Source organism: Pollicipes pollicipes, unplaced genomic scaffold (genome assembly GCF_011947565.3).
Source record: "Pollicipes pollicipes isolate AB1234 unplaced genomic scaffold, Ppol_2.1 Scaffold_3447;HRSCAF=4054_pilon_pilon_pilon, whole genome shotgun sequence".
NCBI classification, from domain to species: domain Eukaryota; kingdom Metazoa; phylum Arthropoda; class Thecostraca; order Pollicipedomorpha; family Pollicipedidae; genus Pollicipes; species Pollicipes pollicipes.
Window position 1 is genome coordinate 7,327,068 of NW_023596297.1, and position 72,089 is coordinate 7,399,156.

At 50.5% G+C, this 72,089-nt stretch overlaps 3 protein-coding genes across 7 annotated transcripts in view; 1 reads left to right on the top strand and 2 right to left on the bottom strand.

The window, feature by feature from the left end:
* Positions 1-7,494: 7,494 nt before the first annotated feature.
* On the bottom strand, positions 7,495-12,954 carry LOC119092664 (dolichyl pyrophosphate Man9GlcNAc2 alpha-1,3-glucosyltransferase). 5 transcript variants are annotated; one of them, XM_037215630.1, is made up of 2 exons: positions 12,925-12,954; positions 7,495-9,666 (listed from the first exon to the last, which is right to left on the bottom strand). In XM_037215630.1, exon 2 carries the CDS (start codon positions 9,478-9,480, stop codon positions 7,975-7,977), a length of 1,506 nt encoding a protein of 501 aa, XP_037071525.1. In that variant the 5' UTR covers positions 9,481-9,666; positions 12,925-12,954; the 3' UTR covers positions 7,495-7,974. The 5 variants fall into 5 exon arrangements, with proteins under 5 accessions (XP_037071525.1, XP_037071522.1, XP_037071523.1 ...); XM_037215627.1 differs by lacking the exon at positions 12,925-12,954 and adding an exon at positions 10,626-10,657; XM_037215628.1 differs by lacking the exon at positions 12,925-12,954 and adding an exon at positions 10,580-10,596.
* A 1,346-nt stretch (positions 12,955-14,300) lies between these two features.
* Positions 14,301-29,673, bottom strand: LOC119091701 (anoctamin-1). Its single transcript, XM_037214532.1, has 16 exons — positions 29,549-29,673; positions 28,559-28,791; positions 28,073-28,230; positions 27,626-27,759; positions 25,760-25,855; positions 25,389-25,553; positions 24,702-24,905; positions 24,067-24,164; positions 22,793-22,935; positions 21,807-22,012; positions 21,141-21,319; positions 18,765-18,870; positions 18,284-18,382; positions 17,114-17,209; positions 16,846-16,902; positions 14,301-14,434 (listed from the first exon to the last, which is right to left on the bottom strand). Exons 1-15 carry the CDS (start codon positions 29,612-29,614, stop codon positions 16,885-16,887), a joined length of 2,001 nt encoding a protein of 666 aa, XP_037070427.1. The 5' UTR covers positions 29,615-29,673; the 3' UTR covers positions 14,301-14,434; positions 16,846-16,884.
* Positions 29,674-66,012: 36,339 nt separating this feature from the next.
* The window catches only part of LOC119091488 (sodium-dependent nutrient amino acid transporter 1-like), a 32,716-nt gene continuing 26,639 nt past the window's right edge, over positions 66,013-72,089 (top strand). Inside the window, exon 1 of the mRNA XM_037214289.1 lies at positions 66,013-66,122. Within this exon, the coding sequence (XP_037070184.1) occupies positions 66,108-66,122 (15 nt within the window). The 5' untranslated portion in view covers positions 66,013-66,107. The remainder of the gene's footprint in view (positions 66,123-72,089) is intronic.

Sequence of the window (72,089 nt, forward strand, 5' to 3'; positions counted from 1 at the left end):
CTAACGCCATTACATCTACGCATTTTGTACAAGACTGCTCCAATATACTTTTGGATCCCTTAAATGTCGCTTATTTCATGACGCGGCATGCTTCTGCTGCGTTGCAATTTCACCTTCCTTTTATAGGGCAGGGTAACATAAAGTCTACTCTAATCTACATTCAGTTTCCAGGTATTTCCTCCACGAATGGCTAGAAACATATGCATCCAAAATGTGTCTGTAAAGTTAACACAGCCTATAAAGTTAAATCCACTTCTATTCATTTTCTTGGGAAACTTTATGGACTAAAACACTGCGTGATTAGTCTTACAAAAATAAACTCAAGGGTTTGCGAGTACGGGTTTGCACAAAAGCGAACAGTTAATTGCTTTGCCCCACCACGTCAGATGCGTTCTCAGTGAGCCCGTAGAGGCCAAGGAGCCATATACACCGACTTGGCCAATACCCTGTTAGCAAATCCACGCTACGAATGTGAGAGCCAGGTCGCTTTTATGTCATTTTCCTCCGTTGCGTTCTGCCAAACGTTTTGGACGTCAGGGAAGGAAGCTCCCGCATAATCCTACCAGCCCTGCATTAAAGCGCCGTCGCCTTGGCAATATCATATAAACGGTACACAGGAGAACATCTGACCCTAATAATGGCCTGTTTGACCATAAGTCATGCAGAAGACTGTCACCGAGACGCGTCAGGAGCGGCGTCAGGATGCCCGGCGCTCTCTGCAACATAGAGCCACAAAGATACAAAAAAAACACCATCGCATTGGCACTCGCCCCGCGATGGTCTGGTGCAAGCTTCCTTGTGTTGAAGTTTTCATAATAGGTCAACCCCTGCGGTGTATCAGGCACATCACATCATCATATTATCACATCACCAGGTGTAGATGATGTCCTGCCTGATCGCCTCTGACCTCTGGAGCCCGAACGGCGAGGTGCGCTCTGGATCAGCGGAGAGCATTGTGTGCCAACGTTGTGACCATTTCCGGCGAAAATTTCTTATAGATCCAGACATACCCGGACTCGTGTTTGGAGTCCAAATACGAATGCATCGCAGACGTCATTCGCATAACATCCCAATGTGATCAAAGAACCAAAGTAGCTGATAAGGGGGTTCGAGACGGCCAGACAGCCCCGGAACAGTTCAGCGATGCCGTGGCTGAAAATGGACGCAAACAACCTGATGCTCTGAGCGCGATCAGGGCTTACAAAGAAGAGACTCCCAGTTTTTCAAAACCGGAGCAGCTGAAGGCGCACTTTGCATCAATTTGGTTGACTGAGATTTCACGCACGACGGTCACTCGGCCAAACACTGCGTTGTCGTATATCCGCACGTATCTGTAAAGTGCACAAGCATTTCGGCGCGCCGTACCTAAACAGCTGGACCAATTTCATCAACTCTTCACCTTCGGCTCCACTGATCCGGCGAAACGGGTGGCGCGATGGCTTCGAGACGTCCCGTGCTGATTGGCACGCGCCACACGCCGTGCCCCAAGCGCCTGCGGGAGACGAAATGTCACGGGCGCTGGTCAAATGAACGGTCGCAATGGCTCGTCCGCCGGTGAGAACTTGGCCGCCGTCGTGACCCACAGCTCATTGGGGTCGAGTGTGGTGGCCGACCGCCGGCGTGCCGTCAGTCACCTGCACGGTTTTGGACAGGGGCGCCTGCGGGTCGCCAGCGTGTCGGGCTGCGTGCCCTCATCCCATCGCTACATGCCATCATCCCATTGTCGCATGCCCTCATCCCATCGTCACATGCCCTCATCCCATCGCTACATGCCCTCATCCCACTGCTACATGCCCTCATCCCATCGCTAAAAGCCCTCATCTCATCGCGTTTCAACGACAGGTGTTCTGCGCATGAAAGTTAACGCACCAGGCTCAAGCAAATTTTGATCTGATCGATACATGTGTTTCGAGTAGACTCACTCAAGATGAAGGCTGGATATTTCTCGCCCCCTCCCCCTAAGGCATTGGACGGGTTGTCAATAACGGGATAAGCGACAGGTCAACGACTGTCACCTGGGCCTCTAAGTGTGCGCGCAACTGTTCGATGATGCGGGGCTGACGTCCACTAGATCCCGGGGCGACTGGAACACCACAGGGCATCGCTTTGAATCATCTGTGAGGGCTCTGCCTTCCCGTCGTAATGTTGAGTTGAGCCTCCTATGTTGCCTTGAGCCCCAATACTTGTTACTGGAATATTACAAAAGTGAAGGAAAGAGCCGGCCGTCTCACGGAGCGCATATTCTATGGACAGGAATCGCTGACCATGTCTTCCATGCTACGCAAACTGAGAGCTATTTCATAAATGATATCCACAAAATTTAACATAAAGCTGCCCTTCGTCAAGATATGATGTTGATGAGATGCGTTAGGAAACGCATTTTTTGCAAGGAGGTTAGGCCGCCGGGCACGCGGCTCGGCCTCTTATCATTCACCAACAATGACACCCCTAGAGCACCATCACATACAAGTTTCGTGGAGCACCGTCAGTATCAGCGCTGCCACCCACACGCGCATGCATATACCTCGGGGGTGCCCCATTAAGGGGAGAAGGGGCAAGAGCGTGTTTTGCCCTCTAAATTTTTTGACAAGCCATTTTCCCGCAATAAGGGCATTATAGCCACCCGTAAATTACCAAAGTTCATGTCAAGTCTCCACATAAAATAATTGTTCGCTCATTGTGATCGAGAGGGTGGTAATTGGGGAGGCCTGAAGGCTCCTGACGTTGTCCAGAGACTCTACGCTGTTACCGGGGCCTTACGTGTCCAATTGCCGGGGAATCTGATCGCTAAGGAGCCTTCCACGCCGCCCCTGATTTCTTTCATTTTCTCGGAGGGCCCTACCCTGCCGTCCATACGATGGTGGTGTATGATGGTGTAGAGCCCTGCCAAATTACCGTCACTTGCGGAGGGCCCTAGACTCTTATCGGGGGCCTATATGCTGACTTGCTCGGGCACATTCGATCGTTTGGAGCCCTCCACGTTGGATCTTGGGTACTTCCTGTTTGAATGGAGGGCACTACACTCCTGACAGGGATCCTCATCTGTAAACCTACTCGGGCACACTCGATCGTTCGAGCCCTTCTTATTGCGTCATGCGTACTTCCTATCTGCTTGGAGGCCCTACGCTGTTGTCGGTGGGGCCTATCTGCCAACACGCGCCCGGATGGCCGGTTGAATACCCTTTGCTCGGGTGGCGGTCAATTTGACGGCTAAGAGAGCTACATGCACTAAATACCCAGGGTGGATTGACCTGTATGTAAGCTCACTTGCGTCAAAGTTCGAGGCTCCCAGGTCATGATGACCTTTGGGTTCAAATGAGGCCAAACAAGAAACACTTCAATTGGTTGTCCAATGTGTTCCGATACGTCCTCATGCAGCCGCCATAAAACTTACATACCTGTTCTGAGCAAAAGGTCACCAGCGTTCTCTTTAAGTTAGTGACCTTTGTCGATCTTAAGAGGGTCGGTGACTAACAACCCAGGGGAACGCTTTGATTTGGGAATTTCGATAAGCGTCAAGGATTATGCTGGGTGGTGTGCTCCTAAAAGCCAATGGTTACTCTGGGTCATTCTAGGTCAGCGACCTTCTCTGACCTTTTGTAAGTCCAGTTAAGATATCTGACGTGGTCTCTTTTATGACAAAATTCGAAAAGAGGACCACACGTTACTTCTTAAAGCAGGGCCTTAAGTAAAATAGCAGGTTGGTTTTGAGCTCAGCTTGACCAACATATCTAACTGACCCAAGTTCAATAGAAGTTGTCATCATCCTAAAACAACTTTTCCAATTGTATCAGACATTACCGCAGAGATATAGGGCTTTGTCTAACACTCCGTTGTTGCATCAGACTGAATGATTCCCCAGAAATTGCCTTCGCTGATTGCCAAGGCCTGACTTTGGCCTGCCATAGGTCAACCACCTTTCAAGGTACAAATAATGTTTGATACCAAAGGATCCGCTACTCAATTGCCTACAGCTGCGCAAAGTTTGACGCGGCTACACCGCGCCTCTTGCAAATTATTCTGAAAAACCATTTGCGGAGGGGTCAAATGGAGCCTTCATCCCAGTGCGTATCAAGCTATTCGGGCCACGGGCGGATCCAGAAGAGGCGGGGCAAGGGGCATTGCCTCTCCTCCTTGGACCCTGAAGAGGCCCAGTGGCTCCGAAGAGACCCATAGGCCCCGAAAGGGCCTATAGCCGGCCGAACAGACACAGTTTTTAACACAACGCACGACAAAATTGGACATCTTTGGCCTCACGGCGACCAAGAACAGTCGCAAGCAAAAGAAAAGGGCCGGTGAGCTGGCGAAAATAGCTTTTGCTAATTGAGAAGGTGGGGATTGAGTGAGACATGACACCGTCCGGAGGCCCTACACTGATGGCGGAGCCCTATGTAACCATTTGCCGGGTCAATTTGACCGCTAAAGAGCCTTCCATGTTGCCTTTGATCCATTTGCATCTTTCTCGGAGGGTCTTACGCTGCTGTTGGGGCACTATGTATGCGGTAACATACCGGAACAATCTTGATCGACACCTCCACGGCCCTCCACGGAGAGCCCTCCAAGGAGTCCTCCAATTCGCCCGACAGGCTCTGTAAGAGTCTGCACCCTATTGCGGGGCCCTTACGTCAACCTGTTAGGATGCTCTCGGATGCTCAGGAACCGTTCACATTAGTCCCGGTTTCTTTCCACTTGCTCAGAAGGCCCTGCGCTGTTGCTTGGGCCCATCTCAGTTCCTCTGTTGCCGAAAGCCACACGTGTTTTGCGGTCGCCAGGGCGTTCCGCCCGCTCGTGCGCACGGGCCTGGCTACATTACTTCACCCACACAAGGCCGAGATCTACGCGATGACGAATTTCCTAGACGCCTTGGCCTTAGCGATTGCTGAACATAATTTTTTTTACGCGCCGCCCATGTCGTATAGATTATTTCCGTCGGATATCTAGTTTGTTTTACGTATTTTACTTGCGCTTTACGTTCTGGACACAATTTGAATGCCGAAATATTTTGTACTCCTTCATCACAGTCAAAGAAAAACCTCTACATTAGTCATCAGCAACCAACTGATCATATCAACGAGCTACCTGCTGGAAGCCGGCTAGCCGTAAATGTCCTTGGAATCAAACGTCATGCTTGATTTGGATGATATTTATTGACAGCAGAACGACACACCGCTTTCCTTCATGTATCAGATGACCGCAGTTCCCGATCAGGATGTCCTGTTTTGGGATCACCAGGTCCCTTGGCTAGATTTGGAGGCCCCCCTTCGTGAATCGAAAGCATCCTGCTCAGGATTAGGAGGCCCTTTTTGGAACAAAAGGCCCCATGTTAGGACAGCGATACTCTTCGCTGAAAAATCAGAGCCCCATCCCAATTTGTTAAATTATTGAAACCCTTTTTAAGAATATGATGCATGTACCTAACAGTATGATAATGGGGCACATGTCCTCAGTGACTCTCCCCCTTGTATACGACTCTGCAAAGGGGCAACCCCAGAGTAGGCCCCGCTCTGTCCACGAGGCCCCCTAGAAAATCATGGCCACCTAACGTAAGACCCATGGTGCCGCCCCTAATACCACAGATCGATTGGATGGGCTGCACCGATGTCAGAGCGATCTGAAGTCACCAAAAACGGCGCACTGATGTTGACAGCTGCCGGGCGGACACGCACTTCTTCGCGAGATAGATGCACTGGACGACTCTTGGGCCACGTATCCACATCCGGCGCTGCTCTCCACCCTATGACCAATATCTCCCACCAGGGCGGGACATTTTGGCTTTTTATCAGAGTCCCGATAAGTAACTAACAGGGAAAGCGTACCGTGATATGCTACCTAGCGTGGTTTGAAAGTATTCACGCAGCGCTTGCCTGTGACGTTCACTGTGGAAGTTCATAACATTTCGTGAACGACGGGTGCAGCGAGCTGTAATTTCGCACCCAAGCGCTCGCCGGGCCAGCTGGTTTGCACACACACGGGACGAGCGTAGCCGTCATCACGGGGCGTGTTGCACTGGTATCACTGTGCACTATCCTTGGCCATCTGTGTTGAGAACAGAGCGCCTCACTTTCCTCACGGTACTCAAGCATTGGTGGTGACGGCATCAGAATGTCAGATTTCTTTTTTGACCGTAGGTCAATGAGCGCAATGGCTCTCCTCTAGTCGAAAGGTGCTAAGACGGGCCAGAGGCTGAAATGCAGCCAATGTTTGTAAGGACGGTCAAACAGCCCCAGATGACGTACGGTTAACTTGGTGCGAAATGGCTCGAAAAAGTCTGGGAGCTTTTAAAATGCCAGGACAGCCTGTCAGCGCTCCGCTCAAGGCCAAAGGACGCGTAGGAGGTACGTGACCTCAAAGGCCTCATTTAAGTTTTCCGAACCCCTGAACTGTTTTGAGCACACAGCTAGAATTATGAAGTGCTAAGTTTACATGATTTTTACGCGTTTGTGAAAGTCGAAACTTCCTTCTACGACGCTCATGCTCTAATTTTTTCTCGAGGTCATACCGGCGACATTTTGCCCAAAAAAGACAACTTAAGTGTATTTCTCGCAAGAAAAGCCTTTAAAGAGGTTTTCTGGACAATTATTTCATCTATCTCGCTCTTGAGTGCACCAATATCTTCCTGGCGGCTCTTACAAGGTCAGGTCATCCAAAGTATTCTAGGTCGAACTTTCACATTTGTAACCAGATTTGACCCACAAAACGTCCCATAATTTAAAACTTATTGACTTATGTGCCACGGCTTTGAAAGTCGTTTCTAACACTGTTGCTCCCCATTGCAATGCTGCATGTATCATTGTAATGCTGCCTGGGCCGAAAAGCCCATGCACATGCATGCATTGATGAAGATAGCTTAGTTCCTGCCCTTGATGTAGTCGGACGCGGCCAACGTAACGATCGTCTTCGCCCGTTTCACCTGACTTTTCGCAGGTCACGTGTCTCGTACCCGTATATGAATTGCCGTGTGACTCGCATGACCTGATTTGGCCTAACGAAGATCACCTGCCGCATTGTTCAGTCATACCTATCTGATGCAGTTCGTCGAGATCCTCCTTTTGCCCTTTGCCGTGGGCCTACTAATGCCGTTTTCCCGTGGGTCTACTTGCTTAGTTATCGTAGGGAGCCCTGAGGCCGCCTCTCGCGGGGGAAGGTGACAAAACATCCCACAGGGCGCGGGGTAAGATGATTGAGAGCCGTAGATTCAGAGGGACCCGAAGCGGTCTGCGAGGCGGCCACCGGCCTCATCTGCGGGTCCGGTGCCTGGGACGGGCATGTGGCGCGACGCGCCCACATCGGGGATAAACGCCACGTAACATGACTAAGCCTCCCAAGCTGTCTGTCATTCACCATTACCTAAATTCATGCAACTGTTATGCAAGACAGCGGGCCGTTCTCAGTTTCCAATGCGCAACAGGGAGCTGGAAAACACCTATGGCGACACTGTGCCCGCAGCGCAATATTTCCTATTGCTCAAACCTCATTATTGATAAACTCCACACATCAACATGTCCCAGCGAGTTTGTATTAAAAACCAGCCCCAGGCATCACAACCTTGCACCAAAACATAAGGCAGTGCGAGCTATTTCACCGGCCCAATCTCCACGGATCTCATCGCGCCACACAGACCTTGGACACTGCAGATATTAACCGCACCACGCTAGTGCACCGTCATGGAACCGACCATGGACATGCAAGCAGCACGAAACCCCACCGACAGGTATTTCATAAAACGTTGGCGAAAATTTAGCCCCGCATTCTGACAATGGTACTAGCAGTGCGTCGCACACAAACTGCCCGTCGATGGTGGACACTCGGTTTAACAAAAGGGAGCCTTTAGCACCATGGACAGGATATATCTGAATGACAGCATATGCCAAGCGATGCTCTCGTGCCCCTCGTGCGCGGTGTCCGTGACAAAGACTCAACAGAATACCATAACGGCAAGGGTCTCCCATCTAAAAAAGTAGAAAAGCTGCGTGTTCAGCATATCTTAAACTTCTCGTCGAAGAACTGGAACTGAATCAGGTGAAAATACAAGAAGAAGCCGGCAAAATGGACGAACGAGTAGAGCGAGATGAGCACGGCCCAGAGATCGGGGTAGCGCGCCGGCGGACTAAGGACGGCCGCGGCTGCGCCCAGCAGCACATAGCCGGCCAGCGAGAGGCCGAAGGCGGGCACCGCCCAGCGCGAGCAGGGGTCGACCGTCGGCTGGCCGCTGGTGGACGTGAGGCGGGAGCGCTGCTTGGGCGCCGCGGCGCGCCGGCTCACGTCCAGCACACCCGTCGTCATGTTGACGGCTACGATGAAGAAGACGGTGGTGGCGATGGTGGCGAGCAGGAGGCCGTCCTTCAGCAGCAAGGGCAGCATGCTCAGTGTTGAAGCGGTGAGGAACCAGAAGCACGAGAGCGGGTAGTCGGGGAAGAGCATGCAGGCCGGAATAGCAGCCAGCAGTATACTTTTCTCGTGCACTTGGAAGGAGAAAAGGAAGAAAGCGAGCGCCGAGTTCAGTAGCGACAGCATAAGGTTGTGCGCGGTCGGGTCTGTGAGAAGCGCCAAACTGCTGGGCATCAGGCACACGGCCGTCGCCGACAGGCACATGCTTGCAACTGTGCCGATGTCGTACAGTTCCTTCACCTTGTACGCCACGGACAGACTGGACCAGAAGTTTGCCACCTTGTCTTCGAACAAGCCGCGGTTGAACGGGAAGAGACGGATCACCACTTGCGCCGTCCGCTCACCGTCCACCAAGAACGGCAGCCACACGAGCCCAAACGTGGCCACCACCACGGCGCCGATCCTAGTCAGCTTGCCGACGGCGGCAGCCCAGGTGCGCTGGCGCAGACACAAACCCAGCAGGTAGCAGAAGAACGGCATGGCGTGGTACAGCTCCATCTGCTTGTAGTTGAGCGCCAGCGAGAAGAGCGCGGCGCCGACCAGGTCGCGGCGGCCGACCAGCGCCGCGACCGCCGCCACGGTCAGGCCCAGCGACACGCCGTTGTACTGGAAGTGGCCGTGGTCGATCAGCATAAGGCCGGGATACAGCGCGAACACAGCCAGCACGTTAAGCGTGACACTGCGGCTGCGGCACAGCGACAGCGCGAACCACAGCACGGCCGGCAGGAACACCAGCAGGTCCGCCACCAGCACCGTGCTGCGCATGAACAGCCGGTGCTCGGGCGTCTCGAGGCCGCGCGACGCGTGCAGTGCCACGTACGAGGGATCCAACCAGGCGGCCACGGCGCCGCACACGTAGCTGTGGTACGCCGTGAGTGGCGGATAGTCGAGGCCCCAGTAGAGCAGGTCATTGTCGGTGGTGTTGTGGTACCAGTCGGACAGCGGCAGGTTGTGCGTGACTTCCATCCAGTGCCGCTGTGCCTCGTAGTCGCCATACATGGGTGGCTGGTGCCGACCGGAGTGCGGGTGCAGCGACACCGCCCAGCGCAGCAGCAGCCCCAACCCCAGCACCAGCAGGTAGCGTCTGTCCATGATGAAGGGCTTCAGCCGTACACTTCCTTGAAGATGTGTGCAGCCGCCTGGCAGTGTCGCTTGATGATTGTTTGCAGGACCAGGTTTTGAAAGAGCATTACTTTTCTGCTACTACTATGCCACAAACTTGTACTACTTCCTCAGAGCACCATATTTGTGGCAACTGTTCAGCAATGTTCCAGAATCCTGCAATCACATAATGTTAGTGTTCAGTGACTTTCAGAAACATATTCACCTAAACATGGAAACAGCCAGTGGGTCACATCTGATTGGACTGAGTAACAAAAACAATTGTATCTCACAGGTTGCAATATGCAAAATTGCTTGCAATAAAATTGCAATACAAAAATTGCTTTGCCATGTAGTTTGTGCCTTAACTGTGAAGAAACATACAAGATAATAACTGTAACCTACTTGGGTTGTATTTGGTCAGCAGAGTGATCACATTAGACTTCTGTAAGGGTTCTGCCATGACAAAAATAAGGGGCTCATGCTTTAGCACACTGCAGTTATTTCAATTGGAACATGCTTTACATGATTGCAGCTAAATGTATGTCCAAGGCTTCATATCTACTAGCATCACACAGTAGGTGCTAGGAAAGCTCATGCCTTTTTCATGAACATGAGTAAATAGCATGAATGCATGCCAAATTAATTTTATATAATCATCTTTAAAGCTCAAATATTGTAAAGGACAATGTTGCACAACCATTTTCAGCTTGGCAGAACTTCCAGAGGGCTTGAGTTTGATTTTGCAATGAGGATGATGCTTTGCTATCAGCCAAATGAACAACATCATCCCCCTGAAAAACTGCTGCAATATAGTCATCCTTTCAACAACGCAGTAATTCTTCTGATTCTCGGTCCTAGCAGGGAGCTCTATCGCACCAGACACAGACAAATTTGCAGTTCTCACGGAATTATCGGAATGGACTTAAGTTTCTTTCTGCTAGATTTAGCTGATATGGACCGTCTTACTGAAAGCAAGGCCCGCGCCGGCGTTGCCAACATACAAACCAAACGCTTACGAGATTTCCCATCCCCAAGTTCCGCGCGTCCAACCCCTAGCGCTCTGCGCCCTAACCCATGCATCCCTAACGCCGACTCAGCTCCAGCCTTGCTCCTCACAGGGCCCTGCTCCTTACTCTCAAAATGCGTGGCACTTGTTATTGTCTCATATGGACCTCAATTGCATCCTGGGACGCGTAGCAATGACTCGCTATTAACCGGTCACCAAAAATGACTGAAATGTAACCAAAATAGTCACTTTCAATACATTGGTTAATTTGGTCAGTTGAATACCCCACCGCCAATTGTATTATTGCCACCAATGTGGGTGTTTTCGCCGCCGGTTTAACGCAGCCGTTAATCGTATTGCCTACTCAGCCGTAACCGTGCTTCTACGATGACTTACGACATTGTTTCGATCTTTACATCTGAAAATGCTCAAGGATTGTTCGCAAGCGGCTGCTAAAAACAAAAAGCTGACCGGGATCATTTAAGGTTGATGACGTCCCCCGCATTTTTAAAAATCAATGGAAGTTGTGTTGGGTTGTGGTAGCTGAAACCATCCCACACAGCAAGCTCTCGAGTAAAAAACAAACCGGTTTAGACCTTGGTCTGACCTTCATACCCGACTGTAGATCGATTAAATTTGTTATTGCTGTTGTTGCAGTTCTAAACTCAATAGTTTTGTTGCCTAAGAAACAGCCTCCGAGCAGTGTGGATTCGTCTACCACCGCGTTGTTCTATCAGATTGAACGATTCCCTTGAAACTGTAACCGCTAATGGCGATGGGCTGACTTTGACCTGCTATAGGTTAGTGACCCTACAAGGTACATATACGCTTTTGTTCGGACAAATTCGCTATTTAACACGCAACCGGGTGGCCGGTTCGATACCCTTCGCTCGAGTAGTGGGTCAGTTTGGCCTCCTGGGACCTCAAAAACTAAGGCAGTTAAATGTACCAAATTCACAGAGTGTCTTAACCTGTACGTGAACTCACTGAAGTCAAAGTTTGAGGCTCCTAGGTCATTGCCTTCGAGTCAAATACGGTCAAACAAGGAGAAACTCCAAGTTAGCGTCCAAGGTGTCCCTAGAACCTAGGCACCTGTTGTAACAAAAATTAACATGTTCATTTAAGGCCATTGACCTTGTTTCGTCTTTGGAGGGTCACGGTGTCCAAAATCATACAATACTGCCTAGAGTTTTGCATATGAACAAGCGACAGAGATTATGCCAGGCAGTATGTTCCCCCAAAAATACGTTGCTCTAGGTCATTTTGGTCAGTGACCTATTCTGACCTCAAAAATGAGTCCATGGAAGATGTATAACGCGGTTACTGTAATCAATAAATTTAAAGTGAGCACCAGGAACTATATCACACAGCGAGTCCTAGAGAACTAAAACAGGCTAGTTTTGACCTTGGTCTGAGTTTCATACCTGACGCCAGTTCAGTGCAATTTGTTCATTCAATTGTTGCGTTGCCTACAAAAGTACCCCGCAGAGGGCTCCGTGTAACACTGTTGTTGCAGCAGATTGAATGATGGCGTAGCAATTGACTTTGACGCCATTCGGAAACCATATCGGAAAAAACCTTGAGGGGGGGGGGGTCAAAGAAATCTACACCCGAGGGTGTTAATTGCATTCAGTATGCAAAGTTTGGCGCTGCGTAGCCGGGCCATTAGGACACCATGCTGTAAAAACCTTCGGGAGTGAAATCAAATCACCACCGCCCAAAACCTACGTGGGAGGGGGGGGGGGGAGGGGGCTAAAATGACACGAACATCACAAGGATTCTAGTTATTCAGGCTCTCACGCCCTGTCAGTTAATACGCCATACTGGGCAGATATGTGTCGATGTCCGCCGCAAACATAAGGGACTAAACCGAAAGGTTTTAATGACACGTATCAGTGCCTGTTTCAACGTGCTAAATGGGGGAAGGGGATATACCCACCCACCAGTGACCTGAAGTACCCCCATACCCACGGTGAGCCGCCGCATCCCCCAGCAAAAACCTTGATTTGTAGGCAGCTCACGCCTGACCAGGCCTTTAAAACGGTTCAGGCAGGTACTGGAGACGCAGCAGGTGCATACATTCTGTACTGGACAAGCTTTTTTAGGTGAGGTTGCTGTTCCTAGCTATTAAAAAAGAACACCCAAATAAGCGAGAAGCCGCTTTTGAAACGTCAGATAGGTATGTCACATGCCTGCTTGACACAGACCTGCCCGACACATACAGTCTGTGTCATGCAGTTCAGACACAAGGGTTTCGACAGACAGACAGACCCGAAAAAACCGTTTCCACCCTAAATACCGCCGCATGATTTCCACCCTTACGTGTCCACGCTTACCAGCTGAAATTTGCTGAGCTCTGACCAATACGGCTCAGACCCGACTCATTTCACCGCCGGGATGAGGGTCGCCGCTTCCAGATAACCTACCTGACGTGGATCCGACACCTCGCGAGTTTAGCCCTTCCTGGTGTGTTCAAACGGTCCTATGTGAGCTCTGCTGCCAGCCGGAGCGCTTGACGCGGCGAACGGGACGAGCACACACGTTCGCACCGTTATATTAGATATTAGACGGTTATATTAGACGGTCGTCATATTCGCGCCGAACACAAGCGCAGGACAACAATCCGGACAAGAGCCGCATGGTGAGCAAAGCAGTTCCGGCGCCCGCCGCCTCTGCGCGAGCCTCCGCCATCGCTCCCAGAGACGCCGCGAGCTTTGTTAAACACCCGCCCGCGCCCGCATCCACGCGCTCAAACACGCGCCTGCATCGGCGGCGAGAATCAACGCCGACACCCGAACCCGCGCAGGAAGACACGCCATCACTGCCGTGGGCCCCGTCTGTCACGGGCGGCCCGTGCGCGAGGCCACGTGGACACGACGTGCCTCGCAGGCGGGTTGAGAGATGTGCGCCGTGGAAAATGTAAAACTACACCAATAAAAATGCGAGACAGATCAGGCGGAGGTTGTGTGACTGATAAACGGCTGGTGCGGCCAGACGCAATGCTGCATGGTGACGTGAAAAGCCAGTTCGAGGCAGCGAAAGGGTGCCCTGTTAAATCAGATCCGACTAGAAGTCCATGGCTGCTGTTGAACCATTCTTTGGCCGGCACCCACCCTGCACACCAACTACGCGAGAACAATAAACCTTAAGAAGGAGATAACGCAGTAGCCAAAGCACGAGAAATACCCAGTCTTCATCGCGAATCCTCCAACGACACGGCAATGGCAGACAAGGGGCAGAGCCAGTGCACCGCCACGCCCAGAGCTGCTTACACATAGCAACACACGCACGAACATTGCACGATGGGATCGAAAGGCACCAACGACGAAACCGAGTCCCGCTGTAGCACAACACGCAGCGCTGCCCTAACACCCGGCCTCAGCGAGGCGAACGAAAGCGCTTCTGTCGCAGGCCTACGCCAACCGTCTCCAACGCCACCGCTGCCCCGCACTGACACTGCATACCAAGCGTCTTTCAACAGCGCACACGACGTTCCTACGGGCTTAATCACAATGTCGGTTGGTACAGCTATGGACAGAACACAGACCGTTGAGCAGCAAAACCCATCACAGAATCGTAGCGTAGTGACGGCGGCTGCTACACATGGCCTGCACGCATCCGTGTTGTGCGTCCGCCGGACCTACTGCGACAAGGTATTAAAAATGGAAAACAGGCCGCGCCACGGAGCGTGCAAACTGCCAACTCGGCGTACGAGACAGCGACAGCTGCATCGGCGGGATCCATCGTCGCGACACACAGCGGGCTCCGGCGACACCACAGTTGACCGCCGCGTCCGCAGGACGGCGCTCACGTCAGAATGGCTGACTCGTAGTCCGAGATGTGATCCTTCTCCGTGCCGCTCGAGTTGCGGGACACCGCCTGACGCTCAGTGGGCTCGGCCATCAGCATGGACCTCTCAGCGAAAGGCTTCATATGCTGAAATGCAAGCACGCGCCAGTTAACCCGCTTAGGGGCCGGAAATATGCATGGATGCGCGCCGGCAGGGACGAAAATTGCCAACTCCGTGGAAATTAATCTCACCCAATTCAGTATTTCGTGGAGGTTCCATGAAAACACACGTCAAACGAGCTTCCAGTGGAATGGCTTCTTACCCAGAACATCGCTACAGACGGTACCTCGCGCCAATGCTCAGTAGAAGATAGCACATGTGTGTAAGAGGGCGGCAAATGCGCGCGAACATTTCAGCGCACCCTGACGAGCAAAACCGGCACATCGTAGTCGCAGTCTGATTAGTCACAGTCGTTAGTCACAGCATGCCTGACAAGAAGCACACATCATTGAGTTATTTGAACAGATGCGTATCACGTCTGATTTCGACATGATCGATCCATCACTGGCCGAACGCAACTATAAACTGGGGAGTCAATGCACCATTCATCCCGCGCGCTTACAGTTGTCCTTTTGCAAGCGACAAGGTACGTTCACCCGGAAATGCCGCCTACAAAAAGAAAATGACGGCATTCCAATGCTCGCTTTTCATATCACTAGCCGCATATATGAGTCACCGCACATTTATCCTGGCCTTTCCGCTTCGCCAAGAACCGGTAGTGAAACTGAAATCCTATACCCGTTGTTCTTCACCTCGATGCGATATCTGTGATATCTACTCCTGTTTTGGAACGTCCAAAAAACTTGCTCAATGTGCATGTGATTTGCCTCGTTTTTATCTTCCATCTATATTGTAACTCAAAAAGACTCGAACCTAAATTTAGACTTCCGGCATTTTTTGATGCTCCTTCAAATACACAGTTAAATATCGGAAAGACTTGGCAAGCACACTTATACGAGGTTGGCCAATTTGCGTTGACGTTTGGCGTTGTGCGTTGCGCTGCGTTGCGTTGGCGTTGGAAGGCAGCGTCGCGAACTGATGGCTCGCGTACTTGAGAACGGCCTTGGGACTTGACGGCAGGGGGCGGTGGAGGGGGGGGGGGGGGGGGGGCAGCTACAAGAAAACCAGTGCCGTGAGGGGCAAATACAATCGGCAAAATGGAATCTCCGATGCCATGGCTTTAATGATCGGAAGGGGACAGCATTGGCGTAGAAGCAGGCAGCGGAGGTGTGTGGGGGGGGGGGGGGGGGGGGGCGACCACGCAAACGTAGAAAAAATTGACACCACACTTAACGCCTGACATGATACAACATTAATACAAATCCTATGCCGTTCCCAGCTTTTTGCCATATCCTTCCATTTAGCGGAAAGTTCTACCCAACTCCCTTGCAGTTTACAAAACCAACGCGTGCATGTCAATGCCTGGCCTTCTTGTGCCCTTACAACCAGCTGCCTCTTTTGAACATGCCTGTCAGCATTTTTGACGTTGGCGAGAGGGCCTGCTTAGGGAGCTCATGGGCACGTTGAACTGTGCCGCTTCTCAAGGAATCATGCCTATAGTTTTTCACTGCGTGATTCAGCCGAACAGAGAGCTGCCCGATGGTGACAAAGCCCAAACCTATGGGTTGCTCCAAACCTATGGGCTGCTGAACTTGCGCATACTCCACTACGCATGACAATTACTGCGAAACATTGAAATAACGTGGTCTGCATATTCCGAGGCAACAACCACTTTGTACCCAATGCATTTCAACCCTAGGTTATTTCAAGTCAAATTAAAGGGGAAACAACAACGAACAACGCAGATCCGCCGTATGAGGTGATTGTGATCTTATCTGCTCAATGGTTTATGCCAACCTACTGATTCCATCCAAAATGGCCACCTTTCATCCCGGGGGGGGGGGGGGGGGCTACCATTGGCACAAACCACGTGTGCCTCATGCTTATTGCATGGTTGTGACTACGAATTTAATTAAATGAGACCGTCACGTGCGAAGTAGTATTTTACACGCAGGACTAAACTGTCTGGATAAGCATTGTTTGCCACCGCACCATAGTTACGAAGAGCAGTGCCACGCATGGAAAGTCGCATCCAATTCTGAAGCGCCTGGTTCAGGTTTAGAACATTAAACTTTTCCTGCAATAGGGCAGTGCAGGAACTAAGTCCTACCTCAAACGTGGGCGGTGTTAAAGCGAATTTGGACTAATTAATAATTACGAGCCGTTTGTACCGACGTGTTTTGGTACACGGAACATCGCAGAACGGTACCGGGTGTCGCGGCGACCCTTGGGCTGCGACTCTGCCGGCACGCACCGGCACACACGAGGACAGACCCTCAGCACGGTTATCAAGCCCGGCCAAAACTTGGTACAGCTCGGCCTGTGCTAGGTGTCAGTGTTTGCCGGCAGGCCGGCGCCAGCTGCGGGGCCCAGCTGTACAAGCAGCTGCACAAGCAGGTCACGACACGCCCGGCGGCCACGGCCGCTGCGTACTCACGAACGTTCTCAAAGCAGCGCTTTCAGACCCGAATGCCCATTATCCCGTGAGACTTAGCTACGCGGGAGAACAGAGTGCTCGTCAAAATTCACACCCGGATGCACATAACACGTGAGATCACCGGCTCGCATCGGTCGCAGCTATCTACAACACCGTTAGAGAATCTAAAGGGACCAAGCGGTGACTGCCGCACCGACCGAGCCAGTAACGGAACCGCACGGGAGGCACCGCCATCTGAGGTTCCAGTGCGGTCACGACCTCGACCTACCTCGGGGTCGCCGACCAGTCGCTGCAGCAGGGTGCAGCCCAGATTGCTGGGGTCCTCGCCCCGCGCCCGGTAAAGCTCCATCTCGACGATCATCTCCTGCCGGGGCGGACGGGCGGACGGGCGGTCAGACGGCCGTCGGTGACGGGACGGCCGGCTGACAAGCCCCGCGTCTCTCGCCACCGACCAGTTCTCCCCCCCCCCCCCCCCCATCATGCATCAAAAATACCGGAGGCATTTATGACGCGGTGCCGTTATTGTCAGGAAATGGTATGCCTACAAATGGATCCAACTTCTAGGGTGACTCAATGAAACGATTTGGTTAATATGAAAGACACGGAGGCGTCAAACGGTGTTCCAACGCATGGACACCAGCTGGCAAGAGGCAATGCGCGGGCAGCCTGCTGCTTTAAATGGGCTTCAGGCGGCCGACAGCAAAGCGAGCAATGCTTTAAAGTGCAGTAAGCCTCCACAGTCCAGTTGCGCGACTCGAAACCGCGAGCCATTCACATAAAGCCAGCGTTGCGAAACGCATGAATCGATTACACATAAGAACGACTCACAGAGAACGCATCATAAAACCTCAAACTGAGCCAGAGAAGCACTGGCAAATTTCGAAGCCAGGCAAACGCAGCACAAGAGGATGCATGAAGCGATGTAAGAAGACCCCCCGTTAGCCAGGTCCTCCGCATAAATATAATACAGTGACAAATGAAGCGGATGTCTGCGGTGATTGTCTGCTTTTGCCCCCTAAATAGCTAACAATACAGGACGCGAAACAAATCAAAACTAGTTACGCATTGCAAACGAGAGAATGTGCCGGATAGCCACAACTTGACGAACTCCTTACCGGCCCAACATCGCCATCTAGAGGTGTTTAGAACCATGTGACAACTACATCACGACTCATCACAGCGCCACATGCGCTCACCTTATCACAGACCGCTCGGTCAGCGTCACTGACCAGTCGTGAGAACACATCGCGTTTGGAGCACTGAGTGTCGGCGCTGTGATATGCCGTCCCTGACCCGTCACCGCGTAACCCGGCGCAGTACGCTCACAAGCGGCACGGGTGGCGCACGCCCGGGGGCACACGCCCTGTCCGCGCGCCCCAGCCCACCGCGGGGAGAGGGCCCCATCCATCCTGTCCCGGCCAGACCCGCCGGGTCGTACCTGCACCAGGTAGTTCTCCTGCTGGATGCGCTCCTTCAGCTTGCGCGGGATGTCGGGCGTGATCCAGCAGATCAGCTGCATGATCACGTACACCACATTCTGGAACACGCGGCCGCCACTGAGACTGCGTGCCGGGCAGCGGGCGGCGGGCAGGTCCCGAGCCGCTGACGCGCAGTCAGCCCGCCCACCTTTCCACTGAGACTGCGTGCCGGGCAGCCGGCGACGGGCAGGTCCCGAGCCGATAACGCGCTGTCAGCCCGCCCACCTTTCCACCGAGCGTCTCCACAATATGCCTGCTGACAGCAGCTGATCCGTCCCCAAAGGCGCACCATATGCCGACTGCGAGACGGGCGTACCACTGATACAGTCAGTCGAACACTGCAGGGTGCGCTGGGCGCCGATGAGACCGGAGCGGGTACGGTGAGCAGCCGCGGCCGGAGCCGCACCGCAGCGCTGAGCGGCCGCCAGCTGGCGCTCTCACCTCGAATATCAGCACGAAGATGAGCCGAGCGGCCAGCACGTGCCAGTAGAGCGTGTCCGGCGCGTACGGGTCGGCCGCGTCCGGGCCCAGCCGGTAGTCCAGGTACCTGTCACCAGGCGGCAGCACACGCTCGCGTGATGTCGGTGACGAGAGGCCCCGGCCGGCGGACGGAACAGAGACAAGACGGACACACGGCGGTTGGTCAGCGACCACCGCTGAGTACCACTGCCAACGGACCCAACGCCACACACCACTGGCGCGCGACGTCCACACACTCGCCGCATCTCGCGTATTTTCTCCAGTAAGTAAAAGTTTTTTTTCTGAGTTCTTAGTTTTTCTAGTGAAATTTTTTTCTCCAGTACGTAGTTTCTCCAGTTTCCCCTCCTGGCACAAATGTGCTACAAAGCTACCAACTTGTTTTCTCACTGTGCTCTAACGCAGCTAATGCTGTAAACATAAAAGTAGGCGCACACGATACAGATGCATTAAACACTGAAGTGACGTGCGTGAAGAAGTACGTGGTGCCCAGGGGGGGGGGGGGGGGAGGGAGCGCAGCAGGGGGAAGTAGTTGACCCCGGCCTTCCAGCAGGCAGGGGAGCAACAGTTCCCCTGTTCCCATTTCTTTTTTTGGGGGGAGAGGTCCCAATTTTTCTCAACTAACTGCAAAGTGTAGTTGCACGCATAATACTAAAATTCATATAAAAGAGGCCCCAAAAACTCAGCTAGAGGGTAAAAAATTGGGCATAAAAGATAATTTGCTACATCAAAAATTCCATTTTTGAGTCCTGAGGGCGCTTTTAGGAAGGGGGCAGCCAGTGCCATATATCAAGATGCCCAATGTTGTATAAAGGAGGGCCCTTTGCTGGCTTACGAGACCCCGTTACAATCTAGGAGGCCCTGTTCTGGTTTTGGAGGCACCCTCCATATTCAGGAGACCCAATTTCTAGAACAGGAGATAACTTTCATGTATGAGATGGCTACGGTTCCGAATCAGCATGCCCTGTTTTGGGATAGTGAGGCCCACTGGCGAGATCCGGAGGCCCTCCTTAACTGATTACACATATCTTCTTGGGGCACGCTATATGTAAGAGTTTGATAAGGGGCACGCGCTTTCAGTGCCCCTCACTCTTGATGACGCCGCCGCGCAGGAGCCCCCTCCCCCTGCGGGGAGGCCCAATTTTGTCCGCGAGGCCCCTGGCAAATCCTGCCCCCAACCCAAACCCATGGTGCTGTCAACATGCAAAGTGGAACAGGACCAGAGCAAATCAGGGGGCCGCAAAATAAACAGCGTTAATTAACATACGGCCCTCAACTTCGCAAAGAAAGCTGGTCAAGTCCGTGGAAAACTAGTTCGGCGACGTATTTTGTGGGGTAATTTCGTAAATTTCCAACGCTCAGCCCGAACTTACTTTGTGAAGCTACGCCCTGCCAGGATATCTGTATCGAGTGGCGCCAAGAAAGTTATGGCGTCTTGTGGCGCGTACAAGACACACACACAAACACACACACGCACAAATATCTCACACGAGGTTTAGTGTGTGCTGAACAACGGGCATTCCATGGGCGCCACTGGATTCCCACCAGCGCTAGGTCGCCGACCTGCGACAGTCGCGCACAGAAAGATGAGCAGCATGCAACCGCGGAGCGCACTACTATAGCGCTCCCCTCCTCTCCACTGGCGCTCCCGCCGCTCAATCTCTGCGAAGATGATCGCGGCAACTCCACGGAGAAACCTATTTGTTGGCGCAAATTGGCGTAATTGATGATATTTTTCACTGCTCAGCGCTTCCCCCCGGACCAATTTTGTGAAACTGCACCCATGTGGTCTGAACAGGTTTGTTTTCATGAATAACTGAGGGTAACTGCGCGCCTCTTTGTCTCTACTCTCTTCACTGTTCCTCACTTGATGTGGATAGGCCGGAAAGAGCACCTTTGTATCAAACTCCAAGCATTTATTTTGAGGGGATCCGTTGGTGGCAATCTGACCAGAGTCACGCACTTGCAAGTGCGTGAAGAAAGACTACGTGCAATTCGCTCACCTTTCCCAGTATCGTTACCTCCTTATCTTCGTGCGGACCTCAAGCACTCTTACGGCCACGCCACCACCCCGCCGCGCATCCACAGCGGCGTATGTCGTTTACGTTTGGCATTTCGTAGACCTAGCAGCCCCGCAAACAATTATCTCATTTAGTGGCTGCAGCAGCGGTTTTGCTTTGCGAGTGGCGTTTTTACACCTTTGAACAATGTTTTTATTAGCCGAGGCGTGATTTTTGTATCACGTCTCTACTAGAAAAACATCAGCCACCTGACGCCCGCAGGACCACACTACGTAGATCAAACACCTTACCGCAAATCCAGCGCCACCAGCCAACCGACCTGCACGTATCGATGCGCGTCGCGTTGTCAACCACGGGCCGGTAGCGCTCCGGGAAGTCAGCCACGCGGAACACGGCCAGGCTGTGGTTCATGTAGCCGGCGAGCGTGCCGTTCTCGCTGACCCTCATCTGGTAGACCAGCCGTGGGATGAAGTTGGACGTGAAGCCGATGATGAAGGCCTGGCCGGGGCACGAGCACCGGTTAGCCGGCGGACCCGGCGGAGCGAGCTGACGCACAGCAGCCGGAGACCGCAGGCCCAGCACCCGCCCCGGTCACGCCAAGACAGTACGTGGGCTGCACGGCTGCTAAGGTCGCCCAATGACCACGCGGTCACGGTCCGCGGATTCAACAGGCCCAGAGTCGCAGCATGCCCTGAGAGGCCATGAGGAAGACACGGTATCTGCGAGTGCATCGCGCCCAGAACCAGCTCGTCTGGCGCACACGAGCCCGACCGCGGCCGAGGCCGTTCCATCCCCGGCGCCGCGGTCTGGGCCGTTCCGTCCCCAGTGCAGTCCCGACCGCGGCCGAGGCCGTTCCGTTCTCGGTGCTGCAATTCCGGCCGCGGCCGAGGCCGTTCCATCCCCGGCGCCGCGGTGCCGGCCGTTCCGTCCCCGGTCCGCCGTCCCGGCCGTTCTGTCCCCGACGCCGCGGTCCTGGCAGACTCACGTTGCTAAGTACGGCCAGCTTGCCGACGGTGTTGAGAATGCGGTACCAGATGCCTATGTCGCGGACACGCTGGCCCACTGGCCGCCGGTAGAACGAGAGCAGCTTGCGCGCGTCTAGCCGCATCTCCAGCACATTGTTGAGGATGGCGAACAGCGGTGCCAGCGGGAACGACGCCACGAAGATGGTGACGAAGCCGAACTGGATCACTGCGGAGGCGAGGGAGCTAGGCGTTGGACAAAGCCGCCCCAGGGACCGGGCACGGACACCAGAGCTGTGCAGGAGTGTAGCCCACCCGCGCTCTGCTGATTGCAGTCAGCGCATCGGCATGACACAGTGAGGTGGTGATAAAAGACGCGATATTTTATGTCCGGCTAGCGCCGGCAGTCACCTGGTGTTAGCAACGCCGGCCAATATAAGCTATGGTCAAGCACCGGTCTACAGCCAGCAGGGGTCGGCTGGTACCAGCAATAGTATGCGCGTTCGATGTGTTCAGTGCGTGCGAACACAATCTAGCATCCCGAGAGTGGAAGCATATACAAGCTCACACCACTCGAACGAAACCAGTAATGAATCAGTAGTGGAAGCCGGGAACAGCGGCGGCGGGACGGAAATACAACATACCTGATACAAATCTAACAATCATAAGATATGATCAGGCTTATGATTCGATCACAAAGACATGCATCAACAGGTAAAGCACATAACTACTTTCGTTCCAGTAACATCAGGGATCCCAGTGTCTAACGGGATGTTCAAACCTACTAAAGTTAAGTTTTTCAGTGTTTTAGAGAGGAGCATTATTCACGTGGATAACACAGAAGCAATAATATTATTCCTCGGAGAAAAACCGGGAGAAAACTATATCTACTAAAGTTAATGAGTATGAATCAACACAGGCTCCTCACATTCTGTTCATACATAAAACGCACACGACCAAACGCCTAGAACGCGTGCTGTTGGCGCTCTGGCGCCCGGCGAGTCCTCACCCATTTCCAGGTACTCCCAGAAGAGGCTCTGGGGCCCCCAGTCGAGCAGCCGGAAGTCGGCCGCCCAGCGGGGCAGCACGCGGTCGTCCTCCTTCCTTTGGGTCAGCAGCTTGCTCAGGTCCCCGATCCAGGTGAACAGTTTCCTGCCCGAGTCGCGACCGACAGCGTCAGGGCCACTCATCGGCAAGGGGTCAGGACCAGGGGCCAGCGGACCAGGGGCCAGGGGATGTCAAGGTTGGGGAGACAGTGGACGTCAGGACTGGACACGGCAGCTGTACCGGATATCCGGGCTGGGGACAGCGGCTGCATTGGGAACATGAGGAATACGGCGAGTTTGCACCGACAGTTTACCTCACGGCGCACGTGAGGTACAAACTCGTCTGCCGTCCAGTGGAGTGCACCAAGGCCCGTCACGGCCCCAGCTAGTTCCTTTGCGGGCAAGGACTGACGGGGGGGGGGGGGGGGGGGGGGGAGACAGTGATGACAGCGCTGCACCAACAAGCCAGAGCACATCGTCAGGGGCCACATTCCGGCAACGATAACTGCACTGCTGTACCTCCTTAATCAGCACTGTTCGCATAGCTAGTGCAGGCCGTACAACACGGATGAGCTGAAGGAATCCGAGCCAGCGTGACCAGCATCACGCCTTGGAGGTATTGGATTCCAGCAAATAGTTCACCCACCTTCCGATTTTCAAGAAGAGAATGCATTTGCATCATGGAAAAACCGTAGATAGGCATTCTCACTAGTGCAGAGCTACGGAAAAATTACCGCTTTTGTACATAGAGTGTCGGCTGGCGGAGACGACTTTTCCTCGAATCGATCGAAATGAGACAGGCAAATGAGACACAGCACATTTAATTACAGGGCTGTTTCTTATGCCCACGACCGACCACAATTGATAAAAAGGTGTTTTGCATGCTACAACGGGCATAATTTGCAGTTTCGATTTCCACGAAAATCTTGTCTTTGAATGCGCAGTTATTGTCACGGCAGTCACGACGATATAAACAGAAAGCGAGTCGCGCTGCGACAAAGTAAGGAAAAAATTATACGTGACGTCACACACAATAGAGCATTCTTTGCATGCTGCGAATACACCCCTCAGGTCTCTGACCAGCGCTACCAGCGACGTCGAATTTTCCAAAGCCATGACGCTGACCACAACCGGCGGCAGCCGAGCTACACCAGCGAGCGTTCCCATATGTTTCTCCTTCGCACCCAATCAGCGTCTGAGCACCGGGCCGGCGTCCGGCCGACGGCGCACTACTCACGGCAGCACCATCTCCCAGATGGTGAGCAGCGCCTGCTTGCCCACCATGATGATGGCCAGCTGCATGGTGAGCTCCAGCAGACAGCCGCCCGGGCCGCACTGTCGCAGGAGACGCGGGACACGCGGCCGGCCGTCAGCGCCGCGACACACACACACACAGAACATACAGACAGCTGCCCAGACCGCACTGTCGCAGGAGACGCGGGACACGCGGCCGACCGTCAGCGCCGGGACACACACACACACATACCGACAACGCCGACTGCTGGCACGGGAGCAGTCACCGGGCACAGTCACCGGCATGGCTCGTCAGTGCTGTGGCCACCGCGAGTTAAGACCTAACGGATGACGCCAGCTTCTGACCGCGGCAAACCTTCTCACAACGAAACAACAACAGAGCACCGTCGTCCTGATCTTTCAAACGTAGCCCACACCTCAAATGGACAGGCTTGCGGACAACTCAGGACAGCACAGCCAGATGCACATTTGACGTCATGGATCAGTTCAACACAGCACAAGGCATGCGCACCACCCCACAAGTGCTAATGAGCATGACGAAGTAACCGGCTCCGGCGGCGACGGCGAGAACCCGAGGACCCACCGCGGCGGGCGGCCCCGCTCCGTCGCAGTTCTCACCTCCTCCTGACGGAAGCCAGCGATACGGTTGTACTTCCCCGGGTAGCCGTGGAAGCGGCCCTTGAAGAAAGCGATGTAGAAGATGGACGCGTAGTAGTTGATGAACTGCAGCAGGTAGATCTTGAGGGTGAGGCTGTCGTCGTACTCAGACTGGGTGCGGGGCAGCTCCAGGTCCGTCAGGTACTCAGCCAGCCGGTCATACACCTGAGCGCAGGTCAGGTCAGGTCAGGTCAGGTCAGGTCAGATCAGATCAGGCCATGTCAGGCCGGAGTCCGACCAAATCATGTTAGATCACGTACAAACCGGGTCACTGGCGTCCGGTCCAACATGGGCCAGGTCCGGTCAAACAGTCCCCAATCGGCCTGTTTCAGCTTATGACGCCAGACGCAGCGGTGACTCCAAAGCGGTCGCACAGTTGCTACCATGCAAGCTTGCAGACGAGTACAACGTGAGAGGCAGACTTGGGACTGCGCGCCAAAGAGGTGGGGGATTCGTCACAACGCTGTGCAGAATATGTACATTCCTCGAAGCTGGAAAGCTGAAAATTGAGAACTTCAAAACGCAAAATCTAGTACAGTTAAGCGTGTCCAGAACCCGACAAGATCTGTGCTCGAGAGTTTTGAAGTGAGCAGAGGACCTTTTAACATAACGCTACTTGTCATCTTGGCTGACCCTAAAGTTTCTGACCTGATTCAGCAGCAGCACTATCACCAGGTTGATGGTGGCCGCGGTGGCGTTGGTGAAGAGCATGGCGTAGCTGCTGACGTAGTCGTCCTTCCAGTAGGCCAGCGAGGCCAGCACCGACAGCCGGTACAACACCACGCCGATGATGATGGCGATGGCCACGGTGATCTGCGGCCGGGGCCAGAGTCCGGCTCACAGTCCCCGCCGCGGTCCGGGCTCGCCGCCGTCACACCCACACCAGCCGCACGATAGTACACGACGATAGCACACACACCATTGCTTTGTGATGAACAAGTTATTATGCTAGAGCGCGGCAGATCAGGCGATAGCTGATCGAGAAGATGCATATCAGGCAGATGTCTGTACCGACGCACCAGCAGGAGAACGATGGAGACGCTCAGCATGATCCGCGGGAATCGCATCTTCCAGAAGCTGACATGCGGCTCCAGCTGCTTCGTTACCACGTTCACCTGAGGAGAGCGATCTGGTAAGATAGGAATTCATCGCACTGTTTGCAACGACATCAGGCGTGATCACAGCGTTTAGACCCCACTGCTGACGGCTCAAACGCAAACCCTGAGGTCGAAGCCGCTACTGACAAAGTCTATGACGCGAATCCCACCAACCACACGCTTACGGACATAACCGCCACATGCCAGGACTGTAACGGGAGCTTTCTTGTCCTTCAGCCACAACGCGACGCGGCAAGGCCTAGCGCTAGACAATGACTGCTACAGATACTCTACATCTTTACTACTGCACTGAAAACTGGCGCCAACGAAACCATCATGTATTAATAATTGACCACATAATGATGACCACACAATAATGACCACAAACTCTATGAGATGAAACTAGGACAAAGAAACCGTCACGACTGCTAAATGGATACAATTTTGACGCGGCATTGTAAGCACCCCGCGTAACGGGTAAAGCTTCGACACTTCATTGCTTGTATGGACGAAACGTATGCAGTTAGAAAGTCATGTAAACAGAACTCTGGCACGCACGAGGCGGCCGTGTCGAGTAAAACTTAATTATAACCCAACCAACCCATGTTTGTTCGGCAAAACTGTTCCTTCTCCTGTTTCCGCCTGCCTGAATAGTCAATCAAATGAAAATTTTCACCTGAACGGTTTTTAAACATTAAAGGCTTAGACATGTAAATGTAGATGCCAACGCATGCTTAGATAGACGCACCTAGCTATGGCAGGAGTTTTGTGAGTAAAAGCTTGGTTGCGAAATATTTCGATCGCGGAAGTTGTCAAGCGAACGAATATGGGAAAACCTCTCTCGGTGGCATTTTTGTCGCGCAGCAAGAACAACGTCCAACGCATGTGTGTCGAGCTCACCGACTCGGAAATGGGCGCCCACTTTTGTGCGATAAATAGGACTGGAAGGTTATTGAGATGACAGTTTTCTCCTGTCAAAAAATATAATCGCATCCACCTACATCCCCGAAGTCATGAACGCTGACTCGGCGCTCACATCTACCCCACATCCCTTTTCCATGGTGCGCTGCATTCAACGGAGGCGCGTGTCCTTGAGATCCTTGACCCTTGATACACCATAATAGAGATCCTGTTTACTGAGACTTCAGTCCGAGATCCCTCAGTTTGGTACGGTTCTCACCACCTGCCTCCGGTCCATCAGCTTGATGAGATACTTACCTCTCGCCTTAAGTTCTACCAGGTCGCGGGGTAACCACTTTTCGTGGGAAAACCCCCAGCCCAGCGATGTACTTACCTCCTTTCAGAGTTTCTTCGGCTTGAAAAAGTGCTCAATTCCTGTCTGAGGCCCTTCAGCTCGGTGACGTACTCACCTCCTGTCTGAGGTTCTTCAGCTTGATGAGGCAGTCACCTCCTGTTTGAGGTCCTTCAGCTTAATGAGGTACTAACCTCCTGTCTCAGGTCCTTCAGCTTGGTGAGGCACTCACCTCCTGTCTCAGGTCCTTCAGCTTGATGGGGCACTCACCTCCTGTCTGAGGCCATTCAGCTTGATGAGGCACTCACCTCCTGTCTCAGGTCCTTCAGCTAGGTGAGGCACTCGCCTCCTGTCTTAGGTCCTTCAGCTTGACGAGGTACACACCTCCTGTCCGAGATCCTTCGGCTTGGTGAGGCACTCACCTCCTGTCTGAGGTCCTTGAGCTTGATGACGCACTCACCTCCTGTCTGAGGTCCTTCAGCTTGGTGAGGCACTCACCTCCTGTCTGAGATCCTTAAGCTTGATGACGCACTCACCTCCTGTCTCAGGTCCTTCAGCTTGGTGAGGTACTCCGGCCGCGGGTGCTCCTCCTTCACGTCGAAACCAGTCAGGTCCCAGCGGTGGGTAATCTCGGCGGAGTAGCGCTTCCAAAACTCCAGGAACAGCGCGGCTGGACAGACACTCGCCGGTTATTTCGACGGCTGCCACCAGGGATGTGTCACATCCACATCGGCCAGTCTCAAAGCTTTGACTCATACTTATCTTCATATGACTGTCAAATGTGATTCAGATGACGCTGCAGCCCCTGATGGCACAAGCACCGCGCTCCATCCGAACTAAACAGAGCAAACGGTAATCAACGGACTAATCGTCAAGCAAAATGCACAGCACTCCCGCAGAAAGCAATCAGCAAATCATGCATATCTGGAAACCCCCGCCAAGTACCAGGACATCAGACCACTGGCAAGCGGCAGACGACGCACCCCAGAAGGACATGAAGATGGCGAAGAAGAGCGTGGACGGATTGTCAACGAGGTAGGTGACCCGCGAGTGCACACACGTCTCATTCAGCCGCCAGAAGTCGCAGAACACGTCACAGATCGGGCACATCAGGACGTCCTTGTTCTCGCAGATGTCGTTTCTGGGCGGAAATGGGCGTTATGCGAATGGCGTTCAAGCAACACAACACAGAGACATACTGGCATGTGCCCATCACTTTCCGCCATCAGCACCGCATAAATCAATCCTGGCGGATCACCGAAGCAGCCAGGCTCAGCCGTTTCCAGCGACGACACGAAAAGCCCTGTGCGTTGAGTCCCGTTAACAGTCGTGTACACGTCCGAACCCAGGTGGTCGGCCGCTCTGGTGGGCCGAATCCCACACCAAGCAGTTTTCTCAACAGGACCAGCCTGGGACGGGCAACAGCGTCCCCCAGCGAGCACGCGACCCGGCTGCCACTGTCCCCTTACGTGGGCACGTCGTCGTAAAGCGTGATGATGCCGTAGAGGAAGCAGATGATGCCGACGATGGCCGGCGGGATGAGGGCATATGTGTAGAAGCCCAGCCAGGCGAAGTACATGCCGATCTTGACGCCGAAGTAGTCCTCCACGTAGTCGAGCGGCTGGTGCCGGTAAAATTTGCGCAGGGAGGCCCACTCGTAGTAGAGCAGGGCGCGCGCATTGCCCCGCCGCTTGTAGTCGCCCTAAAACGAGTCACCGATCACCGGTTACAAATGGCAGGTCACAGGTCACGAGTCACAGGTCACAGGTCGCAGATCGCGGGTCACAGATCATGGGTCACAGATCGCAAATGATAGATAACAGATCTAATCACGGATTGAGAGTCACAGACCATAGGTCACAGGTCATAGCACATGGATCATGGGTCACAGATCACGAGTGACGCGGACGCCGAACATACTGACGAGTCACAAATCACGGATTACGGATCACGGGTCACAGATCACGGATCACAGATCATGGGTCACGGATCACGAGTCACAGATCACGGGTCTTAGATCACAGGTCAAAGATCACGGGTCTTAGATCACAGGTCAAAGATCACGGGTCACAGGCCATGCGTCATACATCTAGGCACAAATCATGGGTCACAGATCACGCGTCACAGACCACAGCTCACAGGCCAGTGGTCACGGATGGGCGGTGAGTCGACCGCTGCCAAGCCACCGACAGCGTCCGGCCGTCAGCCGACGACGGCGCTCCACTCCAACATGACCCGCCCGCACCGGGTGCGGACGGCGCCGGCGCGCTGCAGGGCAGCGCTGTCGGACGACGCCTCTGACAGCGGGAGGCGCGTGGATCTGTCGGCCACTGCCGCCGTCCGAGCCCGATCCTGTGTCGACACGGCGCCAGGCGCGTCCGTGTCAACAGCGGACCTTGGAGCTCTGCTGGCAGCCGCTCGCCCCGCGGAGGGATCGGAGCTAGCCCGCCGCCGCTCACCTCGTGCGGGGCGTAGCTGGCCAAATACGTCTTGTCCGACAGCAGTTTGTCGATGCCGAAGTCCATTTTTGGCTGCTGGGTGGTGACCTGCTTTACAAACCACTTCCGCTTCAAAATGAAAGACACCACGCGCGCGCGAACAGCCGGGGTGAAAAAGTCTTCAGACATGTCAAACCTGTGACAAGAAATATAAGAATTAACGAGGAAGTGCATATGCGAGGCAACGCTTACCACGCGGCCGCCAACATGCCTTCACAGGTCTGCTCATGGTCGCATTTAAATGTGCACCTCGTTAAACGTGAAAAATAGCAGTGCACTACGCAATGTTTAAGCTAAGCTGACAACAACCCAACATGAAGAAGTCCGCATAGCAGAGTTCCAAAATTCATCCAGTAGGATGTGCAGGAGAAAAATATGAATTCGTACTACAAGAACTCTGGCTCTTCGGCGGCCCCACAATTCGTTGGCACTAATCTGTCGCCCTTTCACCCCGAACCCAGACATCTGACCTGACCGGTCCATTTGTCAAGCCTGAGGCACTTAGATACTGGGTTGACAGCCTCGATGCTGATTGGCTGATTTTGAGCCATGGGAGGGGCGGCAGGCAGTGAGACCCAAACCGGGGTGTACAGCATGCACATTGTTGACATCCCTGCCACCTAAGTGGCCAAATATTGGGACACTACTGCAGACTGACCTTGGGATAAGCTAGCTCAAACCAAGTAGGCTATGCCTTCAATGGAATCAGCTAGAATGAGCTGAAAAGAACTGCGCTTCTACCACGTACTCGCGCAAGAATACAAAACTGGCTTGACGGTTGTAAAAGAGGACATCAAATCACGCATAACTGTACAGCGCAGGAATACAGTGCAATGCGGTACAGGATGTGCAAGAGTTTTGTCTGTGATCAGCTGGCGTGTACTCAGCGCTGAAAACTCCACTCTTTAGTGGAAGAGCGGCTCAACCTGGCTCATGCCAGTCTGGCAAGCCCTGGCTTCAAACCGTCCTAACTACACCACGGCGCCAACACGCTCATATTACACCCAGATGACGACGGCTCCACAACTCACAGGTACTCTCGGTCCCTGCTGTAGACACCAGTCAGGTACTTGTTCTTGGGCGGGAACTTCCTCGGGTTGACGCCGAACATGCCCTTGTCGACGATGTCCACGAGGGTGGTGATCTCGCGGATGACGGGCACCTTCTTGAGGAAGTCCTCGTCGGCGCTCAGTCCGGCCGGCTGCGCGCACGATCTCGGTCAGCGCGCACGGCCGCCGCCGCCAGCGCACCAACACGCCGCGCACAACGAATGCCGCCGAACACACATCCCCGGCCGCTACCGACTGCACTATCAGTCCGCAAAGATATCATGCATCGACGTCCGAAAATACTGTACGTCAGACAAGCAGCTCAGCAGGAGCAGCGCAATCAGCTGAAGGCTTTCAGCAGTTCGCCCATAGCTCGACCCATGATCACACTCTCTACCATTGCTGAATAAGTGAAGAGGCCATGGACTCATGTGCGGCAAGGCAGGCACGGCCGTATGAGTCACTGTGTTGGTCAGCACGTGCTGCTGCACTCGCCTGCAGAATAAGGCGCACTTTCAAGGCTAGAGACTATGAGCTGCTGCGGCCAGCTCCCCCATCCCCACGCGCGTCGGCTAACGCCCCCCCCCCCCCCCCCACACACACACTGGAACCCCACCGGTCTCACCTCCTTCATCGGCATCCGAACCTTCAGGATCTCGGCATACCGCCGAAGCACCTCCCATGGCGTGTGTATCTTGACAAAGGTCAGCGGACTGCTCTCGTCAATTGTGTCCTCCTCGAGGTGGAGACCCTCCTTCCTCTGTACAGACCAGCGGACCGCTTATATGGACACACGCCCAGACCCATCTCAGAACCGGGCCTCGGGCGGGACGGTGACAATACCCGCCCAATCCTGCACGGCCTCTGCACATATGGCACGTGAACACGTGGTATCGTTTGGACCAGTTGCGTCAACAGGTGTAGGCTAGGCACACGCAACGGACGCGTACGAAAGGGTCCGCTTGGTTTGACCTTCGGCCGTGGCAAGTGGGATTAGTCATTGCAATCGGCGCCGCCAGCTGTGCTTGAAGGCTTGATGAGCGCACACCAACTATCCACACGCCGTTGACTGCTACTAAACATGCCTCCTGATCAACAATTGAACGGCACGTGCCATCGAAGCACGATACCCCAGGCTTCCATCACACATTTACATATCGTTAATTACTCTCTCATGCTGAACAATCTTAACCAATACACACACAACACTTCTTTTAAAGAAAATATCAGATGATCACGATAAATGACACAGCGAACCGTGCCGTCACCACGCACCAAATTCTCCTCATATACACCGTGGCGCGACTCGTGGTTGATATCACAGTCATCTTCTTTGGTGCTGGTTCGCACCAGAACAAAATCGATCTTCCTTATTCCATCTCGAAAGTACTGGTCAGGCAGATACTGTGGACAACCAATTCATTATCATAAGGCAATCAACCGCGTTGGCGGGGTCACACACGATGCTATTCTATACTCAGGCGACTTGACGTCACATCCCGCACCAAAGACATGCAGCTATGAACGGTCATCTGAAGAGCAGTTCAACATTGCGGGTCACTTTAACCCATTGGCAGAATCCACACTGATACCAATTCATGAATCTACAGAGTATGCTATTTGACATAACCAAATGCACACGTTGAAAACGCGCATCCAAGAGGAGCAATGTAAGTGATAACTTAAGTAAGAGTAACATCTAACCCAGCATAAAATGACACCATAGGACGCATTAATGCCGTACAAATTGAATGATGTTCGTCCTGTTGCTAATATGCTGCTCAAAATACTTGAACATCATCTTTGCGGCTATTATAGATGCAACGCTAGACGACCAATAAAGACGCTAAAGCGCGCAAGACAGTTTAGAACACCTGCGCAACTTTCGTCAAACAACGAATCAGTAACTCTTGAATGGAGTGCTGTTAATGCAAACGACTCAGACCAACTATGTACCGGCGACGCGTGGCGAATTTGAACGCTGTCTTTTGCTTTGAGGATTTATATATCTTAAAATCGTTCCCCTTGCATGCTGTTAATCCTCTTTCTTCTATGGGCCCGCTCCGTGATGTAAAATGACCAGTCACAATTGACCAAACACAACATGACACATTAATTCATTAGTCATATCATTCGACATGTTGTACAATAAAAATTACCACCTCAAATCGACCGTATATTTTATCTGGATAGTTTGCAGGTATTAACGTAAGTTATTAAGTGCATTTGCGATAAACGTTATGCATATACATAACACAATATTAATAACCTTATTGCCGGTAGAAAACAGAATGAACATACATAATATATATATATATATATATATATATATATGTGTATCTGTTAATTCTGCTGGTTATTCTACGAGGAAAAAGGTTATTAACACTGTCTTAACTATTCGCAAGCCTTGTGGAATACGATCATCAGCCGACGGACGGTAGAACTAGTTATTTCTAACATTTCAAGTCATCCCGGCCACCATTTTCTAGCGACTTTATTATGTCTGGGCATGAATCATTTGGTTTTCACGCATATAAGCTTTGCTTAACGCCAGTTGTTCTGTCCCCAATCATGCAGGGATGTGGTCCTGAAGAGCCGAGGTGAGCCATCTAAAAACGAACTCATTTTCCGGTTTTCTTGGAAGTCACCTAAATAGCAAAGGGCAATGCTGCTTAATTTCGGTCTACTCCATGTGTCATCGGCCCAGTGAGACAGTCGAAGTGACAGATGGCAACGATGATTGTCCCACACGTTGCGTGCACCGGTACAATATTATGATGCGTGGAAATAATCATCTTTAAAGCACAACTAGTGTGAGATGAAAACGATCATCGATATAGCGACAGGCGGTTGGTTTATTTCTCGCCAAGTGTGTCAAGCAATGCCCACTGTTTGCTCGATATGAATGAGCGCAACTTAGCGTTATCTGATGTCATGTTTTACGGCGGACACATCTGCACATAATTTTGGGTTCAAAATGTCTGGCCTGTTCTAAACGTCTAACGTTAAAATCATATGGCCTGAGACCGTTGACACAAACTCCCAGGATCTTCGGCCCGCTCCTTTTTTGTCCGCTTCTCAAAGGTTGTGTCCGCAAAGTAGTGGTCAAAAACGACGACAACGCCAGCCACGTCTTCATCAGGAAGTTAAATGCATGCCTTCAACCCACAAATGTCACGTTAAACCCACACTTACTCTTCACACACAGTTAAAATGTTCATCACATCATGCATATATTAAGCACATTACTGTCCTGCAAAGCTGCTTCTAGTTAGTGTGCAGCGGCAAGCGTCGCGTAATGATTAAGCAGACCCCGCCGGATGAGCGCACGCATCCGCATACATACACGAGCCGCACCGCCGCCCACAGATCCACCACCGCCAGACGAATGGAGTCGAAAACGGCACCCAAGCGTGAGCGCCCACTTGCCTCGTGCATTGGCGACAGCCTCCAGACGCAGTTTACCTTCTGCGCCTGCGGCGGGTGGCGGCTCGGGTCGCCGTTGCCGGAGCCGACCGTGATCAGCTCCAGCTCGTCGGATGGGGGGCCGCCGGGCGCCGGGCCTCCGGGCCCGTCACCGGACGACATCACGCGTCGCGCCGCTGCTACCGCCTGGCGACAAAACAATGACATTCGGCGGCGCCCGGTGGCGAAGGCGGCGTGGACGGGCCAGGGTCACGGCATTCTTCCAGACACCGTGCATGCCAGGGCACAACAAACTCGAAAATTACTTTAGCTTATCGTCGTCGGCGCCCTAGATCCCAGAATGCAGACGTAACATGTGAAGAACGGAGCCCGGTGAAACATCAGTTTCCTGTTTACGATTTAAGGGACAGTGACCTAACTGGAAGCAGTCACGCACAAAACCTGCAATGAATGCTGCGGACTAGTCATCACTGCACGTAATTTTCGGAAGGCAGACGGGTCAACCACAGCGTAAATGCGCACCTCATTTTGATAACCATTAAGCAGAACAAAGCTGCCCGAAGGAAATTCAGTTATTCAGTTATATCACTAACTCCTACAGGGTTAAACAATGTAAAACCAGTTTTCACATACATCCTTGGTAATGCTTTTTGAAAAAGTCAAACACAGCAAAAGCTTCAAGAAGTATGTATACTTGGCTGACAAATAATCAATAGCTTGCAAATAAGTGACACAAATTCAACGCCCTGATGCAACCCCCTAAACCATAACCAGCCTAGGAAAAGGCGCGTTCAGCCGCAATAAAATTATTCAACGAATAATTATCCCTCATAGCCATCTACTGAAATTTTCCATTTTCAGGAAACCCCTGAAATCATCCCCTAATTTCCACACGGGTCCGCCACGCATAGTTAAAGGGTAATAGCCAAGCACGACGAAGAAATGACTTCCCACCTTGACCAGTTTCCGAAAATTATTCGAGATTTGCCCTAGGCCTGAATTTTTTTTGCGACAACTAGTGGAATAACCTGTGCTCGCAGTGCCAAATGCCATTCCGAAAAACATAAATGTTCTGGAGAATTCTCCAAGATTAGCTGGCAGCCAAGCGTGGCGCGTACTTCAAACTCGATGTAAGCAAATGCCTACCGGATGGAACTGTTCGGACTACTGCTCTCGTTTTGGTGTATTACATTACACAAACACACTAGACGAGGCAACCATCTGGACGAGGAGTCCAGATGGCCCGGTGCAATCTGAGATCAAACTGCTACAAGACAATGAAGAGGTCCCAGAAGCGTAAGGTTTCCACGCAGGCCGGATATTTAGTACCGCGTTCGCTCGGGGATGCTGTTCCACGCCCCGCCGTGGAGGCTGTCCCGCGCCCGAATGGCAAGGTTGTCTCATGCCCAGCTGGGGAGGCTGTCCTACGTCCAGCTGAGGAGACTGTCCCATGTCCAGCTGGGGAGGCTGTCCCATGTCCGGCCCCGGGAGTTCGTCCCAGTGTGGACCGGGATTCCTTCCGTATCCGGTCGGAGATTCGGTCCACATCCGGCCGGAGATTCGGATCGTATTGGCCCCGAGATTCCGTCTATATCCAGCCGGATAATTCGGTCCGTATCCAGCCGGATACTCGGTCCGTATCCGGTCCGGGAATTCCGTCAATATCCAACCGGGGATTCGGTCCGTATCTGCCCGGGGATTCAGTCCGTATCCAACCGAAGAATGCGGCCCTTATCCGGCCAGAGATACGGTCCGTATCCGGCCGGAGAATCGGTCAGTATGCGGTCGGGGATTCGATCCGTATTCGTTCGGGGAATTTTGTCCGTATCCGGCCGGAAAATTCGGTCCGTATCCGGCCAGGAAATTCCGTTGGTATCCGGGCGGGGATTCGGTCCGTGTCCGGCCGCGGATTCGATTTCGCAGCAGGCAGGCGGCCTTGCGCCCGGCCGGCCTGTAACCGCGATATGTTGACATGCTTCGGTCTGTTTACCGCACGCAGCCGGCGGCCTACTTCACTGCCGCTTGCGTTGGGTGCCTTGGTCGTTAGTCTTCACATTGCGCCGACGTTTTGCTGACGCAGACCGCAGGATCGCACGATCAGGGATCCTGTCCACTTGATGACCGCGAGGGGTGGGGGAGTGAAACAGGAACATTGGCAGACACGTCCCTTAGTCACCTGGACGCTGCTTGGTATTTCTACAAATATCTCACCTGCTGTTGGCTGTCAATGCCCATATCACGCCCAAAGCCAATTATGCCGGTAGAATCTCGATTCTCGGGCTTACTCGGCTCAGCTGCTTCCCTTGCAAACCACCGAAATACGCTTTGTATGGGATCCACGTTTTCTTAACCTGCACACATTTCATTTCATCGCGTATTTGAAAAGAGACACACTTAATTTGTGTTTCAACCAGCCAGTAGAGGACACGGCTTGAGCCTGAATTGGCACATGGTCAGTCTTCATAACATGTGGGACAAGATTTTCTTAGAGTGCAATACTCGTAGCATTTCATGTAAGTTGTGATTCCCACTGACCAGCACCCACAGCGTGACGTAGAAGGATCAGTTGACGTCATCCAACGCACAAAATAGATCTGGCAGATTCGTTTTCCCAAAAGAAAAGATCTCAATCGTATATGATACAAGTTTCTCACACCATTGAGCTGACAACTAGATGACAAAGTCGCGTTCGTCGTTTGATACGAAAGCGCAGCATTAAAAAACCCACTAGGTGGAGGTTACGACCAATCTGGTTAAATGGCTTCCTGGCATCGTCCCTGAGCTGCGCTGCATTCACTGAAGGTGAAAAACGAAGGTCCGTACAGCCCCAAAGCCGGCACAGCAAGCACAGCCCACCAAGGCCCCGGCGCGTGGCCGACATCCATCACAGGTTACATCTGGGACAAAAACCACGCGTGAAACACTACGACCGGCATCTCCGCGACGCGGGAGCCGCGCAGGAGACGTGATCCTCGCGCCAACTACGAGGCACGTCGTCGCGAAAGGAACGCACAAGGGACAAGAGGACTTGCGGGTCTTCACATGCGCAGGTCACCTGTCTTACGGCTAAACCCACGTCCGCCACGCGGTCGAGAGCGCGCGGGCGCCCGCCCGGGCTCCGGCCGCCACCGACCGACCCCTCCGCCACTGTGCAGTCCGCACGTCAGGTACCGACGCGCACAAAAATAGCGCGGCCCGGCCACGCACTTGGCCATCAGAAATAGAGCCACGCAATGGCTGATTGATGCTGGGCACAACGGCTGGAGAAATCAGACAGACCAGCAGCATCGCGCGCCACAGAGAGAGACAGACTAGCGGCATCACTCGTCACAGGGAGGGGGACATACCAACAGGATCGCCCGCTACTGGGAGGGACAGGCCAACAGGATCGCCCGCTACTGGGAGGGGACAGGCCAACGACATCGCCCGCCACAGGGAGGAAACAGGGGTATCCGGTAACTAGGCAACCCTCACCAACATTGTCAGCATTGAACACAGCGAACGTACTTAATGAAACTTCGTTGAATACCTGAGTGGATTCTGAATAAGGTTTACTCTAGTCACTACTGCATTCGCATTTACACTTTACATTTAATTTATATCAGAACTGTCATGGACCAGACGCTGATTTTTTAACAAAATATAGCACACCTGGGTTTTTATGTTACTTTTTCTGGGTGCGTTTTCTTTTTATGAGAATGAATCCTTTCGCCTGACTATTTTCAGTTCTTCTTGGCCAAAGTCAGGAAGACAAAGCACGATAAAACGTTGATTGATGAACATTGATAAGTCACAACAAAACTCCTTAATCATGGATGGAATATTCTTATGCAAATTTCGATGGATGGTTGCACAGAATAGCCTCAACATGCAATCAACGATTTTCGAAAAATAGGGATTCTAAGCCCGGCAAACTAGGCATTCATAAAACAACCGAGAACTTTTACGTGCGTGTCACTTGGCAGCGCTGCCCGGTCCTGATGCGACGCGTAATTATTACTCGCCTGCTGGGCGGCGCTGCAGGCCGGCCGTACCGCAGCGCTGGCAGTTACACAGAGCACCGAGAAAGACACCTATCATATACCACGCTATGCGACCGGCCTGACCACAACTGATCCTGCAACGCCACGCCTGAGGTGCTGGGTCTATGGGGGTGGCAACTTACTTTTATGAGCTCGTATTAAGAGCATAGCATGCCTAGAAAATATTAACTCATGTCATAAAGACTGGCCATGACAATTCAGGCTCAGGCCAGTTCCTCCCCTCGCTCGTCGAAATATTAATCAGTGCACATACTTTGGAACAGCAATAACAATAAATGTGTACGAGTAAAGAAACACATGGGCCAAAGCAAAACGGATCTTGGGGGTATGCATGCCAATGAAAAAAACATCTGGAAATTTTTATTTTGTTAGGGGGAGCGATCCCCTCCTATTGAGAAAAGGGGGACCCATCCCTCCTTCGCGACGTCCACCCCAAGAGCCCAACACAAACCCATGAACTCGGCGAACACCCTGGATTTTTGGCAACAAGGTTATTGATAAAAACCTTGAGTTTAAGAATAATCGATAACAAATCGGGTTTTTCACAGCCTTGTCTGTTCGCCTATCAGTCTATCCGTTCGTTTGCCAAGGTCCCGGAGCATCCCGCCGGTGCCGGCCGGAGGAAGGCAGCAACAGCGATAACTTTGACCTGCCATAAGTCAGCGACCATACAAGGTACATCTACATGTTTGACACCGAACGATCCCATATTCAGTTGTCTACATCTATGCAAAATTTGGCATGGCTACGTCGTGCTATTCGGAAACCATTCCGGGAAAGCCTTCACGGGTGGGGCCGACTTGACCCTCGCAATCCGAGCGCATGTCAACGATCTTCCATGCGTCATTGAATCCGACTGCCTTTTGTATGCCGATGATGAAAAAAATCCCTTAACAACGTCCCCGGCTGACGGCCTCCTCCTGCAGGAGGATCCCTTATCACATGGTGGCGTGGTCGGTCAGGTGGGGGCTGGTCCTCAAGCGAGCAAAATGTAAAACGTTTGCGACCATCCTCAGGCGTGCTCCTGTCCGGACCCAGTACTTTATCGATACAGCTGAGCCTGAGAATGTCTGTAAAATTATGGCCCCCGACGCAAAGCTGGATGCCAAACTAACCTCCACTTCACACGTGTCTGACAAAGGCAGTAGGGGCAAGCGACCACTTGATTTCCGTTTGGGCCTTCCAGTTTGGTACCAGTAGGTCAAAATTCAACCAAAACGAAATGGTCGCTATGCATTCTGCAAACGTCCAATCTGTTTTGGAATATTGTAGCGTGGTCTGGACGGGGAGGCCGATTTTCAAAGTGCGGGTCGATCAAGTGCAACAAAAGATTATTATTTGGTTACTACTCCCACATTCTCCGGGAAAAAAGCCTCTCTCTCTTACGCCAGCCTTCTGCTTTCTTTAAAAAAAACCATCCCCAGCAGCACAAAGGGTGGAGCACGATTTCATTTATCCGAGCCTCTTATCCTCTCTTCTGTTTCATCCTGCATGCCCGCGACGTCCTGTTTATCCGGGGCAGGCTGCATGCATCAGCCACGAGTGGGCCGAGAGGCTTCTGGAGGGGGACCCCGACCGGGCCCCCAGCGCACATCCCGCAGGCGTGTCCTTGGCGGTTGCCCCCCCCCCCCCCTTCCCCGGCGCACGCGGTCCTGACCCACCATTATCCATTATGTTTTCATTCCATAATCCCGAAATGATCACTTCTGGTCGAAAGGGCTCTAATCCAAATATCCAAATTAGCACGGTCTACTCCTTCTCAAAAGTATCGTCCACGGCACACCGGACTCTCAAACTTGTTCAGCTGTTTCGCCTTCTTTGTGCCGCCCCGATCGAGCCGCACTCGAACTCCGTTCGCTGTACCTCGCGCCCGTGTGCGAACAGTACCGAGCCCTCAGTTTTGTAGACTGCTAAGAGTTGTGAACACTTTTTGGTGGCAACAGCAACACAGATGTTTCTCCGGGCAGTTTAGGTATTCAAGTGATGAAGAGGGCTTTAACTCAATAGCATCTTCACTTAGCTTTGAGACATGTCATCATGGGCAGCACATGGCCAATGTAGTCGGTGTGCCCCAAAGCCCAAATCTCCATTATGAGCCATGGCATCCATTCTTTATGCTCATTCTATGTACTGTGTATTTACCCATCTTATGTACACAACTTCTGATTTTGAAAGAGTGCCATTCTGTCAGTAAACAGAAAATAAACAAATAAACAAATTTGTCACCAACAGTGAGAATGCTTTAGACAGGTGGCAGCTATGAGATATACAAATCTTTAAAGGGGGAATCGATTTTAGGTGACATGGGGAGATGCACACATAAAACTGTCAATCTTCCAGTATTGCAGTACCAGCCTGGCTGTCTGGATGTCAATGCCATATGATTGTCAATACCCATGTAGTCTCAATTGGCATGATTGAAATCCAAGCTCTTACCCTTACCATCACTCTCTTTCTCACTTTCACTCTCACCATCACCCACACTCTCACCCACACTCTCACTCTTCCTCTTACTCTCACTCTCAACCTCACTGCACACCTTCCCTGAATCCACAATTTTCACCAGTTTCATCTGCCTCTGCAATACCTGTATATTGGTCACTAAACATATTCCTCCCAGTAGGGGCTTAGTTTCACAAGATAGGTTAGAGGCTGAACAGAAAAAAGAAATGAAAAGATCTACCATCAAAATACACAAACAGTATTTCTCCTGAATTTAGCCCAATTCCTTCCCAAAGTTGGGGACCCAAGTTGTCCCATCCCCAACTGGGTTGACTCCCACCCAAACAGGGCCTATGGCTCCTTCTGGCAGAAGCCTTACAGATACTATTCAAGTTATCAAGCAATGCATTTATCTGTATGCCCAGTGTTAGGGCACTGCCCTCTTGCAAATGCTCTTCACCTGCTCAGAGGAAAACAGCCCTTAAAAGGCTGTATTTGATAATCCTCTAATGCATACATCTGAAAAGACTGAATTGTTCATGAATGCTTCCACCACAAACCGAGCTCGGACCTGCTTCTAGGTCATACAGGGTGCCAAAATTCTCTCACAGCATGCCAAACTAACAAGTTAGAAAACACTAAGAGATTTTATCAGCCTGGTTGGAAAAATGCTGACAGTGCTACATGCCAGAGGGGGCACAGAGTGAACCTCTCCACATTCAAATGGGATCAGCTATCCCCCAGCCCTCTTCACATTTAAATGTTATCAGGCATTCTATCAGTTGACTACATCCAAAAATATAGGTAAATTGGCACACCAGAGGGCAGCTCTCCAAACCCCACCAACAAGACAGCAGAAATAATGCCCCATTATCAGCTTCAGTCATTACACCAGAACACCAAGGCTTAAGTATTAAATGAATGCTAGCTGAACTGCTTAAGTACCATTAAGACTATACAAATTGAATGCAACACTGCCTGAACAGAATACATATTCACTTGTAATGTAATACCTGACTGCATAGTCACAATAACTAAACTTATTTCAGAGTTTGAACCAAGTCCTCGCAAGGAGCACACCACAGGCTGTAAATACATAACCACATGCAGTCATATGAGCAATGATATAACATTATGTTAGCACCCTAGAAATTGTGGCTGAATCATTCTGTGAATTGAAGATTTTCAGATGAGAATCAAATCCATTGTGATTGTCACACATCATGTTTATCACCTTTAAATTTGGCTTCGCTAAGCAGGCAATGGAGCCTAGTCTAAATCTGATTAAGAACAAAATGTGCATAGAATTTAGTTTAACACATGACAGGCGTAACCAGAGAGCAGATGTCTGGAAACTTGCTGTGCCAACCATGACCCACCACAGCATGCCTAAAAAGCTGTACTGGGAGCTGCCTCTGAATGCCAAGCTGAAATTGGATGGTTTGTGATTAATTGGGCCTGGAAAGGCATAAGTCCCCCAATAAGCACCACAATGCAAGTGCAAAAAAAAAACATGTGATCAAGACAACAAAAATCATGCATCTGTGATAATCATGAGTATCATGCATGTCAGACAATTGCTGTACATTGCCTGGTTATGTTAACATCAAATAGGACTATCACGACAGCTCTTCATTAATAAGATTATATAAATGGTAAAGATGGCAGCATCATCAAAAAACCACAACCCCGTATTGTACTCTTGAGGTGACTCACAAAACGCGGCGCGTGCCCTTGCGCGCAGGGCGCACACCAACCTACTTTCCAAAGTCACCATCACCCAACAATACCTGGTTTTCTTAACCGTGGGTTTGCCTTTGCAAACGAGGACCGCGTTAGGTATTCATGACATACGAATATATAAAACCCACGACACCGGAGGAAACTTTACCCACCTGATGCACAGCTGGGCGTCACCGGCTTTCAGCGAAACCGGCGAAGCGCCTCCCACACACAGGTGTTGAACAGCTGATCAAGTCACTGAGAAACGGAGGATGGACCAGCCAGCAAAACCGAGGATAGAATATGAAACTTTATGACGTCATGACGTCAATAAGTTTCCCAGTTTCAACCGATGCCACACACTTAAGTTTGGATCCCTTTGGTAATCCATGGTGTACGTGCAAATCTTGTGTTTTTCAGTTTTGTTAAGTAGCCATTGAGTTTCAGGGGTGCGTCAACTGCGTTAGTTGTTTGCACCTCGCGGTCTGATAACGCCTTCAATATTGAGATTGAAATTCAGCCCACGAATTTTGCATCTTCCAGTGGGCCAGATCGAACTCAAAACGGCTTTTGATCAAACAATTCAAGGCTTAAATTAGAGCTTAAGCGACGGGATATGCCTGTAGATAATACAATAACGGGTAGCATGTTTTTTCAGCGAGTAGTATGCAAAGGGACCTGGGGACCTGGGCAGGGACCCAGACCTCTGACAGCAGTTAAGTACCGGTAAAAAACGAACGTTACTCAAGCCTTTTCATTATTTCAGATAAATTTCTCAAATTTGCACACTCGGCTTGCAACCAGCACGTGAGGCCTGGTAACTGGTGAAGTGACTCGGTATTACAGCTACAGGTTTGAATTAAGATTTTGCTTTTCAAACCAAGACACCATTTTGACTCATCGCTCCACCCATTTGCACGTCTTCCACGCTTCCTCCTTATTCCACACCTGCTCCAACCCAGCCAGGCCGGACCGTACTTCTATGCTCTGTAAGGGTGGTTTAGTGTTCATAGTACTTACAATACGGAGCTTGTTGCGTTACGCCTGAACCCAAGCACAGGAACAAGCCGATCTAATTCATCGTGTAATTTTCCGTGAGACCTTCTTGTCAGACAGGACTAGAGAGGGTCTGTGCTGATGCGTTCCTATGTTTCCTGATAAGAGTTGCGCGCACATACTAATCCCATTCAGGCGTTCCAGAGCTCTCTACAAATCCAAGCAACATAGCTGCTGTGCATTAACTAAGCTTTGGTAATTTGGTTACCTTATCTAGGCAAAGCCAAGTATGCACCGAAGTCCGTACAGCTGAGGCGAGCACATTCGTTCATTGGCGTCCGCAAGCAATCATTTCCGAGCTGGTGGCGGTAATAGGCATAGGACCTAAAGCTTGTCTGGGAGGCAGACGCCAACCGTAGTCCTGTATCCACCGATAAAAATCCATGATCAACATTTCTTTAGCTTTTGTTGGCAAGCTTTTCCTCCCAGTCTCTCACATTTTTTCCGCACATTTGTGGACGAGAACTCACGGAACGTGATTGAAGACACGCAATGAGAAAAGTGTGCATTTGCATCGCCAAGGAAACGGCTTTGATGTTGTCAGTTTGGTTATTAGAATGTGCAACAAATTTTGTTTTCTTTAACTAATTGATACGCGTCTTTATCTGTTGCTTACGGCATCGACATAATTCATCATATTTGGTTGTTAATAAACAAAACAATCCCTCGTGTAATCATACTCTCCAAATACTTTAATTACCATAGGTTCAATGTTTTCAAACCAAAATTTTAGAAATTTCAAAGCGAAATGGCAACTTTTAAGGCTGATACACACTGAAATGAGAAAAAATAGTGGATCGCGGAAACGGTCCAAGCTATTATGACGCCGAAAGATAAGTGATTTGTTTAGAAACCGGCTGAATTGAAATAGGGGAGAGACGGGAAAATTGGGACACGTTTGCAACTTCAACTTTGATGAGTCATTGCAGCAAAAGTATGAAAGCTAGGTAACATTGCACCATACTAATAAATAAATTGGATATTTATTTACATCATATTAATAACTAAGTTTCACTTTGTGGTAGGATACGACATGCGTGGAGCAAAAACAAGACCCTCCTTTGCAGGAGAATCGGGACGCACGCAGGAGAATCGGGACAGACGTGAATATGAATTGGGACATGCTAAGGAGCATTGGGACAACATTTCTAGTTGGCTACATGTTCTATAATTAAATTGCAAATGGTAAAATGAGTGCACTGCATTGTCATCTACTTGCGTTCAGGAGCTTGTCAATGGTTGGGCAACGTTTCCTTCCGCTGAAAATGGTAGCATATCAGATTCATTTATCTCGTGTTAAAACTGAGACACAACATTTTAGAACGTGAATTCAGGATATAGTTTCCACCTCCAAATAACCATTCTGTTTGTGACAGAAGAACGCCAACAACGGGAAGGTATTTCTAACATAACATCCGGCTAGTAGTAATACCGGCAGTCTACACAACCAGACGACACCGCCACACAACCTGCAGTCGTAATAATCATGCTAAATCATCACAGTCAATGCGCTACTTGAAGCACAACGGACCACGTGACTATCAACCTTGGCAGTCTAGGCACATACTAGGCAACGACAACGGTCGAAAACTTCTTACACAGCGCATAATTACGTATCAGCATAGCCAATGCGATACTTGTAGCACAGCAGATCGTAGGACTCATAGTCTCGGCAGTCTAAACACAAAACAGGCAAAGCAACTGTCACAAGAATTCCTGAACATCGTGCTACTCACGTTGAATCCACACAGCCAATACGCTAATGGCAACACAGCGGATCACATGACTAACAATATCGGTACCTGTCCAAGACACCCATTTAACAAGGTACACGTTCAAAAAACTTCCTACACATCGCACTAATCACGTTAAATCAGCACAGCCAATACGATACCCGCGACACAGCGGATCACATCGGATCATAGCGGATGAGCGGATCATCAGTCTCGGCAGACGTGACATACAAACTGTGCCTGCCAGGTTGCTGCGTCGGTACACGGCAAGCACGCCCATTTTTTGCATGTTGTACATTGGATCCACGATTCACGGCTGAGCCTATACTGCATCCCACAGCACAGACACGACGCTTTATCGTCAGCCTTTGGCGAGTCATTTGCACCTCCCAGCTTTCTCCTCTTACCTTCCGTGTTGGCGGTGTTGCTCTTGGCATCGAACAGTGGCTTTGACGCACGCTCGTGTCTGGCTTGCGACTTTCGGGTCTTCTTCTCCTCTTCCTCTTCTTCTCTTTGCGGCTCTGGTGTACTCGTAGCTATCATGGTTTTTCCTTTTTCCGCCCTCGACGACTCGACTCCACTGTGGGTCCTGCCTTAAAAGATGGAAGACCAGGAAGTGTAAGGATACGGTTATGGAGCGTAGGCATAGGCATTGGATAACATGGCTCACTGGAGGATCCTATGGGATACAAAATTATCCATTAAAGAACTATATTTTGACGGAATTACAACATAATTAACAAACAGGAAAGGTGGAAATGAAAGGAAATTTATAATCACGAAAATATAGGACAGTTCAATACTGAACAATGTTTTCTTAAGGATCGTATGGGCTATCTGGGGTCTGTTTAATGTCACTTTGTCATTGTTGCTTTATCAGTTAAAGGAAGAAATTGGGACGAAATAACTTACTTTTGGATATCCACGAAATTCCTGCGGTGAGACAAGGCCGGACTGCAGGAGATGCTGGTCTGAGTGGGTCACCTCCTTGGACCTCAGCTGAAGCCCGTGACGGCCCAGGAACTGCATCCGGCTTGTTGCTTGCAAATGGTGACCTTTTCAGCTGCAGGTCAACCGGATCAGTCGGCCTCCTTGACAGGTATGGAGGCTCCGGACTCTCGACGCGGTCCTCTTCGTGTGTATCCACTTCGTGTGTGTCATCTTCGTGTGCGCCCGCTCCATGTGTGTTTGCATCGTGTGTGTCCGTTTCCTTTGTGTCCGCTTCGTGTGTGTCGTCTTCAGCCACCCCGGGCGCTCCTGCAGTCGCTGAGGGGGCTGGTCTGTCGATCACGTCTGCGGGAAGGAAGTCATCCTTAGTAAGGACTTCAGTGTCCAGTGGCCAGATTTCTGTCGTTCGAAAGCCGGACAGGATGTTGGCTGGGGTGACCGAACGGATCAGCGCCTGCCCCATAAACTTTCCCATGTTCAGAAGCTTGATGGACTTTCGCGCGTTTTGGAGCATCCAGCTGTCTGTCTGCTTGTTGAACCCTGTCTTCATCGGACCGAAGACGGTGACATCGAGCAGTTGGAGCCTGTGACTCGCGTGAGGAGGTAGAGTCGCGATATGGACTCCACTGTTCTTCGCCAACGTCAGCACATTCAGGCTGACATGGCTGACGTGACTGTCGAGTACCAAGACCACTGGATTGCCCTTGCTTGCCCCCATGTGCTTCACAATGTGCTGCATCACCTTCTCAAAGTTCTCAGGCGTCATCCACCCCATGCTATGACACAGCTGCAGCGATTCTTCCGGAGTGCCTTCCATCAGATTCTCCCGAAGAGTCTTCCTTGGGAAGACGTAGGCAGGGGGAAGGTATGCCCCGGTGGCAGTCACAGCGACACACATCGTGACAAGTTCACCCCCCCCTCCTCAGAGGTGACCTTCCCGACCTGCTTGTCTTTCTTTCCAGCAATGACTTTTCCAGGCTTCTGTACAGTCGTGAATCCAGTTTCATTCAAATTTAAAATCCTCGCACCTGAGACTCCCGTCTGTTTCAGGACCTCAGACAGGTTTCCAAAGAATTCTTCGACTTTGTACCTGTTGAAGACTCCAGCTCGCGCAATGGATGTAGCTTCAGGTGTCCGCAGTGCCAGCTGGGTGTCCCTTTTCATGAAGGTCTTCATCCACTCGCGCCCTGCTTCTTCATTTTCAGCCCAGGAGGCGGGAAAATGCTTGTCACTTTTAACTGTCATTTGGTAGGCAATTTCACGTGGTGGCTTGTGCGTTAAGCCATGGAACATCTTCGAGCACTGCATCACATATTCACTGAGGGCTTGCTCCTCGTCAGCAGTGAATATCTTCGAATGACTGTAGTTGGGCTCAAGACGAGCTGCAGGATCGACACTGTGCTTTGCGACATACCTTCCAAGGACGCTTTTGCTCACACTGTGGGGTTCTGCAGCTTTTCTCAGACTCACTCCCCCTTCTACAACATCTTTGACAGCCAGCAGCATTAAATCATTAGATACGTCCGCGTACCCCTTTTCTTTTCTAACGTATACATGGGGCATGGTTCTGAAAGAAGAAAAAAAGGTGAGTGAGTTTTGATAAAAACAGCTATATCAATTCATAGGTATGTATAGTTTTATGCACGAGTGACATTGATGGTTCCTGCAGGAGAATTGGGACATCTGCATGACAATAGGGGCGGGTGGCCCGATTCTCCTGCAGCGCACGCTGGCTACTAGACGAGTTCTCCGCCGTTCGTCAGCTGGCTTATATAATTTTAAATGCAGGCAAGAAAATTAACATTATGTGAGCTTACAATGTGAAATAGTTAAAAGAAAAGATGGCTTGACATGAGCAGCACACACAACTTGAAATAACACTCGAAAAGTATAGTTTTTTGGCGCTCACCCCGTGCAGTTTTCCTGTGCACCGGAGAAGGACAGCTGATTGTTTCCAGCGTTACTTGATACAAAAAGGAAAAACATTAAAGTGCAAATGGTGATTCGGAGCTGCCCACCTCTAAGATATTGGCGTGTCCCTATTCTCCTTCGTCCCAATCCTCCCGCCTCTCCCCTACAAGCGCAGGACAGTTCTGAATGCAACATAAAATAATAAATAAGCATCTGAAAGGCAAAAATTGAACACTGGAAACTAACGACTGTAATAGTTGCTAATCCTCCTTTCTATAGTGTCACCGAACGTCACCCATGCAGTGATCTGAATACACCATTGCTGGCAACGTTGGGGTTAAAATGTCGTGTGCCGTTTAAGCTTCCTGGGACATTTGTATGTCATTTGCTACTTGTTTTCTATTGTAGCCAAATGCCACCAACTCACAGAAACATGCCTTCGTCATACACATGTAACAAACCACCTACCAAAGATAAAACGTCCCACCGGTATCAATGATCGAACCTGTTCGCACCGCAAACAAAAAATCAGGACAGATGAGTGAATTAACGAAGAGATTAGCCGGATACAAGTGTCATCATATACCAATAGGTTTAGAAGATAAAACGGAGAAGCTCCGTAGTACGGGGGTGACCCACACCACCAATGGCTGACACCGTGTCTCCGTCAGCAGGAATGTCCCCAGAATGGCATACGGGACGCGTGGAAAATAATGGTGCCGAATGAACCACCAAATCAGCCAGACACACCATGCACCAGGGGCGGAGCCAGGATTTCATCAAGGGAGGGGTCAGGTTTCATTGCGATACCTCTGAAATTTGGTGCTCTCCCTCCTCACAAGGAATTCCCCGGAATTCAGTCACTTTATTTTCAGCTTTTTGCTTTTTTAGGCAATAGAATATCTTTCACCGAAATAACTCACCCAATTAGTACTTTTCCTCAAACCAACTTTCTTCTATCTCATTTTCTCTTGTTGAGCCTGCAAATTTCGGTGACACCGTTCTTGCAAGCTTCTACACGCTGCCAACATGCATTGCTCGTGCTAAGAGTCCACGGTGACGCCAACACATCCAGCCAAGTTGCCACCCCCTGCTGCTGGCTCATGGTTCAAATATTCTAACTGCTCTTGGAATGTTGTGCTCCCTGCCGCTCTACATGCTATGCGTTGACCATTGTCTTACGCCGCGACAGGTTAAAACCCCAGTCAGTTACCAAGTAATTCGGTTTGGCAGAGGCAAAGGTGCATTTTATGGTCCCGCGCCTGATCAGAACCATTGGTAATGTGCTGGCCAGTGCTTTTACACCCTCGTACATATAGTGGACCATCACCGTACAAATTAATGCTAAGCCAACATCGTACGGATCAACTAACTCTTCGCCCGGGTGCTACTTCGGTTCATTGACTCTTCTCTAAACACCCACAGAAATGCTAGACGAGCACCGAGCAGAAATTACTTCCCTGCCTAAATGTCATAACATGTCAGCAAACAACACAGGCCCCGGCTGCCGGGTGAGAGCCTCATTCCTTCCTGGCCGTATTCAGACGGAGCGCTGCTCAGGGGCTGGCTCAGGGGTCCTTCAAATGTGCAGTCGACGTTAAGTGGATGGTTGCCTCACACGATCCGCACACGGGTAGCAGTAGTCACAAGTCAATGACAGGCGGCAGCGAGACAAGCCGGTCTGCCCTGAGGTAGAGAAAGGTGAGACCGAGTGGAAGCCTTTTGCACCGCTGAAGAGGCATCGACAGCCTAGATGCTTTTCATGCTTTGCGATAGTCATGAAACACACACAACACACGTAATGGCATAGAGGGTAAGGCTATCCGATAAGGTGGTTACACATAATGTAAGTGTGATATAGGGAACCGTTAAGCTTGTAGCTTTTTGCCCTGGTGTTGCGAGGATACTTCAAACAAACCACGAGCACTGGTGATCAATTGAATTCTAAGCGCTAGGGTTGGGGTCGATTTAACCCCCTGAGGCTAAAAAAGTCAGAGAGCATGAGGCATCAAATTCACACGGCGGATATTCCTGTATGCCTATCCACTTGCGTCAATTTTAAGTCCTTGGCCCATGACCTTTTGATCAAATAAGGTCAGACAAGGCCAAACTCCAGATCGATGTCCGAAGTGCTTCAGGACTCCCCCACGTAATCGCCTTTATCCTAGATACATGTTCTAAGGAAAAAAATCAAGGGGTCTCACTTGAGGACAGTGACCTTATTTGACATTTAGAAGATCACCATGACCAAAAGCCTGTGATATTGTTTTGATTTTTAAAAAGGCCAAAGCACAAATGATTGCATTGGGAGTCTTTCCTAAAACAAAAAGCTGATCCGGGCCATTTTAGGTCATTGGCCTCCCCTGACCTTGAAGAAGTTCAGCTGACATGAAGATGAATGGCTTCGTATGATAATCTTTTGTCACGTCAGATTCGACGATTCCCCAGGGATTACGGTTGCTGACAACCATGGCCTAAATTTGATCTGCCATAGGTCAGCGACCAGCCAAGGCGTACCCAATTCTCAAACCAAAAGACGTGCTACTCAATTGTTTGCATCTGTGCAAAATGTTGTGAGGCTTCGCAGCACCGGTCGCAAATAATCTGAAAAAACTTCGGTGGGGGGGGGGGGGGGGGAGGCAGAGAGAATGGGCAGCTCGACTTGTGCCGATTTCATTGCACAAAGCGGCATTTTACAGCCTTGCGTTAAGTCATTTTGTACATAAAAACGCGATGACGACACATTTCGTGACCGCTGTGTGGCTACATATTTACTTCAACCACAGGCTACGTCCAGAACATTACACAACCGGCTTAACCCAGAGCTTTCCCACTCTAACTGGCCCAATGAAATTGTTTTTCTTCACAACTAGATTACATTATATGGCGTTATCGTTCCCGGTCAAGGGCTGGAGGTCCATTCCGTCCCAATACGAGATGCCTTCCCGCTGCCATTCTAGCGACACAGGGAATACGGAATTCCTTGGTCGATACGGAGGCCCGTGAAAGGATATACCACACTACACTGGTCCTCTCGATGACGCCGGAGGCCTTTTGACTCGCGCGGTTGACCCCACATCAACGCAAGAAACCTCCTTCAGGCAACACAATCCCTGATCGCCGCAGGTGGTGCAATAATTGGCACATGTAATGCATTTCGTCTCAAAAGGGAAGGTTCCGCATTTGAAGACATTGAAGCAAGAATCACATGTGATGAAATAAGCTCACTCGTAACTTTGGCATTGGTATTGGTAAGTGAAAATGGCTGCTCTAGACAACACAATTTCTCTGTTTAATAAGTATGCTCTTCATTACGTCGCTGTTTGGTTATGTCATCGTACCTTGCGCAGCAGTGATTTAGAGCCCATTGACGGCCGTTATATCTGGAAACCGTGCTCACGAACGCCAGGTACGAACGACTTCATTTGCTGGCCTTGATCACCCCATAGCGAATGGAATGGAGGATTTGAATGACATTGCTATGGCGTCATGGATGCCTGGGTGCCCTTGAAACAGTTCACCAAAATAGCCCGCACATTTTCGCGGGCGCGTGGCTCAGAAACAAAATGGGTTTAGGGATTAAGAAGGGCAGGACTGTGAACTGCACGGAATGATTAAGATGACCTTTTCAGTTCAGAACCACATACAAATGTGGGAGGCTCCCTTTAAGGATAGTGTTTAGGTTTTGTAGCAGGCTGATGCGACGGAAAGCCGGATTTCTGCTGCATGCAGTCAGTGACCTGCGGCCGGAGATAGTGAGACGCGCGCGACATCGCCAGAGACCGGGACGGCTCACTTGACAGGCCGTTCCAACAAGGCTCATGATCCAAGCTGATCAAACTTGCTCTAAAAAAAGCAATGATGTACCACAACAAAATTGAGAATCTATTTCAAGCAAGATCGTTCTCGTTTCACTCCAATTAAGCTTTTGACGCGACCTGACAGTGAAGGTCAGGTCTAACACTCACTTGTTGGGACCGGCGTAGCGGTTGCGCGCAGTGATGCAAGCGAAGGGGAGGGGCACAGTGACACGTATCCCCGCTTAGTCCTCAGGAGGCCGGTCAGGTCCATGGAAACCGGCAATTAAAGAGTGTCCCACCTTTGGGACACATTTCAAAAACGTGTACTGGTGAAACCCCAGGACCAGATAGTCTAATAAAATCACTGGGTAGTGTCACTGCAGTGCCACTAAGACCTAACAAGGGTATCACATTTACTTATGTTAAGAGTCCAAATTGCGCTGTTAGCGCTTTGTAACACCACTACGCTTTTTCACTGCAGTTGTCGGGATCGCACCCGTCGCCATGACAATTGCCGTGATGCCTTTGTTGGTGCGAATGAAAGAGCGTGTGTGATTGGCCCAGCGGCGGCAAGGACCTGTTACCGAGAACACCGGTGGTTGAAGTTTGAGCCAGCAAGTCAACATGGACCATATTATGACCCCATTCCCAGAATCAAAGCATGTCTCGAAAAGGCCACTGTGGTAAACGCCTTTTAAACGGGAGAAATGACAGCCATGGTGTAACGTGTCATTGAATTCGAGGGATAACTTCATGTTCGCATATCTGTTTGTCTGGACGGAGTGGTTCAAGCTTTCGTAGGATTTCTTACAAAATTTTTTGACGAATTAGTGTGCTGCAAACAGTTCAGAACACAAATAAAAAGAAAAGCAAATAAAATGCATCATTTTTGTAGTGGTGAGCAGAGATCATTTAAATTCCTCTCGTAGGAGCGGCCTCTGCTCAAAGTTCTGAGCCACTCAAAAGAATGTTGAGCGCACCAGTAATACTGAGCAAATCGTACGCGTCGGATCTAAAATAATTAATTAGTGCGATAGAGGTGGCATGTACCTTTAAAAGTCACCAAAGGTTTAACGAAAATCGTAATATTTTTATTTTGCTGCTGAGCTGTCCCAAGCCATATCCTGACAGATAACGATAAATTTCACCTCATAAGTTTTTAACACATTTTCATGTTAAAGATGAGTGTTTTAAGTTTCCCAAACCGCTGCACAAAGCGGATAGATTGTTTTCCTGCACTTGTATTAGGCTTAGGAAAGTGTTAGTGATTAAAATTCGCATGACTTGCTTGAACTGAAAGGACGCATATCGCGTTACACCAAAAGAACTCCTTGCGTTTATAAGCGGGAACATTTCAAAAGTTTTAATGCCTCTGATCCACTTGTTCTTGATTCTACGAATGACATTTTGTGCTCCGTGGCTATTTTGAAACAACGCTCGTACAAAAATCTTGTAAATGCTGTATTTTTAGAAGGTATTGCACGTATGATTGCATGGATGGTTATTGATATCATCCCCTCCCTGAGCTCTTTTAGGGATCTGGTGTACTGCGCAGTAGGCTGTAGTACTCACGCTGTATGCAGAGAATATCTCTTTTTAAAAAAAATATTTACCACGTCATCAGCTCCTTGTCCTGGAAGAGATCCCCCATAAACCTCGCGCCTCTCGTCACCTAGGTGATATATTTCCCGCTTTTAAACTTAGTAACATCAAGGTCGAAGATGTACTCGTTACAAAGAAGGTCATGGGGTAAAGAAAACACATTCGAAAATGAAATCCAAGCAGATATCACATCTCTCCAGAAAAGGTTTGCTATATTAGCTGATAGCTTTTTCAATGCCACTACACTGAAGTTCCACCAGCATTCTGTTTGAATTTTGTGTGGCAAGAGCAGGCACCAAGTGAAACTTCTGCCCATCATGAATCTCTTGGTCCATCTTATTTTTAGCGATTTCACAGATAATTCTATGTCAATCATGGCTGAACCGTTATCAAACAAAACTGACACATTCATTTTCCTTTTGTAGGGTTTCTTTTTAAGCCTCACATAAAAGTGAAAAGTGTTTAAGTGATTCCCTTAATTGTGGCAAGGCTGGGGTCTGGAAGCGAGGACAGAATATGAGCAACCTGAGACAGCGATGACGTTTTTCTACAAATAATTCCCCGGTCAAAGTAAAATGCCTATTTTGCCTCATTTTAATTGTTCTCAAGATTGCTTCCTTCTTAAAGAACATGTTTTTCTTCGACAGTATTGTGTCACTTTGGTTCGAAAACTGTCCCTAAAAACCTAAGTTTTTTCACACGGTTCAAAACAATTGGTGCACAAGATATTTATCTCCCCTCGTAGAAAGCTTTCAAAAGTTCGTATAAAAAGCCGTCAGAGCCGGGGCTTCTATTCTTGCTAAGGTTTTTAACGTTTGTCCGAGCTCCTCAACTGAAATATCTAGCTCCAGTGACTCCGATTCAGCCCTTGTGGGTTTAGGACACCCTGTGCTGTTCATATACCTTGTAAATCCAAGGCACTTGGAAGTGGTCAGGTTTTTAAACAATTTCTCGAAATGATCGCCAAGCTCTGATAAGATTTCGTCATCAATATATAGCTCACGCTCGCTTACGTCTATACATGCCGCCAATTTGCTTTCAAAGCTTCCTGTTTCCAATTTTTAAAAAAAATCTAGAGAAACCCTTTTTGCTTTCTTCATATCAGCCAGCACAGGAGCAAATTATTCGCCGTTCATTTGCGGTCACTCTAGTATTTTGCATCTCAGACTGCTTAAAGGAGGTGCTCTCAATGTCTTCCTCGGATGGACTTGGCAGTGACTCCAGCATTCCGAAATTTCTTAGGATCACCTTTTCTGTTCTTTCCTGTTCTTTCTTGTTGAATACGACACAGTTTTTGACCGTATGTTCATTAATAGCATCTCTAGGAAAAGACCACCATTTATTGTCATTTGGATACGTATTCTAGATTCCAGGCTGTCTACGTATGGCTCACGGTATACCAGACACGCATAACAATGAATAATCTCTTGAATGATTGTTTTGACAAGGTCTAGATAATTACAATATTTAAGCAATGCGCAATTCAATCAAAAAACCTTTTCCTCAAGTGTTATTGTTTAAATTACGCCGCATAGTGATTCATGGATGATCTGATCTATATGCGGGGATTATGCGAAATGATTAAATTTGATTTGGGATTGATACAGAAATAAAAAAGTTAAGTATTACATATTTCACCGGACTATTTTTCTGCACGAGAACCGATTTAGTACCATTCAATAAAGTAGTGGAGAACTGATGTAGTAGTACCACTCAATATTCGCCATACATCATGGAGATTCAAATTACCACACTTTTGCGGAACAAAATTTCGGGCTACGGGCCTTCTGTCTCCGGATGTATAGTTATATGCATCTATTTCTGGATTCATGGTCGAGTACCAGTCACCGCAAGCTATTACGTTGTCGCGATTGCCAGAATTGGCTGACTCAAAAACTTCGCTAAGAATGCGGGGTCGTAGAGGTCTGGGGAGCTATATACATTTATATTTCATTTACTTCCATCTTTACTTTCATTTGTAATTACTTCCATTACTTTAGATTCAGTCTTATTCTGGATAAAGATCCCGACGCCGCCCGACGTAGAGCTATGTGGCAGCCATGCTCTCCCTCCTCACCGGTCCGAGAGATGTGCTCACTACATGGAGCTACATGCACCTCTTGTGGGAAAATTAAATCCACCTGTTTACGTCTGAGGAAGTCAAATACGTCTTTGCGCCTCGAGAACTTAATGATACCCCTTGCGTAAGTGTGACAATTTATAGGTCACAATATTTAGTGACCATTTGACGCACTTTACGAAATTCTGAAGACGGAGCTTCCTCTGCCTATGAACACTATTGACTTTATTTGTACCTGAATTGGCGGCTTATGTAGTTGCAAAAGTTACTTTACTTTTATAGGTGGGGAAAGGGCTAATTAAATACTGCAGCGCCATCTCCCGGGAGCGACACCGTCGGCCGCCGCAGTCTGGCCGGGCAGCAGGCCTCCCTCAACACCGCTCGCGCCGACCCAGACCGCCGCCGCCGGCACCGCCAGCCGGGCACGATTGACCACCATGATATACAGACTGCGGTCGGAAACAAGCCGAACAGATAACAGAGCAAAAAAATAGTTAAATCACTCAAATGTATAACTGTTGCAACAAAAGCGCAGAGAATAGACACAAAACACGACTATTTTTGCACCAAAATTATGCAACATAATTGTGCAAAGGCAGAGCGCCAACGATTGCTGATAGCAAAGGAAAACTATTACTTTTTTAAATATGTGCACGAATACAGCCTGGGCACGGGGCACAAGGATGGAAGAACAGCGTTAAACAATATAAGTACAATGAACTGCTGAAAAAGGCAGGGCACACGACACCACTCGCTTTTAAACAAAGCCACTCTGCGCAAATTAGCAAGCGTAATGCACAAATATATCAAGGCAAAGAGTGGAGCACTGGGCCAAACACAATTACAGACAAAAACAAGATATTCAAACAAAAATGAAAGGAAAGGAGCTATCAAAATACAAATACGGTTACGCCATGTAGTGCGTATTAATCCTTCAAAGGAAAGCGCAGCTCGCGCAGTTTTTCTAGAGTCAACGCGCGTTCTGGTATCGAATGTCTCGGTCTTGTGGTGTAAATGACCCCACCTTGTATAGACTGTGTAGATTTTGTTTTTCTTCTTTGTTTCCAGAAGCCAGCGCAACATTCGGACCTTTTCGGCCGTCAAGCTCTCGTTGTTGAAGAGGTCTTCGCCTCTCAGCTTCAGCCCTCGCACCATCAGCAGCTCTCTAACGTATACTTAACTAGAACGCGCGAATCTCCAGTCCTTGCGGACGGGCTCGGATGGCTCTGATGAATAGGCCGGCGATATCCTCCGGCTCACTCGTGTCCCGTCCACCCGGTCCGCGACCCTCGCGTCCGCTGCTGCGCTTGCCACCGACGCCATTGCGCGAGCCGGCGGGGTCAGCCAGGTCACCGGAATCTGTGGCCCGGGGCGCGACATGACCGTCCGGCGGCAAGGGCGCAGCCAGACGCGGCGCTCGTTGGGATGCCATGGCACGTCCAGAAAGAATGAGGCACAGGATGCGGAAGTTCATCTCGGCGTTCTCAGTTCTCTCGTTGCGTCTTCTCACCTCATCCCTCGTTGCACGTAGCTCGCTTGTCAGCTCTTCGATTTCTGAAAATCGTTTAGTGAGTGGATCTCCGCCTGGAGCGACTCGCAGAACCCAAGGAGATCTCGGGAGATGGATGCAGCGGTGCGGTTCTCCAGCTTTTCGAGTGCCACGTCCAGGTACTCCCTCGTCGCGGACGGACTGCGGCTCGGGTCTCGCTCGGGAGCGCCACGTGTCCGAGCCGGGCGCGGCATGGCGTCACGGTCAAGAACGTCATTGCGCACTCTACGGGTCGCTCGCTCGCAACGCGCAGGCAGGGCCAGACGGAGCGGTGCGCGCGCGACCCGACCTCGCCCGCGGTCACCGGCCGACTGAGCTAACAATCGCAGAAGCAAGAGGAACAACGGCCGGGGCTGCTGTTTTCGCTAAGACCGGACAGCGTTGGCCGCAGCAGAAAACACGGGGCGACGAGCGCCCGACGCGCAAAACAACCGTCGTGAAAGGTCTCTGAAAGTCGTTCAAAATAAATTCGTACCGTTTAAGCATCAGACCTGGATATAACTTACTTCTTTATAACTTTGAGGCTGTCCGCTAACGGGGCAGTCATAACAACACGAAATATAGAGATTATATATTTCCAGTTCCACCATCAGATTCCAGCACCAGTTCACGGCGCCATAAATGATAATACGTTCTTGCTATCCACGCAAAAAACCACGCAGGTGATAAATTAACCAAGACTGCCTTCTGAGCACACACATTGATGTGATCAAGTGTTCAAAGTTAAGTTTTTCAGATGCTCATCATTATCGTCCGCCTGTTCGCCGCCGCCTGGTGTAATCCGCGGGATCGACGCCGTGCGGCATGGTGAGATTGCAACGCTGGGCGTCAGGATTTTTGTTTATTTGACTTGGGAGCGTGCACGCTCAAAACTATGTCGCATATTTTTTCATGCATCAATTTTGACTGCAGGACGAATATTCTCAGACGAGCGTAGTTTGGCCATGTTAATGCAAATTGGTGACCCCATTTCGATCCACAGTCAAAGTTCACGGATTCCTCAATATCTTTGAAAATTCCAAGGAAAATCCTGAGTAATCAAAGGCTACATGCTTCACTTGCTTCAATAGTAGTGCCACGAGAGAAAAGTCGCATCTTTACGATGCTAACGCCAATGTTCATTGTCGCTGCTCTCGCCAAATGCCACTAATCAATGACAGATTTTGTGCTTTGCGTTCGTGAGTGCGTGCGCGTGCGTGCGCGCACGTGCGCGTGCGTGCGTGTGTTTTGTGTGTGTCCCTTTAAGTATATCCCCTTTGTATGAATTGGACCATAGGAGCCGGGGCAGCGCAGCAGGGGCAAAGGGGGCAGTTGCCTCCGCCGGCAGGCAGGAGAGCAAGAGTGTGTTTTTTGCCCCTCAACCCCAAAATGGAGAGACCGCTTTTTCCAAGCTAAGGTCATTGTGGGTATCCACAGAGTGCCAAAAGTCAGGTCAATCATGCCCCATTAACCGAACTACAGATGGAGAGTAACTGTCGGGCTCAGAAGATTTTGCTGCATCAGGAGACCCTTTTTCTGGATCATGAGGTCACCTTTATGAGTATGGTAGCCAATGCTCTAGATCAGGAGACCCAATGTAGTGTTAAATAGACCCCTTTGTTGACTCGGATGGCCCCCGTTACAGACTAGGAGGCCCCTGTTCTGGGTTAGGAGGCACTTTCTATGGTCAGGAGGTCCCATCTCTGTAACGGGAGGCCCCTTTTACCTATCAAAAGGCAGCGCATCCAGATAAGGTTGTACTGTTGTGGCCACTTGGCTGATAACGAGGTCAGCTGGAAAAAACTACCTGGAAAGTACACACCCTCAACTCAAAATCTGGGACGTCGCCGCTGCATAGAACTACGGAAAGTGTTGAAGTGTATAAAGTTTTTGTTTCATTCGCACTCAGTTTCCAAGTTACGTATTCAAGTAACAATGGCAATGGTAGAACCGCCGGCTAGAGGCGGTCAGTCAGATCCGATCAGCCTAGACTCGCAGCAGATGCATGTCGCCTCGTGTTTGTCACGGCATTCTCGTTTTGTTTGAATGATCATACGTCGTGCTTCATTATACATTGTTCAGGCTTCCTGGGTTTATTTCCGAGACATCATCGTAGAAATTGATCATGCCAATTCTGCACGACTATGGCCTAACCATCGTTTTGTCTTGCGTGTCGTGCTTCATCATCCTTTTTTCTTTTATCATCCATACCCACCATAGAATCGTCGACGGTGTTAAGCTGTAGATGCGGACGTTCGGGACTGAATGCTCCGAACGGTATGATGAATACCGCTCTGAACTTTACTGAGTCAGGACTGCCAGTCTCGGTGTTAAAAACAATATCGCTCTTTTCGGTTTTGTGCGACATCGTTTTTAATACCTCGGCTGATATATATATATATATATATAATATATATATATATATATATATATATATATAATATATATATATATATATATATATATATATATATATGTATATCTAAATCATTCATCATTTCCCAGCATCGTTCAGAAGCATTTATTTTCCTTTGAATGGGATCTTGGTATGCCCAGGCGCTTATCAAACCGTAAGACGATCTGGCAGACGCATCGTTTCTGGTCGGCGTAGCGTACACGCCGTGTCATACATCATTACTTCAAACGGCCGGGCGCAGACGCGCCGACTGTTTGGACTGGGCCCGTCTCGCGTCCCGTCGGCGTCTCCGACGGATGAGTCCAGCGGCCATTAACGGTAAACAGGCCCCTCTGTCTGCTTCGTGTCGGGACGCGGCCGGGGCGGCGGGCGAGCAGCACTGCCGCGCGTGCCAGGGGCAGATTAGCCGCCGGGCTGCAGCGGCGGCGGCGGGCCGGCTGGTCCGGGCTCGCGGTCGCCGGCAGCACGGCCCTGCACGCGGCACGTACGCGATTCTTCAGGACGGATGTTGTTGGAAGCGTGCTTGACTCTGAGACCTGGAATGCAGCTCTGTATCATTGCAATCATCCCGCACTGTGCCGTGGTTAAACCCGCCGGAAACATTTGTGGGTGGACTTGGACGAGAAGCCTACAACCAAAACAAGCGTTATATTGCATTATTTTGTTTTTGTACTGGACTATTCAGCACACCCAAACACAGTGTAGCTATTTTCGAGCCGGCCGCTACGGAAAAGGCCAATAAGGGCCGGCGTGGAATGGCAGTAAGGAAAGAGATGCAAAGTTGTTAGGGTAGGGCGAGGAACGGGTATGGGGAAAGCATTGAAGATGGCATTTGCTGCATATCGCTCTCAGCAAGGTTATCCCTGGCTAACGGGAGAGCAACAACACAGAAAAATAAAGCAAAGTACAATGAATAACGAGTGCTTTGCATGGTGGCCGCTTGCTTAGCACTTTGGACAGTTTGAGATTGCAGTTAGTTTTGTTTGACTTTGACAGTCAACGGAAAGTTAAAATTAGGGTTCGCTGGCATTCCCTTGCTTAGCAACCAGATCAAGCAACACGTCTTAACAACGTCTTAACCAGAAGTTCTTCTTTTGGAAGTAGTGTCGCATGGTAGTCGTGTCGTGGAGGAGCCATCATTAACAAACATTTGTGCTAGCAGGTTTATCGGCACACTATTTTGTCCAGCCAACTCTGTGGCCGTCGTTAGGTATTGAACAGTCCTGGGAAGGTCTGCGTAATGTTTGACTCAGCGTTGTACGCGTCACAACCCAAATTCACTCCTCGAAACTACTGCGATTCGAACTAAGGTCTTCTGATTGCGACTGCAGTGTTCTATCAACTGTCCCCCTCCCCCCCCCCCCCGGTTGGCTCAGTAGTGCGCTGGATAGGCAATCGGAGCACCATTATAAAAATCCCACCATTTGCGTGGAAAAGCTACTCAAACTGTGACACGAAAATAGCAAGAACGTCATGGACTCAACGTTAAAATAGGAGATGCAGATGCGTCGCAGTCAAATTTTTGAGTGGCATAGATTTTTGTCAGTAAAAACTTCCGGAAACAATGTTTCACGACGGCGATTCTTTGCGCACGTCATCCGCTGCCTGATGTGATTTGCAGTGGCCGACACCATTCAGCATTACGGAAATTACAACCTCGGCCGTCGCTGCTCTTGCTTCTGACTTTGCGAACATGCAGGCTCACTTCAGGCATCTTATCAACTTTCGATGCATCCTGTTTCACTAGTCAATTCTCCAAAAAAATGAACGTTCTTAGTTAGCCATGGGATGGCCTTTTTCAATTTTGGACTCATTTCGGCCCGCTCTATTCAACACTTATGGGACCCCTTACTTTCTCCAGGTAGCTGGTACCCTTGAGTCGAACACTAGGGAGCATATTATCGTTCCCGGTCAAGGGCTGAAGAGCCATTTCGGCCAAGCGCGGGGTGCCATCACGCCCATTCTGGCTACACGGGGGCAAGGGTCCTGGTCGATCCGGGGGCCGGTAAAATGATAAATCATATCGCATTGGTCCCCTCCCTGACGTGAGAGGCCTTCTAACCCGTGCAGTTGGCCCCGGATCGACGCAAGAGCCATCACTGACTCAACAAGATCCCTGATTGCCGAAGATGGTCCAACCATTGACACATATAATTCAGTTTGTCTTGAGCAACCAAAGTTTCGACGCCTGGACCCGCAGTTCCCTTAGGCAACCCAGCGGCGGTCCAATTTCCATGACTGGAATAAACTCCACCATTCGGTACTAGAGGCCCTGACTGACGCAGGGCCTCTATTGTCTCCATTGTCTTCAGCCATTGTGAGCCCCTGACCGAAACAGGAGCCTCACATTGTTGAAGGGGCTCCCTCCAATGCAAATCGCGGGCCTGACCTTGTATCTACATAGGAAATGGACCCTTAGAGCTCAGACCGACAAGGAGTCGACTTTCCCGTGTTCGTGATCTTTAGCCAAAGCAAAGGCACAGGGGCTCCCAATTGGTGCAAGAGGTCCTCTAACTGACATTTTAGATCACGGCCCTACGGGCGTGGTCTCCTAACCTACAGTAAACCCTTCGGGCCCCCTAGCTTTCCAATCGAACCCTCGACCTTGAGTGTCGAGAGACCCTTTGGGCCCTCCTTTGGTCCTCCTCAAACACGGTTCCATGCTGACTCTAGCCCACTTACCGACACAGGACCCCTGTCAGGCACTGGAGCCCCTGACCGACACAGGAGCCACTCATTGTGCCAGGGACACAAACATTGAAAATCGCGTATCCGGCCTTGTTCCTGCTTGGGAAATGGGTCCCTTGGGTTCAGACCGACACGGAACCGACTGTTTGACTTCGTGTCGAGACCCCTTGTAATAGGGATAGCGGGTCATAATACGACGGCCCTAATAAGGAGGTTCTAATAAGATGGCCCAAATACAGGCTCTCTGAATGCAATTCAGATCACAGCACAACGGGTAGGATGCCGGTCCGGGTCCAATTGGGCCCCTGAGCTACAGTCCCGAGAGGAGGCCCACTTGTCGATACAGGACCCCTGCAAGGCGCCGCAGGTCCCCGACCGACACAGGGCCCAGATCACTGATTTAGGGACCCAGACCAACGTAAATCGTGGACCCGGCATTGCTCCTGCTTGGAAAATGGGCCTCCGAAGTTCAAACGATATGAAGCTAACATCGGCGTCGGTGGTCTCTGTCTGACATAAACACCGCGTTGTCGTAGAGGCCCTCAGTCGGTGCAAGGGGCCCTCTGAGTGATATTTCAGGTCCGGGTCCTACGGGCTGGGATCCTTCACGTGATCTACGGTCATGCCGCATACCCTCCACACGTGACCTACAGTCAGTCCGCATACCCTCCACACGTGACCTACAGTCAGTCCGCATGCCCTCCAATCTGGCTCTTGATCATTGGTTTCAGTGGGCCCCCGGGTCACTCTTCGAGCATCACCGAACACTGCGCTTGGTCGAATCTGGCCCGTTGCCAACACAGGACCCCTTTTCAGCACTATGGCCCCTGACAGATACAGGGGCCCCGACCAGTATAAATCGCTGGCTGTGATTTGTCGTTGCTTGGGAAGCGAACCCTCAGGTCCACACCGACACGGAGCCGGCAGTGCGGTACTGATGGTGCCTGGCTGATATACAGGCCCCTGGCGACTCAGGGGCCCTCAATCGGCGCAAAACGCCATCCGATTGTCATCTGAGTGCCCGTTCCTGCAGACCCTGGAGACCCTGAAAAGGGCTCCGATCAGCCCTTCGTGCCCTTAAGCCTTCCAATCCGGCCCTTGATCGTGGATTCCTGCAGGCCCTTGAGGGTCTCTTCAGACCTCCTCGAATGCTGCCTCCGACCGGCTCGGGGCCCCTTACCAACACAAGGCCCCCTGTTAGGCACTGTGTGCCCCTGACAGATGCTGGAGCTCGACCAATGTAAATCGCTGACCTCGGCTTTGTCCTTCTTGGGAAATTGACCTCCAGGCTCATGCTGACGCGGAGCCGACTGTGCGGTACTGATGGTGTCTGACCGACATATAGTCCGTAGCCCTCTAGCTAGTGTTGAAGTGCCCGGCCCTGCGGGCCGGGCCCCTAAGCACGAACTCTAGCTGGCCTTTTGGGTCCTTCGAGCCCTACAATCAGGATCTTAATCGTTGGTCCCGAGGGGCCCTTCCGGCCCGACGAAACCAAGAGGAGGAGAGGGGGGGGGGGGGGCACGTGCCCCCTTGCCTCCCCCGTCTGCACCACTGCGTGCGTGAACAACGTGCGCTATGCAATAACCGGTTCATCTCTGCTGCCCTAGCCAGACCTTTCACGCGTATTCACTGATCTTCCTGCTAAGGCTTACTACAAACTGTCGCTAACGCATCCAGCTTCGCCTCGTATCGAACACAGGCCTGGCCTTATGCAACGTTACTCGCGCCATATCGGGACCCCACAATGTGACTGCCGGCTGTCGTTGAAGTAAGCGGCTCGTAGGACCAGTTACTAATCACATTGTGTCCCACTGCTATTTAAGGAATCACAACTCCGCCAAAACAAAGCGTCGCTTCTGGGTCAATGCATCAAAAACCGCCAAAGCAGCCGAATCAATTGCATGTCACATGCTTCTGCAACACAATTTACAAAGACTCAGTGAATCTGAAATCCTGTCATCGCTTTGTTTTCTGAAGTCCACCACCAGTATTGGCCTCGCGCTCCAGTACGCTTCGGCTTACAAATGAGGTCAATTCAGAAACCTTACGCTGTAATGCGGCAAAAGCTGGATTTCTGCAGTTAGCAGGTCAGAGGGGTGGGCCAATTGATGGCCGGCACATTCGTTCGACATTCCAGACACTGCTGGTGGAGTTCGGAGAACGGAGACATGGCCTGGGATTTCAGGTTCGCTGAGTATTTGTAGATTATGTCGCAGAAGCATGTGACACGCAACTGATTCGGCTGCTTTGGCAGTTTTTGACGAACTGACCCAGAAGCGACGCTTCATTTTGGCGGAGTTGTGATTCCTTAAATAGCAGTGGGACACACTGTGATTAGTGACTGGTCCTACGAGCCGCTTACTTCAACGACAGCCGGCAGTCACATTGTGGGGTCCCGACATGGCGCGAGTAACGTTGGATTAGGCCAGGCCTGTGTTCGATGTGAGACGAAACTGAACGCGTTAGCGCAGTTTCTAGTAAGCCCTTAGTAAGAAGATCAGTGAAGCGCGTGAAAGGTCTGGCCAGGTCAGTAGAGATGAATGTTTCTTACACAGAAAGACAATGGTGTTCACCAACACCAGGCAAGGTGTGGGTGCTCTTGCACAGACTTGAAATCTCCAACCATCTGAGTTGACGCTCCGCGCGCTCCTGCTCCTGTTTCGTGGAAGGTTGTACGCACATTGCACAATATGAGTAAGTTAGAGCCAGGACACCAGCGGACGCAAAGCTGGGCAAGATTACAGCCCTGGCTTCGGCTCTGAAAAAGGTTCGGGGTTTGGTTTCGACGAACCCTGACAGGCCACGGCTACTGGATGAGCACATACAGTGCAGGTGACAGATGTGACGAATTCGGAAAAGAGAATGCTGGTTTGCTGCGTGCTTTCAGGCTGCGTACCAATGCCGGAGTAATAAAGAACCAGCACGCGAAAGTGATTCATGGCAAGTCCTCACAAATATTGCCACTTTGTATGGCGCATTGTTTTGTTGTCAGGCGCATTTTTTCAATGCGCATGGGCACACACACACAGACACACACACACACACACACACACACACACACACACACACACACACACACACACACACACACACACACACACACACACACACATATATATATATATATATATATATATATATATATATATATATATATATATATATATATATAGTGTATATAGCGCTGTTTTGATGCACGTTCATACTTATTACTTTCGTATCATTTGGTCGCCTTGTTGCGATGAAGTTTCATGCGCCCACTTCTTTGAAGAAGTGTTGAATAATTGTAGCCTTTGACGCAGTCTGCGACGTTATCAGCGACCAGGTCAACGCCATGAAATATGCCGTGGGCGTCCATCAACGCGTATCTCATATTCCCTGAATCAGCCTGATCAATGCACGAGATATTCAAAGGAAGTCGTTAAGCACTTTCTGCAAGCTAATAGAAAGTTAAAAATAGGCTGCAAGAGTAATCCAGGCTCCAAAGGCTTCTCAGAGGGGTCTGACAGAGGCACGCTTAGCCGACGCGTAGAGGAGACGCCAGACAATACTGCCTTGAAAGAAGAGAGCATGGATGAAGGACGATTGGGGCAATCAAGATGCCCGACGCGATTGCAAGAACCATCAGACAAGAGCAGCACAGCCGCGGCAATCAAATGCTTCCGAGCTTAATAGGCGCACTGGCGTGGCCCTTAGAGTCTCGCTATGGTTAGGTTTTGCAGGGTGTGGCGAGCACAGCGCGGAAAGCGGAGAGCGCAGCAGAAGGATGTCCCAGCAGACCACGCCCGTATTGCGAGGCATCCATCCTCTCGTTAGCCAGCCACTCTGAATGGGCGGCGACCGCTTCGTCAGCCGCTGACACTACCATCAGGGAGATGTGGGAGGAGGGGGAGGGAAGGGGGAGGGGGGAGACGCAACGCCGGAGCGTGCAGCGCTGGCCCGGCGTCAGCGGCGCAGAGCAGTCCACGCGCCGACGCGGCCGACGCAGGGCGCTGACAGCCCGGACCGTGTGCTGGCACGCTCCGACGGGGTCCGTGCGACGGAGGCGCGCCGCAAGCAGCCAGCGAGCAGTGACCATGGTTGTGGAGGAGGTGGGTCCGGTGGACGGGCGGCGGGAATGGTCTGTGCTTGGGTTGACACCATGGGGCGTCGCTGTCCCCTGGCTTCGCTGGCGTGTGGTCAACGCCAGCTTGGACGACTACCTCGGCTTTCTGCCCGCCCTGACCATGCTCTGCTCCGATAGATACCGCCTTACTTAAACCGTAGGGCGACAGCAAATTGCTTTCCGTACATATGTCACGGTTTCGGGGCGCTCGGTATACATTAATCTGAATGTTCAGCTATTTCACGTACTTTGCATCTTGCAACACCCAGATCTTCGTGCGCTTGAATCAGCTTGTTCATCACGAGCTTGAACAACATGTGTCTGGCACGTCGATTTCCCTCGATGCTTTTTGTATGTATAGTCATCTGCGCACATTTAGACCGCGTACGCATGCTTTTTCAAATCCCAGTGCTCTTAATGTAGATGGTGTTTTCTAATGCGCTCAGATACGGTATATCCGGTACTTGTGTGGCAATTTTATGGAACGGTTTGCAGAGAAAGGATAAGGAACGAGAAGCTTGCCAGATATACTTCGGTTCATACGCCCTGGTCCAATAACGCAATTTCAATGCAAGGTACTTTTCTCAAAAAATGTGGCGTGCCATGCAATATCATTGCATGATTTTGCGCTTTTTGCGCCTGGTTCTCTTGACTGGTTGCCAATTAGCCGTCTCATAAGACACACGAGAACGATGCTGGGGACGTGAGTCCACGTGCCCGCCACACGTTGGCTCGAAACCGATACTGCGCTGAGCGAGATGTTAGTCTAATCATCGACACCTTAGATCAGAACCGGTATGCACTCACGTCAGGCGTTTAGTTTAAAGGGAATGTTTCACATCTGAAGATATTAAAGCAATCATTTTGTATGATGAAATTAGTTCACTTAGAGTTTCTGATATACTTTAAAATGGAAAAGACCGTTCTAGACAACACCATTTCTCTGTTTAGTAAATGTGTTCCTCAATACGTTATTGTTTGATTACGTCATCTTACCCCACACAACGTTAATGGACAGCCAGTTGACGGTCGTCGTATCTGGAAATCGTGCTTACGAACGCCACATAAGAATGACTCGACAGTTATATTTTTTGGCCTTGAAAGCTATATGACCAATGCAATGGCAGGATTTGAATGCCATTAATATGGGGTCGTGGGTGCCTGGGTGACCTTGTAACAGTTTCCTTTAAATAGTCTGCACATCTTCGCGGATCAACAGCTCTGAAACTACAGTGAGTTAGGCCTCAAAAAGCGCAGGGCTGTAAGCTGCACTGAATGATCTTCAAGATGGCTTGTTCACTTCAAAACCCCATGCAAATGTCGAACACTGCCTTTAAGGGGTTTTTCCACTACCGTCACACATCCATTGATTTCGGATACCGCCATGTATTAGGCTGAAGTAGATGAAGAAATGTCCACTGGACACGTATCAGCATTGATTTAGATCAATACTTGACCAGAACCAGTGGACTGACAAAACTGGTGCGTCTGACAATTCGAGCGGCGAATGTGGTCGTATGTGTTCTTTTTCAGTTGGTGTTGAATGGTGCTGAAATGTGACGGCCCGGATGATCGGACGGGTGTGACGGACCGCGTTGCAATCGTGCATGCAAGGAGGTCTCGCCAGGTTGTCTTTGGTAAATAATAGCACCTAGCAGGATGCAGTTCCCGCCAAGTAAACTGGAGAGGCTGAGCAGAAAATGGCCAAACCTACCACGAAAATGCGCAAAAGCGGTTTTATACCACGATTTGGTCCACATCTTCACAAAGCTGAGGGTGGGGGGGGGGGGGAGATGAGGGAAGCTGGGGCCCCCAGCTGACTGAAAGACTGCACCCCCGGCACATGTAGCGGACAGCGGGCCCGGGCAAAAGTGACTGCATGTAACGGCCGGTACTCACTTGGGGTGCTCCTACGCCCCACAAGGTGGTGGTTTCGGTATTGGTGCGATAATTTAAAAGGTGAGCGTTTGTGTACATAATATCGTCCTGTATGGACTAATGCACCTGTGGCTGCATTACTCCCACTTCCATTGGCATTTTCAGTCGCGTTGTTTTTCTTAAAGAGCGTTCTACATTTTGTGGGGATTCTGAAATGAAATAGCCATTGTTAAGATCATTCTGGGTATTTCACAGCCCTGCACTTTATAGGGCCTAAGCGCCTCCAGTTTCCGAGTCACACACCCGCGAAAATGTGCAGACTATTCCGGGAGGTTATTTCAAGGCTACCCAGACATCCATGACGCCTAATGACGTCGTTGAAGTCCTGCGATTGCGTTACCCATACGACGATCAAGGCCAAGACGACCACAATCGTCGAATCGTTCATATCTGATGTTCGTGAGCACGATTTTCAGGTATAACAACCGCTAATTGGCTTTCAATCAGTGTTATGCAAGGCGCGATGACGCAATCAAACAATGAGGCATTAAGAAGCATGTTTCTTGGCGGGAAATGATGTTGTCCAGATCAGTATTTTCCACTGAAAAGTTAACCAATAGTTATAAGAAAGCTTATTTCATCACATCTGATGCTTGCTTCATTACCTTCAAATGTATGCAGGCTGAATGCATCAGCCACGAGCGGGCCGAGAGGCTCCTGGAGGGGGACCCCGACCGGGCCCCCAGCGTGCACCCCGCAGACGGGTCCCTGTGAGGACTAAGGTTCGACGGTGGGCCCCCAGACGCATGCAGTTCTGCCTCAACGTTGTCCCTTCTCCTTCATCTCACTGACCTGAAATTATCATTTCTGATCGAAAAGGCTCTAACCCAAGTAACCACATCGAAGCGTATTCGAAATATCACCTAAATCGCGCGCCCAATCATCTAGCTCCGGCGTCTGACATAACCTAAACTGCCAGAAATCAGCGGTGTCCGTCCCCGTTGTCGTGCCGAGAGGGAAGTTGCTAAGGTTATTGTCGGCGTCGCGTGCCTATCGTGCCTCGATCCTTCCAGAACTCAGTCGTGAGCGCTGCACCCCTCCTCACACTCAGCAGAGGCATGATGTCTCCACATTGTTTTTCACTGTTCCATGTCTGATGACATGTTAAGAACAGGCAACAATCTATCACCGTTGTCTGTACAACTGACCACACCACGTGACTACGAATTGCCTGCTTTATCGAACGCTGTTGTTCGTTGCGAAACGAACACAAGAGACGGATCTTCGAAAATCGAATAGCTATAAACTGTCATGAGACAAATGTTAATGGCCTCTTTACAGTGTTGAAAGTTTTGAAACTGTCGCTTTTTGGATAAAACATTGGCTAACTTTAAAAACTTTTGATATTGTTAAACGTTCACTGCTACTTGTGCCATGACTTGAGACATTGACGTGGCCCAAATTTACACTGCGCTGAATAACCTTCAACTTATTGAATCGAATGATTGTAAGTTATGCTGAAGTCATCTGTAATGCTTGCATGCCTTATGGTAATGGGAAGAAGCGTGTCTTTGAATACTGAGGATATGGTCCGATTTCGGCAGTTTGAAGATGATCAACTAGATATGATTATGAAAAGATTTCAACCAAATCGTACGAAACAGCCTGCAAAAGGTGTAACACCGACATTTCTGCTCTATACTTAAAACAGGAGAACTTATCTGGATGACGTAAAGCCCAGCACAACTGGCAAATTTATGTCAGGTTTTACCCCGGGTTGAAAAATCAAAACGGTAATCTGTACAAGAGGAAAGTTTTCGAAACTCTAAGCCCTGAGATTACCTTACAGACCACTGTCGCTCTCAGCTTCGTTTTGCTGAACAGCGTTCGTCTCGGTCACCTCATTGGGCGTCAGTGACGTCATCCGCGTTCAACAAGCTACCACTGTTGCCCGCTGATCGATGCAGCAATCATGGACATAGTTCTGCGGATAAGATGCTGCTGCCTGGCAGGTCGCATTTTTAAGGGCGGGCAGCACTTTACCGCTAGCGTCTGCGCCGCTGTCCAAGGTCACGTGGCCACTTCAATGACTTGTTTATCAAACACTGTTGCCTGTTGCCAACCAAACGCAGGAGGCAATTTCCGGAAAATCAAACAGCTGTAGGCTGTGCCTTAACCAGGGTTACTCGATCTACGATTACTGTAACCACGGTCACTCGGTTACTCGTTCCTCGGCTGTAACCAACTCTGAAAGCTTTGATTTCACTCACAGTGGTAACGGAGTTCACCTGTCATTACATGCTGGGGACAGGTTCAGACTCAACTTGTTTAACGATGATGAGCTGGATAATATTCTAAACGGCAGTCACACGAGCCAGAAGCGGCTGTGATACACGAGAATTAGCGGCGTGGGAATATTCCAGCAATTGCAGAGTTGCAGTAATAACTTAGTGGCTGCAATGTAATCCATAACTACTACCAGTAGACGCGTAATGGCATCAGTAACATGTCCATGTTATTGTTTGTATGTAATTTTATGTTATATCATGTGCCGTTATGAGTAAGTTAGATCTATACAACTCAGATCTATGTGACAAAACAAATGAACAAGTGAAACAAATAAAACAAAACACACCCAGAGAGTCAGCGGACACAAATCTCTCCAGCCGCTGGGAGACTACATCTACCGCGTGTCCACCATCTCGGTATCCACTACCTCTAGAGATCTACGTAAAAATCTACTACGCATGCCAAAGAGCGCTGCCACCTTCAGCTCGGTCAACTTATCAGGCTCCGGTGACGTCATCTGCGGTCACTCATCTACCACTGTAGTCTGCTAATCGATGCAACATCCGCACACTGTTTGCCGTAGGTCATTAGCGTGTCCATTACACGTGTGAGGTCGTCCTTCTCGTTAGCTCAGTCGGTTAGAGCGCATGCCTTCCGATCCACCCACCCGTGGTTGAGTGAGTTGGAGGAGGTATGTTGCTACTTAGCATGGTTTCATGAATATGGACGTGTTTAGCTGAAATAGTGTATTTTTAGGGGGAAATGTACATTTGACCTGGCATGACGGTTTCAATTAATGACGTAGCAACGTGCAACTTATTACCAATCATGAAACCCCGTTAAGACCAATCCACTGTTGTAGTCCGCAAGGCTGTCTTTTCCCGAGTTTCGAAGTGGCAGGGCTGGCATCTACCCTCCCCCCTATCAGTCCTGGTGATGAAAAAGGGCGAGACAGAGCGAGGGTTTACTGGACCCGCTGGTCGGCGGAACCGACCTCTACCTCACCCGTGATGTGGCCGTTTTCGCATCCAGCCTATTACATGACACCCGGAGCGCCTGCTGCTGGTGCCTGGTCCGGCGCAGGCGCAAGAAACTCGTCCACAAACGGGGACCAGCGAAACCACTGAGGGACTACAAAATAAAGACCATGCGTCCTAGAGAACGTGCAGGCATTTGTACGCTTTGTGTCTCCGACGTTTTGGGTGGTATTAGTGTTATATGGATCGCGCCGAAGCGATCACTGGAGGATGGAGCGCGATGTCTCCAAAATGACGTGAAAGCTCCACCCGTGCAATGAGTGCTTTCAAGAAAACAAGTGAGCACACGTCTCCAATACTTCGAGGGTTTAAAATATTGCATAACAGCGATCACTTCGCACATCTTACTGCGATGACCTGAGGCCCCGAACATGGTTTCTTATCTAAGAAAAGTATTGCTGTCAAGCTGTGCCTGGCATGGTGGAAATCCGTTTCCTATAGCCATAAGCTACTGAGCGAGCAGCTTGAATTACATCTGGTGTCACTTCCGTGTCATCTGATGTCAAATATCTACGTTTGGGGCAAATTAAAGTTGTTCAGGGAAAAATACTTCATTACATGAGAAGCAGTGTATCAGAAGTCCCAGCTCATCCGTGCGGATGCGGAACGCATTATTAACATATGCCTACGCGTAAATGTTCAGAAAATGGGCTAACGACTCCATGGCAACAAAAAAGCTTAGTATTGCACAGTTTTGCATACAATTGCAGCAAATATCAAGAATGATATTAAGATTCTATAGGTTGCGC

Coding starts and splice junctions, on each gene's coding strand:
- LOC119092664 (XM_037215630.1), bottom strand. CDS start 9,480: ATGGACAGACGCTACCTGCTGGTGCTGGGGTTGGGGCTGCTGCTGCGC.
- LOC119091701 (XM_037214532.1), bottom strand. CDS start 29,614: ATGGACTTCGGCATCGACAAACTGCTGTCGGACAAGACGTATTTGGCC. Junction 21,320..21,806: donor AGCTGGCCGTACTTAGCAAC/GTGAGTCTGCCA, acceptor TGCCCCGGCCAG/GCCTTCATCATCGGCTTCAC. Junction 18,383..18,764: donor TCTTCGTGCTGATATTCGAG/GTGAGAGCGCCA, acceptor CGCGTGTTCCAG/AATGTGGTGTACGTGATCAT.